A 70,917-nucleotide genomic window follows, 5' to 3' on the forward strand; every position below is an offset into this window, starting at 1 on the left:
CCTAGGTAGCCAGCAGACAGGGCCGTGTTGCCAAAGTGATCAACTGTGGTTGGTGCTGGATTACAAATCACTTCAGTATTGAATGTGGGGGTAATGAAATTGTGTTATCTTTCTTGTATGAGTAAAGGACAGCAGAGTAGCACTTAGCCTGTCCTGATTGAGGGGGTCACCCTCCCCTGAACTGAACTTGCTAAGCAGGGGGCTTCAATGCCAGACCCCAGTGAAGGTGAAGAGGGGGTGGGCACAGGTGTGCTTGCTGGGCAGTGTGGACTTTACCCAAGAGTCTTAGGGCTTGGCTACACTTGTACGTTATACCGCAATAAAGCCGCCCAGTGCGCTCTACCTCACTCCCCGTCCACACTGACAAGTCACGTCGAGTGCTCTGAGCCCTGGCTAGAGCGCTCCTGGTACTCCACCTTGGCAAGAGGGATAACGTCTGATGCGTCTTGGGTGAGAAGCTCCAGTGTCAGTTTGAACGAGGTGTTGCATTACTGCGCTCTGATTGACCTCCGGGAACGTCCCATAATCCCCTTAAGGCAAGTGGCCAATCTTGTCATTGTTGTGCAATCAGCTGTAGGAATGCGGATGTGCCCTTTCAAAGCTCCGTTTCTGTCAACCAGCTGCTTCTCTGCCCCGAGACAAAGCGAACATTTACTATTTGCTATGAGTGAGTGAGAGAGAGGCAGAGAGGGGAGGGGGGTCTGAACTGACCAGACAGCATGTTGACGCACTCTCAGCACCCCAAAACCCATTCTCTCTCCCCAACGTACACACAACACACTCCCTGTCACACGCCACCCCACCCCCGCATTTGAAAAGCACGTTGCAGCCACTTGAATGCTGGGAAAGCTGCCCATAATGCACCGCTCCCAATGCAGCTGCGAGTGCCGCAAATGCGGCCACGCCAGTGCGCTGTCAGCTGTCAGTGTGGACAGACTGCGGCGTGTTCCCTCGTGCACTCTCCGAAGGCTGGTTTAACCCAAAGTGCTCTTCATCTGCAAGTGTAGCCAAGCTCCTAGGCACGGTTTAACTTGCTCCTCTCCACTGTTCAAAGACAGAACTAACTAAGGCTCCAACTGGAGTCTTTTGTTTTGTTAAGTGATCAGTAGAGCTGAAATCACTTGTTGTGGGTCAGTGTTTCGGCCCAGCCTGCTTCAGCAAGGAAGTTCCCCCACTACGGGCTTGGCTACACTGGCAGATGTAGAGCGCTGGGAGTGAAACCAGCCTTCGGAGAGCGCAGCAGGGAAACGCTGCCGAGTGTTCACACTGTCGGCTGCAAGCGCACTGGCCTGGCCACATTAGCAGCTCGTGCAACACCACAGAGAGCAGTGCATTGTGGGAGCAATCGCAGTGTGCAAGTGGCTGCAGCCTGCTTTTCAAATGGGGAGGGGTGGAGTGTGACAGGGAGTGTGTTGTGTGTATGTGGGGGGAGAGACAGTGTGTTTTGGGGGGCTGAGAGCTTGTCAGCAGGCTGTCTTCTCAGTTCAGACAGCAGCAGACCCCCGCCCCCCGCCTCTCTCTCTCACACACTCATAGCAGCAGCATTCCACACTCATGGTTTGCTTTGCCCCAGAGCAGAGAGGCAGCCGGCTGTCAGAAACGGAGCTTTGAAAGGAGATATCCACTTGCCTGCAGCCGATTTCAAAACAGTGACAAGAGTGGCCATTTGATTTCAGGGGATTATGGGATATTTCCGGAGGCCAATCACAGCGCAGTAATGCAACACCTAGTTCACACTGACACCCGGGCGTTTCAGCCGGGGCGCAGCGAGCGTTATGCTTCTCGTGGAGGTGGATTACCAGGGGTGCTCCAGCTGCAGAATCCAGGTGCTTTACGTGCCTTGCCAGTGTGGACACCTCAGGAGTTAGGGCGCCCGGGGCTGCTTTAATGCTCTCTAACTTGCAAGTGTAGCCAAGCCCTAGGAGTTGAAAATCACTAAGAGCAGCGTAGAACCTCAGGAGACTGATCTGCACAGGTTATAGCAGAGAAGCAGGTGATGGCTGGCAGGGCGGCCGGTGGAGTGGGCCAGTGGGGTGTGCGGCAGGGTGGTGACACCAGAGCAAGTGCTTGGACAGCGGAGCAACCAAGGTGCCTTCTTCCTCCCCCTGCACCCCCCCAGGGTGGGAGCTGAGCTCACACAGATGCATCCCTGAACCCTGAGTCTTCACTGACCAAGGACAGCCACTGTGAGTGGGGTGGGGTGAGGGAGCAGAGAGGGGCACAGCAAAGGAACTTTTGGTTATTGAACTCCAGAACATGAGGCAGAAGACACTGACCAACGTACACTGGAGAGGGTGTTTTGCTCACGGTTTTATGTTTATGAATCCTGCGTGTGGCATTTTCCTTTGTCAATGCCGGTGACTTCCCTCCTCTCATTTAGAGTTTCTTTTCTACCATCGGCACCAACTCTGTGGGTGCTCCAGGGCTGGAGCAACCATGGAATAAAAATAGTGGGTGCTCAGGACCTACTGGCAGCCCCACCGATCAGCTCTGCCCCTGCCCCGCAATGCTTCCTGCCCGCTGGCGGCCCGGAGACCAGCTTCTGCCCCATCCTCCCAGCGCCTCCCACCTGCCACAGATCAGCTGTTCAGAAGCTGTTCCCAGAAGCTGGGAATGGGTGACAGGGGATGGATCTCTTGATGTTTACCTCCTCTGTTCATTCCCTCTGGGGCACCTGGCATTGGCCACTGTCGGAAGACAGGATACTGGGCTAGATGGACCTTTGCTCCCACAGGGGATGGCTGTTCTTACAGTCTTAAGGTCTTGCTGCCCACTCCACCTGGCAGACGGGTTGCAGGTGCACAAAGAGCCGTCAGCCATGTTCTCTCTATTACATGTTGGAACTTGCAGTTTTGGAGCAAAAAAAGTTCGGATCTTTTCCAATTATCCACAACCCACAGTGCTCATCCCCTCTGAAAACCAGGCCCTTTTCGTTTAGGTGCCTATCTTTAGGCAGCCAGGTGTGAATGTTTGTCCTTGTATTGATGGGGGATAAACCTGGTGTCCTTAAAGGGTTTAATTAAGCAAAGTCAACAGCATTTCTTACCTTGCATCCCTGGGCAGCCTCCTCAATGAGAACCACAGTGTGAGACTTGTGGTCCCGGGATTTCTCACGCACCCAGCAAATAGTTTCTCCATCATCCTCACAGAAGTGTTTGAGATGTTCCTCGTGTCTCTCACACAGATCCTCCTTTTGCTCTTTTCCTGGTTTTAACCCCAGTTGTTTGATCTTTTGTATGATGTTGTTCAACTGTGTGTTAATTTGCAACTCCCTTTTCTGGAACTGGGCTCTCGCACTGGGGACAGGTCAGGGGTGTCCCCGTTCCCTTCTCCTCACTATACTGGGTGAGGCAGGCTCGGCAGAAGTTGTGCCCACACGCGATAGTCACCGGCTCCGTCAGATATTCCAGGCAGATGGAGCAAATAGCTTCATCTTGTATTTCCCCTGCTGTAGCTGCAGCGGCCATGGCAGCTGGGTGAGCATCTGTTCTCTCTGCCCTTCGCTGTGCAGTGTGGGCTTGTGCTGACACTGGGAGGGGCTGCCTGCAAGTATCTGCTAGTCCCAGCCACAGAAGGAGAAGAAGAAAAAGGAGGAGCCAGGAGGGGGAGAAAACAGGAAAGTGAAACTGAAGGAGAGTAAAAGAGGGGGAAGGACAGGGAGAGGGCAGGAGAGAAGGAATGAATGGAGGTGGGGAGAAGGGATGGGAGAACAAGGGGCAATGGAGAGAGGGGGAAGAATATGAACCAATCTGATGTGTATTGCTGTAAGGGTAGAAGGGAGAGCATATCCCCTGCCCCACAGGCAGGAACTGTCTAACCCACCCCAACACTCCCTGGGGATTGAAGTGGGGACCTACAGCGCTTAGCACAAGTCTCTATAGCTGGAGCTAAAGAGTCAGTCTGTGAAGTTCAGAGCTGTAAAAACCCACAAAATAGGGTCTGGATGAAGCATGGTCTGAGGATGCTTCCCTCCCCTCCCCCCCCCTCCCCCAAGACCAGGGTGAAGCCCTAGCAGTCCGGTTTACTGGGCCCTGCCTCAGCTGGATGTGGTGATTTCTCCGGACCCTTCCAGCCCCACATTTCTATCCGTGAGCTTTGGCCTGTCTGAGACTCTCCGGGCCTTGGAGCCTGATCCGGTGCCCCTTGCAGTCAATGGTCAGATTCCCATTGGCCGTTGGATCTGGCCCTCGCGCACATCCCATCACCTGTGTATTGCACTCAGGACCAGCGCAAGGATATTTTGCACCCTAGGCGAAACTTCCACCTTGTGCCCCCCCTCCCCCTCCTTTTCCCTCCCCGCGTACTGCTTCACTATGGTACAAAGTGGCAAGGACAATATCAATATGACAAATTTCAACAACACACGCATATCGGCACGTAAACAGACACACTCAAATACTGAGCATACCCACACAATGGACACAACATATTCGCGAAGTGATGCAGCAGCACTTGCCAGAGTCTGAGATCTGAAACAACTCCACAGACATCGTGAGCCTCAGTCGACAACCTCCGAAAACGAGTCAACGTAGCACGATAACCAGCCTGTCAGAACGGGTGACGGCCGTGCGCAATGAGGAAAACGACGTCACACGCACACACACGAACACACATGAACACACACACACAGAGCGGGAGGTTTCCATGTTTGGTAACTATAATGCCTCATGGTGCCCGCTTGTCTCTGCATTGACCAGCTGTGGCTCCAGGTGAGCACTTCCCATAGAAATCCTGAGACGGGTAAACTGTCCCAAGAAATTTAAAAATGTCCTGGGCCAAATGTAGAATGAGGGGGGCAGGCAGGGGTCTCCGAGGCTGCTCACTATGGGGAGCTGGGGCACCAGCGGGAAGGCTGCGGGGGGCACACGGGGAGGCAGTGGCAGGTACCCAGGTACCCTCAGGCTTTGGGCCAGGAGTCCTGCTCCATCCTCCTAGCACCTGCCTTCAGCTCCCATCTGGTCTCACCACAGCCCTGCTCCATGAACAGTCCCACCATAGGGGGACGAGCCTGTCCCACCTCATGGGCCCGTGGGGGCTGTGCTCTGCCCCAGAGCAGACTGGGCCCCGTGCTCTCTGCCCCGGAGGGGGATGGCCTGGCTCCTCCCAGGGCCGAATTAACTTTTTGTGGGCCCGGTGCCAAACATATTTGTGGGCCCCCCTGGGGAATGAAGAGGCCAGGGGCAAGAGCACAGCGGGCAGGGTAGATTTGATTTAAATCATGACTTAAATCACTAGTTAGGAAGACTTGATTTAATCATGGGTTTCTACATAAAAGTGCATTCTTGTTGGTTGTTATAACCTTAATACATATTCTTCACAACTCAGAGACAGATGTAGGTTTCATTTCTAGAAGGCACTCACTATACATTTGTAAACCGTGATTTATTTTGAAAACTTTTCAGATGAGTTTTACGGCTGTATCAGAAAATGAATGATTGTTTGGTTATTTCATTTGTCAAAGATAATTGAAGCAGATATTTATGAAGTCATTGGAAGGTGAACTATCTCCAATTCAAGAGGTTAATCATGAATATTTGGAGGATTTTCTTGCCAGGCTGTATTAAGAGGAGAACACTACCAGACAGACATTTAAATTGTTTTATTTAACTAAAACAACAACGTTAAGTATTTTTTTCTTCAACAGCAAACATAATATTTTAATAAAAAAGCATATGTCCATCACTTCTCACATTTATCTCCAGACTTCTTCTCCTTTTCCAGATCTATTCTGCCCCCAACAATCTTCTGTTCATTGAACTTTTTGAAACTTTTCACTTTTAAAGAGAGGTAAGGGGTTGACCCTGTGTACACAAATTTGCAGAGGGACAATAGAGTTGAGGTCTGTTATTTCTCACCGCTATACAATATTTATTTATTTAAAAACATTTTTGCTGTTAACAGGCATGTTACCTCTGGAGACACAAATCCACAGTTTGAGAACTGCAAAACTAAGCATCTCTGATGGTATCTTCCAGACTGAGCACTGAGTCCCATTGGGTAGATAGAAAAATTAACTTCAATAATCTATACAGAAGCCCCTGGAACCCCATAAGATTGGGTCCCTAATCCATGAACTATTAGAACTTATTTACAAAACTTTTCTTAAAGATTACAATTATATATTGTCTCATACTATAGAATTAGAATTTATTATCCCTATTCCATGATATAATGTATCTTAATTAAAACTGTCTTTAGATCGTTTTTTCCCTCAAAAATCCAAGTTAAATTAAAATCTAATTTTTTTATTTTTTCTTAAAGTCATTGATTTTTATCCACCCTGACAGCTGGGCATGGTGGGGGGGAAGAATTGGTCCCCAGCTGGAGCGAGGCAGGGGCCAGGGGCAAGATGAGCACAGTGGGTCATGGTGGGAGAATTAGTCCCTGCTGACTGGAGCAAGGCAGGGGCCGGAGGCAAAAGCACAGCGGGGTGGGAGCTAGGGTTGGTCCTTGGAGCAAGGGAGGGGCTGGGAGTAAACTGCAAGTGCAGCAGGGCTGGGGGGGGGGGGTAAACAGGATCCCTCCCTCACCCCTGCCCACATAGAGCTGGAACCTACCTTCTCCCTGGTTCTAGCCCATTCTCTTCATCTCTCTCTGCACCGAGCTGACGGTGGGGGTGCAGGGTCTGGGAGGGAGTTAGGGTGCAGGAGCAGGCTGGGGGTTGGGGTTCAGGGTCTGGCCAGCAGCTAGAATGAGGGAGGGGGCTCAGGGCTGGGGCTGGAGGTTGGTGTGTGGAGTGCTTACCTGGGGCAGCTCCCGTTCGGTGCGAGGGGTGCAGGTGGGTATGTGGGGGGCCGGGTTCAGGAGCTCCCATTTGGTGCTCAGGGTGGTGGCGGGGATGTGCAGGAGTGAGGGCATGAGGTGGGGGGGCTGGGTACATGTGGGGGTGCAGGAGTCAGGACTGGGGGCTGTGTGTGTGTGAGGGGGGTTCAGGAGTCAGGGCATGGGGGGTGGGGGGTGCAGGAGTCAGGGCAGAGGGCTGGGGGTGTGTGAGGAGGTGCATGAGTCAGGGATGGGGTCATGGGGGTGTGTGGGGGGTGCAGGGGTTGGGGCTTGGAGGTGTGGAGGGTGCAGGGGTCAGGGATGGGAGGTGTGGGGGGTGCAGGAGTCAGGACAGAGGACTCGGGGGTAGAGGAGTCAGGGCAGAGGGCTGGGGGTGTGGGCTTGGGTCTTGGGGATGCTCCCAGCCCCCTGCCCTGAGAGGCTCATGGCAGGGGCCTGGAGGGGATATGTCCCAATTCCACCCCTTTCCCCAAGGCCCCGCTCCTGCCTCTTCTCCGCTTCCTCCCTCTCCCTCTCGCAGGCAACAGCTGATGGGTGGCAGGGAGGGAGAGGGAGTGAGGGGGGAGGCGGGAACCCAGCATGCTGGGGAAGAGGTGGGGGACGGGGGAGCTTGGTGGCCGGCACAGCCTGCCCTGTTGAAGTAGGACAGAGCCCCGGGAGCCGCAGCACCAAGCTTCTGCCCCAGCAGGGGAGAGCAGGGGACGGAGAAGAGCGGCCACCGGGGCTCCTTCAGAGTTTGGGCTTGGCGCATTAGCTGGCGCCATGGTAAATCTGCTACTGCCCGCGGTGCTGCCCCGCCCGCCGCAGTGAAAGCTGGACCCGCCCCGTCCCTCCCCGCCGGTCCATCCCCCGGCTCCGTGCGCTGCACAGCGGCCAGGCAGCACCCCTGCTCCTCGGAGAGAAGACAAGTTAAAATGTAAAAAAAAAATTGGGGGCCCCGCTTTTTGGCGCCCCCAAATCTTGGCGCCCTGGGCGATCGCCCAGTTCGCCTAAGGGTTGCACCGGCCCTGAGTGCACTGTGCGTTGTTAGGGGCCTAGCGACCCTCTGGGTTATTGTTACAGGGAGACACTGAGCTGAGCTCACAGAGTTCTGTCTTGGCTGTTAAATCTCCTCCGGGCTTCCGCCATCCTGCCCTGAAAATGAAAATGTCAGAAAGTAACAACAGCCCTGGGGCTGCTCCGAGTGACTCTGCAGAGGCCCTGCGAGTTCTCCTGCTCCCGAGGCTGAAGTGCAAACCCCAGCCCAAGCCAGGTGCCAGATAAGCCTCAGGCTGCAGCTTTCAGGTGAACATGGCACACCCCAGGTAACTGAAGAGGAAGGAGCAGAGGGAAACTAACAATGTGATTTTATCGGCTATTCTTTCATCTGGCCACATTATTCTTTTTCAAGAAAATAGGCTCAGTCCAGTGAGAACAAGGGAGAAAAATAGCATTTCAAAATTAAGGGGAAAAGTTATCAAGACACCCTAGTTAATGTCTAGCTCTACCCACCATTCCCAGAGTATTCTAACCACACACTAACCCACAGAAAGCTTCCTACCAACACTACGAAAAGAAGGATTCTGCGTGGACTCCTCCTGAAGGTCGAAACAGCAGACTGGACTTCTACATAGAGTGCTTCCACTGCCATGCATGGGCTGAAATTGTGGAAAAGCAGCATCACTTGGCCCATAACCTCAGCCGTGCAGAACACAACGCCATCAACAGTCTCAGGAACAACTCTGACATTATAATCAAAAAGGCTGACAAAGGAGGTGCTGTCGTCATCATGAATAGGTCAGCATATGAACAAGAGGCTGCTAGACAAATCTCTGACACCACATTCTACAGGCCATTACCCTCTGACCCCACTGAGGATTACCAAAAGAAACTACACCATCTGCTCAAAAAACTACCTAAAGAAGCACAGGAACAAATCTACACTGACACACCCCTAGAGCCCTGACCAGGGGTATTCTATCTGCTACCCAAAATCCATAATTCTGGAAATCCTGGATGTCCCATCATCTCAGGCATTGGTACCCTGACAGCAGGATTGTCTGGCTATGTAGTCTCTCTCCTCAGGCCCTACGCTACCAACACTCCCAGCTATCTTCCAGACACCACTGACTTCCTGAGGAAACTACAATCCTTTGGTGATCTTCCTGAAAACACCATCCTAGCCACGATGGATGTAGAAGCCCTCTACACCAACATTCCACACATAGATGGACTATAAGCTGTCAGGAATAGCATCCCCGATACTATCACAGCAAACCTGGTGGCTGAACTTTGTGACTTTGTCCTCACCCACAACTATTTCAGATTTGGGGACAATTTATACCTTCAAGTCAGCGGGATTGCTATGGGTACCTGCATGGCCCCACAGTATGCCCACATTTTTATGGCTGACTTAGAACAACGTTTCCTCAGCTTTCGTCCCCTAACTCCCCAACTCCACTTGTGCTACATTGATGACATCTTCATCATCTGGACCCATGGAAAGAGGCCCTTGAGGAATTCCACCAGGATTTCAACAATTTCCATCCCACCGTCAACCTCAGCCTGGACCAGTCCACACAAGAGGTCCACTTCCTAGACACTACAGTGCTAATAAGTGATGGTCACATAAACACCACCTTACTGACTGCTCGACTTACCTACATGCCTCCAGCTTTCATCCAGACCAATTCACACGATCCATATTTTACAGCCAAGTTCTAAGATACAACCGCATTTTCTACAATCCCTCAGACAGTGACAAACACTTACAGGATCTCTATCCAGCATTCTTAAATCTATAATACTCACCTATTGAAGCGAAGAAACAGATTGACAGAGCCAGAAGGGTACCCAGAAGTCACCGACTACAAGACAGGCCCAACAAAGAAAGGAACAGAACGCCACTAGCCATCACCTACAGCCCCCAACTAAAAGCTCTCCAGCACATCATCAACGATCTGCAACATATCCTGAAGGACGATCCCTCACTCTCACAGACTTTGGGAGACAGGCCAGTCCTCACTTACAAACAGCCCCCTCAGCCTAAAGCAAATACTCACCAGCAACTACACACCACACAACAAAAACACTAATCCAGGAACCAAACCCTGCAACGCACCCCGGTGCCAACTCTGTCCACATATCTATTCAAGGGACACCATTATAGGACCTAACCACAGCAGCCACACCATCAAGGGCTTGTTCACCTGCACATCTACCAATGTGATATATGCCATCATGTGTCAGCAATGCCCCTCAGCCATGGGCGGGAGGGATAGCTCAGTGGTTTGAGCATTGGCCTGCTAAACCTAGGCTTGTGAGTTCAATCCTTGAGGGGGCCATTTAGGGATCTGGGGCAAAATTTGGGGATTGGTCCTGCATTGAGCAGGGGGTTGGACTAGATGACCTCCTGAGGTCCCTTCCAACCCTGATATTCTATGATTCTATGTACATTGGCCAAACCGGACAGCCTCTATGCAAAAGAATAAATGGACACAAATCTGACATCAGGAATTATAACATTCAAAAACCAGTCAGAGAACACTTCAATCTCTCTGGTCACTCAATAACAGACCTAAAAGTGGCAATTTTTCAACAAAAAAACTTCCAAAACAGACTCCAACATGAAACTGTATAACTGGAATTAATTTGCAAACTGGGCACCATCACATTACCCCAGAATAAAGACTGAATTAGGGCTGGTTGGGTCCTTACAAAACCTAAACATAATTTTCCTCATACTAGTTTCCCCCTACTGTTACTCACACTTTCTTGTCAACTGTTTGAAATGGGCCACTCTCATTAACACAACAAAAGTGATGTTTCCTCCTTTTGTATCCTACTGTTAGTTGAATTGTCTCGTTAGACTGACCTCACACTGGGAAGGCAACTCCCAACTTTTCCTGTATTTATACCTGCTCCTCTATTTTCCACATCATTGAACTATTATCTGACAGACGGGCCCTGAGCCAGGGCACCAGCGACGTGGAGCCTGTGTGCTCCAAAACACACTGACAGGGAACAGTCATTAAACACCCCGCTGCCTGTGCTGACCGAGCTCAGGGGATCTGAGACGCTTCAGATGCGGCTCTGAAGGGAGTTCCAGGATAAGGTGCATAATTCCCTGCTCCGCTACAGACTCCCTGTGTGGCCTTAGGCAAGTCACTTAGGCCCAGAGTTTCCAAGGTGTTTTAGTGTCTCAAGATGCAGATAGGCGCCTAGTGGAATTTTCAAAGATGCCTGGGCACTTAGCTTCCAATGGGAGTTAGGCACCTAGGTGCTTTTGAAAATCCCACTAGATGCCAACTACATCTTTAGGTGACTACAGACATTCCAAACTTTGCCCCTTAGTCTCTGTGCCAGATTTGCAAAGCTATTTAGGCTCCTAAAGATGCAGACTGTAGCCTAGTGGGACTTTCAAAAGTGCCTGCATGAGTTAGGTGCCTGACTCCCCATGAATTCCCTTTAGCTCCTGCCCCTTCTGCATTCATCGCATGCATATTCCATCGACGGCGCTTGCTGGCAGGAATGTCCATGCAAACAAAGGATTTCTACTAAATGTTATAAAATATTCCTGGGAAGCAATGTCTGAACATTTAGGCCCTGACGCAACAAGGTCCTTAAGTATGTGTATAACTTTCAGCAGGCAAGGAACCCCACCAAAGCATGAATCCCAAATATTTGCACCAAAACCTTGTTTCTAAGAGTTATATTCAGCCAATCAAGAAACAGAAACAATCCCATGTGACCTGTGTGTCCAATCATAACTGACTCCACAGAAATCAATGTATTTGACAAATGTATTTGAACAAATAAATGTGAGAAAATTGTGATCAGTTTGTGGGCAGCTGACAAAGGGGAACAGAAGCTGAGCTCACTGGACACGTCACATTCTGCACATGATTTCCCCAGCTCTGCTTTCAGCCTTTCTGTCCTCCCCTGGCCGCTGCCTCACCCGGTCTTGGTCTCTTGCCTTTTATTTATGCCTTTGCTCTGCGTGAAGAATTACTGGTGTTACTATTATTCTGTATTATTTCTGTAGCCCCCTCAGTGCCCTGGGCATGTTGTATGGTCCCTGCCCTGGGTGCTTCCAAGCAGGGCTGGGCTCAGGGGCTCACTAATGGGTGTATGGAAGGAGAAGTCTGCAGGCCCAGGGCAATAGGTCAGGGTGGGCGTCCAGGCATGGAGGCAGGTGCAAAGTTAAAAGCATATAGGGTGGGGTATAGGCTAGGTGAGAGGCTGAGGTGGGGAGAGGGTTGAAGAGCTTCCTGGGCTCCCAGGTCCCATTTGCCCATCCTGGGCCCCTCGCTCACACAACCCTGGGGCTGGGCTCTCCCTCCCATTCCCCTGGCCCAGCTACCGACTTCCCTTCCCCAGCTCTCCCTACTCCCCGTTCCCACCCCTCCCTCCATCGCGCTGGGACCAGTTTCTCTGACACAGCTAAGTTGGCAGCACAAAGCAGCCCGTACAGCAGGGCCTGGCGCTCTCACTCTTGGCCCCTGTGGCTGTTTCACTCCTCGCCATGGGCAATGAGTCCCTCGGGCAGTAAATGCCGGGACATTCCCTGTTGCTCACTGGCCCCATCGCACTCACTGGGATCCTGGGCTCGGCTTGTCTTTGGGAGTCAGACCATGCAGTTATCGGTCCTGAGGGGACCTGGGAATCCCCCCAAGCCAGGCCTGGAGCCGACCCCACTGGGCTTCTCTGAGAGGCTGTGGGGGAGGCTTTAAAATGAGGGGACTTAGGTCTCCTCCCCTAGAACATTCTGCAATTTTCTGAATTTGACACAATAATAAAAAAAAGTTGAGGCCAAAAATTGTAAGTGCCCAGGTGGGACCCTGTGTGGGGGAAGCAGCCTGTGGTGAGCTGGCCGAGTGATTCTGGGGGAAATTTCAAAGGTGCCTGGGCACCTCGCTTCCAATGGGAATTAGGAACCTAAGTGCTTTTGAAAATCCCACTAGATGCCAAGCTACATCTTTAGGTGTCTACAGACCTTCTAAAATCTGCTCCTTAGTCTCTGTGCCACATTTGCAAAGTTATTTAGGCTCCTAAAGATGCAGAGTGGAGCCGATGGGACGTTCACACCTGCCTTGTAAGCTGATATATATTTTTTTAAAATAATGTAAAAGTGAACTGGAAACAGGAAGCCTTTAACAGTTTCCCTCTATTCCACAATATCACTGTCATAAGAAATATGTATTTAACTAAGAATATCAACTTTATTCATACTCTTTTGAATAGAGAAACAACCCAGCACTCTTGGATCAATAGCTCTCAAAAGCAAAGACTTTCTAAAATTAAAACAAAACGTCGCCCCTTCTTCTGTGACGTTCTTCAGGAAGCAGCAAACACTTTTCGTTGTTGTCCAGTGGGGGATGGGGCTGCCCCTTGCCCAGCCTGGGGCAGGAGTGGTAACTGCGGAGGGGGGAGGGGGAGGCCAGGGTGTGACGACACTCACCCAAGCCCCAGGTGCTCAGGTCCAGGAACCCCCTCGCCTCCCTTGTGGTGGGTGACAGAAGGCGGGGGGGAGGGGGGGGGCTGTGGTCACGTGTGCATCTCCTCCCCTGCTGCTGCCCCTCACCGTAGCATCACTGGGGGTGGGGGATGGGGCATCTCCTTGCCAAGCATGGGGCAGGAGAGGTGACTGCGGGCGGGGGCACGAGTCCAACACAGACCCATGCCCAAGCTGCTCAGGTCCAGACTCCAGGAAGCCTCCTCGGAGTTGGAGTCGTCTCCCAGTAGGTGCTGGGTGGGGGGGGGGACTGCCATCACATGTGCACCTCCTCCTCTCCCCCCTCCGCAGCCGCAGCGGCCACCTCAGCCTGCCGCCCGCGCCAGTCCCTGTGTTGTAGCCAGCAGCGGCCGGTGAGGGAGCACTGCGCGGAGCAGCTGGCGGGGCCGGGGGCGCTCCAGGGGAGGCCCATGGGGGCAGCAGGTGGGGCTGGGGCAGAGACCTGGCCCCAAATATTGGTGGACCCAGGCTCCCAGGCCCTGAATATTGCTGGAGCACGAGCACCACGGGCCCATATAACTCGCCGACCCTCCAAGGTGTATTTATGCACGTTCTCAGTTGCAGAAATTTGTCCTGTATTTATTTACTTCTGAAAAACACCAAAAGTTAGATTCTCACTGTGTGGAGACATCAACTGTTATAGAAACCACATTATAATGTTTACTTTGCTTACTATAGATGGGATTATAATAAAAATGTCATAGGAAAGATCCAAATGAGAACTCTAGCCTGTGTTCTTGCACATAGGTTGTTAAAATTGCTGAGAGCAGATTTAATCGGGCGATATCTAGTACCCCAGAAGCGATACCAGTATGTACTGAGAGCTACAGATGATTTTTCAAAATGGGTAGAAGAATTTCCACTTAGAACTATGAAAGCACATGAGGTGGAGAAGAAGACATGTGAAATGATATATTAACATGGCTGTCCAGAGCAGATACTGGCAGATCTAGGTTCGGAATTGAATAACGAGATAACAGTTTACATTTGGTGTTATTTTCACTAGATGGTCAAATACAGAATCATGGCCGGGTGACACAGAGCTTCAGCAGACCATGCCATCAAGACAGCAGCAGACTGAATAAAGCCACAAATGAATCCATCACAAGATAATGTTAGGGTATTTATTTTCAAATAATCAACGTACATTTAGGGCACTCTGCCATGGATGGCATACTGTGAATAAATCTTCAAAACTGAATTATTACATTGAAAATGTTCATAACACATCACGTTTAAAACAAAAAGTGGTCCTAGTAATGCCATGTGATGTGCCTCCCCTCACACTCTGCTCAGCCAGCTCTTCCAGAAATTAGGTTCAATCGCTAACATCAAGGAATTGGACCAATCGGTCACTATTTTTACAGAGCATTCCAGAAGGTGGTGGACAGAACCCAGAAGAATTGTGATGAATTTCCTGGAGCAACTTTCTTTTCTTTGTACTCTAAACCTCACATGACAACAAAAATAGCACCCTTTCGACTGATTTATGGCCGAGAAGAAAGGTCTTCCAATAAAACGTCACCAAATTTCATGTTATGTGTCATTAAGTGCCAGCATCTTTACTACAATTAAGTTAATTTGTGATGATTGAGTAAAGGAATACAACCCCTTCTCTATTTCTTTATCAAACTGTATTTGTTGTGTCCTTAGACCCAAGAACATGGAAAGCCTGGCAGTACTCTGAAATCAACAGTGGACACTGACAGGACATTCCCTGCAAATAATATTTCTAAAGAAAAATAAACCACAAAGATGAGATTATAGAAGACGTTTTTGTATTTCACAGGGGTAGGCAACCTATGGCACGTGTGCCAAAAGCGGCATGCAAGCTGATTTTCAGTGGTACTCACACTGCCCGGGTCCTGGCCAAGGGCCGGGGGGGGCTCTGTATTTTAATTTAATTGTAAATGAAGCTTCTTAAACATTTTAAAAACCTTATTTACTTTACATACAACAATAGTTTAGTTATATATTATTGACTTATAGAAAGAGACCTCCTAAAAACGTTAAAATGTATGACTGGCACACAAAACCTTACATTAGAGTGACTAAATGAAGACTCGGCACACCACTTCTGAACGGTTGCCGACCCCTGGTATCTAAGAATACAGCACTTGAGGTTGGGGACCATGTTTTGTGAGGAAAAGCAAGGAAGGGTCAAATCTTGATTACCGATTATATGCAGCTAGAAAGTGAATTAATGCTGACAGAACTTCAAAGAATATTATATAATCTTGTATGAGTGAATTTAAATATATTGCTTCATTAATTCTATCATTTTTAAGCTATTAATTTTCAAAGGTGCAGTGCAGGAGGTGGGTGTATGTGCCCTGCCTCCCAGAGAGAACCAGTCAAGACAATAAAGGGGGGGTTGGAGGGAGAGAGAGCGAGAGGAGGAGAGGGAGAGAGCAGCTGCACATGTGTGTAGTTGTGATGTTTATGACACACGTACATTGTAACGGAACAACCCCATCTGACAATTTAATATTTTATTTTGTGACTGTCAGGGACCGAGATTCCCCTCGACCGGGCAGAGGATCAGGGGAGCCGCGTTTTCACCCTCAGCATGGAGACCAGGATGGAAGTAAGGGCGGAGCATCCCGAAGAAGGTGCCAGTGAACGTGAAGAGATGGGACCCGTCAGTCACATTGTAAAACGAGACCTTGCCCGCCCCATAGTCCAGGAAAATCCCCACCCGGCCGGGCCGGACGTTCACGGGGAGGGGGGTCGAGGGGGAGGTGAAGGCCTCGTATTTCCCGTCCTCCAGCCGCACGACCCAGTATCCATCCTCAGGTGTGAGTGTGACCTCCCCCTTCCTGCGCACAGATTCCATGCAAACCCCCAGGTCCCACTCAGTCTTGTCTCCCACCCCCACCTCCCAGTAACACCTCCCGCCCGCGAACCACTCAGCGCCCAGGACACAGGCACAAGGATCAAATCTCTCAGGGTTGTCGGGCAGATCCTGGCGTCTGTCTCCATCGCTCACACATTTCCGATCCTCAGACAGGACGAGGTGGGGATTTGCCGTGTCTGGATCCAGAGTCATGTCCACTGGGGAGAGAATCACAGAGTCAGGGCTGGGGGCAGGGGCTGGTCACTGGGATCGAAGCGAAATTAACCTGCAACCCTGTTAATCATTGGGTGTGGGGGGGTGTTGCTTAAGGGGAGTCAGGGTCCCTTTGTCTGTGAGGAGACAATGGGGGGAAGGGGCAGGAGGAGCGGGGGAGGGGTGCGAAGGTGTCAGTGGGGAGGAGAGAGGCTGATGCTGGGAGAGGAAAGGGGAGGGGCAGGTGACAGGAGCAGAGGGGGGAGGGGGAGGGGGGAGGGGCAGGTGACAGGAGCAGAGGGGGGAGGGGTAGAGGGGAGGGGCAGGTTACAGGAGTAGGGGGGAGGGGTAGAGGGGGGAGGGGTAGAGGGGAGGGGCAGGTGACAGGAGCAGAGGGGGGAGGGGTAGAGGGGAGGGGCAGGGAGAAGGGCAATGTGGGGACAAGGGAAGGGGCAGGCACCATAAGAACAGAGGGGGGGCGAAGGGCAGGATCCTGGGGGCTGCAGGGGATGGGGGGAGGCGTGGGCTCCATGGGAGAAGAAGGGGACGGACCCCAGGGGGCTGCAGGGGGCAAGGGAAGGGGCAGGCACCAGGGGGCAGAGGGGTGTGAGGGAATGGGGGAGCTCCAATGGGGCAGGGGAAATCAAGGGGAGGGTGAGCTGCCGGGGGGTGAGATGATGAGGAGTGGGGAGGTGGAACCATGGGGGGAGCGAATGGGCAGGCACTGGTGCCGGGGGGCAGAATGGGGGGTGAGGGAGCAGGTGAGCAGAAGGGGGGCAGAGAGAGGGGTGTGGAGAAGGGCAGGATCTAGGGGGGCAGAGGAGTGTGAGGGGAGATGTGGGCACCAGGGGGGCAGAGGGAGGATGAAGGGAGGGGTGGGACCCAGAGATTAGGAGAGGGGGAGGGGCGGGGCAGTGCTGAGGTGAGGGGAAGGGCAGAGACCAGGGGTCCAAAGGGGGGCGAGGGGAGGGACTTGCACCAGGCGGGCAGAGGGGGCAAAGGAAATGGCAGGCACCAGGCGGGCAGAGGGGGCAAGGGTAGAGCTGGGACTTGGGGCAGAGGAGGAGCTGGCATCAGGGGACTAGAGGGGTAGTGAGGGGTGCAGGTGTCATGGAGCCAGAGGGCGAGGGGAGGGGCAGAGTGAGAAACAAAGAGAAGGTGGCATGGATGATGGTGGCAGAGGGGCGAGAGGAGAGTGGGGTCAGTGGGGCAGAGGGAGGTAAGGGGGTAGGCACCAGGGAGGAAGGGGACAAGGGGAGGGTCAGGTTTTTGGGGGGGCAGGGGGAAGGAGGGAAGGGTGCAGGGGGTAAGGGAAAGGGTAGGTACCAGGGGGATTGAGGGGGTTGAGCAGAAGGGCAGACACAGGGAGGGCAGAGGAGGGGAGGGACAAGCACCAGGGGGCAGAGAGAGGCAAGGAGAGAGGCAGGGGCAGGTGGGTAGAGGGAGGTGTTAGGAGACGGCATTGGGGAGAGGCAGGTGCCGGGGGGTCAGAGTGGGGCTAGAGGAGGGGTGGGCACAGGGGGGTGAGGGAAGGGGTGCGTGCCAGGGGTCAGAGAGGGTGGGGAGAGAGGCAGGTGCCAGGAAGGCTGAGGGGAGTTAGAAGGGCAGAAGCCAGGACAGCAGAAGAGGGTGAGGGGTGGGACGACCATCAGGGGGCAGAGGGGGTGAGGGAAGTGGCAGGCACCAGGGAAGCAGATGGGAGTGAGGGAAGGGGTGGGAGACATGGCAGCAGAGGAGGGAAAAGGGAGAGGTGGATGCCAGGACATAGCGGGGATGTGAGGTGATGGGTGGGCTCCAGGGTGCAGAGGATGTTTGGGGGAGAGGGGAAGGTGCCAGGAGGGAGGGGGGGAAGGAGGGGGTTTTCCGGTGGGGCAGAGGTGGGTGGAAGGCAGGGGCACATGCCAGGGAGGCAAAGTGGGGGACAGAGCGGCCTGGGGAAGCGGAAAGTGGGTGGGAAGAAGGGGAGGGGGGAGAAGGAGGGGTCAGAATAGACGCAGGGTCCAGGTGGGCACAGGGGTGAGAAAAGGGTAAGGGAGGGGCAGGAGGCAGAGGGCTGAGGGAGAGGGAGGCCCCAGGGAATCTCTCTTGCTTTGGGGTCATGTGTGGTTGGTTTCTCGCTAAGAGCAGGTTGGTGCTGGCCCCACACACACTGGGGGTGCAGCCCTGCACCAAGGGGCACAGCTGGGACTCTCCATGCCGGCGGGCGCCAAGGGCACCACCTTCCACCCAGGCAAACCCCACAGCCAGCCCCTCCCCTCTCCTGGCCCAGTCCGTCCGCCATGGGGCAGTGCTCTGGGTTGGGCTCACTGGGGCGGCCATGCAGTGGAGGATTCTGGGGCGGGGGGTAAATACATACTAATAGGCTGTTGCTAATGAGGCCAGGGCAGTGGGGGGGACGGGGGCATTTCCCCACTTACTGCCCCCTCCCTCTGGGGGAAGCTGCACCAGGCGTCAGTCCCAGTTCACATCCGCACAGCAAGTCTGCCCTGGGGGTTTGCACCGGTGCAAGGAAACCCCGGCAGACATGGCCTGAGACACTGGTGTGCCAGGGGCCGTAACCCTTCCCGTCACTGGGGTTATGGATCAATAATTACAGGGGGACTGGAGCAGGGGAGCTGGACTCTGGGTCTCCCAGGTCAGGGCCCGACACCCTGGGCTGCAGAGTCAGTCTCACTCCCACGCTCTGGCCAGTTCCCAGAGCAGTGTTTAGACACAGGGGGACGTCATCAGACCCCCAGAGCCAGCAGCTCAAGCCCTCATGGCGTCCCACGGGGGGATTGAACCGGGGGCTCCCCGCTGAGGGCCCAGCCACGGGGCTAAAGGCTGGAAGGGAAGCGGCGGCACCTTTCTGTTAATCGTCAGCAAAGTCGACATGGATTCGCGAATAGTTTCTGTCAACCCGAAATATAATTTTGCAGCAAATAAACTATTTGCTCCCAAAATTACACCCAGCTCCATTTCAAACGTGTCCCAGCAACTGAGGAGCCCAAATCCCAGTGACTTGCAGTGAGTGACTGTCAACATCCCCAGACACGCAAAGTTACAGGCAGGTCAGACTCAGGACATCAGCTGTGAAACACTCCAGAGCTGCTATTTAATTTGACCTGGGTAAAAAAATTCCCCGAGCCCCTGATCTCGCCCCCAAAATCAGGCTGAAAATGGAGACCCCCACAAATCAGCCTGAACTCTGCCCAGAGCGATTGTCCCATGGATGATGCTGGCGGCACAGACCCTCTGCAGCTGCACCTGGGCGTCTCCCAGAGCAGACAATGGTCACAGAGACCGTCCCAGAGCCCCAGGGGCCCCGGTGTCTCCATCTAACGACTGCGCCAGCCACCCGCCTTCCTCTCATTAACCAGCCCTGGATCAGACGCGCTGGGAACTTTCAGACCCAGACTCTGGACACACTCTGGGTTCATGTACACAGCCCGCGGCAGCGAGTCTCCGAACGGGGTGGACAGATTCAGGCTTGTGGGGCTCCCTCTTTGGCACTAAAAATAGCCTCATAGACGTTCACGCTCAGGCTGGAGCTCAGGCTCTGAAGCCCAGCGTGGAGCCAGGTCTGCCCCTCACAGCGCAAGGGGGCAGATTGTCTGTGTCCATGTCCCCTTCACCCCATTCCTGGGACAGGGAACAGCAGCCCCAGGGCCCCTCCCTTCATCCCCAGGGCAGGGGAACGAGAGCCCTTGGCCTCCTGGGCAGTGGGGCCTCCCAGCACCGATTCCTGGGTCAGTGAGAAAGTGTCTCCACCTGGAGAGCTCTGTGCACCCGGCAAATACACAGATGTGCCCGTGGATCAGGATCCGGGATGGTCCTCTCCCCAGGAGTGATGGAAACTCCCTAAAAGTAGAGGGGCCACCGGTGCCTGTACCATGGCCCCGCCCTCCCATGTGGGTCCTTCTCCGGGAGCTCCTTCTTAAGACCCCGCCCCCGCACCGCCCATTCTCCCCAAGACTCCACCCCCCGCACCGCCTCTTCCCCCCAACACTCTGCCCCCAAGGTCGCTCCTCTCTGCCCCCTCCCGCCCCCCATCGCTAGCCCTTACAGCCGGTAAAAAGTGGGAGACCTAGCCCTCCTATCAGTAAAAGTGATGGGGCCATGGTCTCCTGGCCCCTCTCTTCCAGTGCCATTTATTCACCCCCCCAACCCCGGGAGGAGAGGGGGCCTTGGGGCAGTGTCAGTGAGTTCAGTGCTGGGGGTACAAGTGGGGTTTACACCCCTCTTGCTGGAGCTCTGGGTATCGAGGGTACGAGGGTGTCACAGCAGCCATGTGAGCCCCGCACTCTCCTGCCAACGTGGCTCAGCCCTGACACCTGCTGGAGCCTCTCCCTGGGGTGGAACCGTCCCTGTGGCCCCTTCAGGCCTTGGCCTCCCTGCGGAGGTGGCCGGTCAGGCTGCCGTTGACAAGAATTATGACGTGAGCTCCTGTTCACTGGGAGCCGGACTCTGAGCCTGGGCTGAGATCGGTGACTGGGGAGTGAAAGGCCCCAGCTCCCTCACTGCCCCCCTGAGCCAGCCCAGCGCCCCCAGCCATTTAGTGCGATAACAGCGATGCTCACACCTGGTGACACCCCCAGTGCCCGCAGTGGGCAGGGCGAGGGCCTGTCCAAGGAACAATGGGTGCAAGCTGCAGCAAGGGAGACTGAGGCTGGAGATGAGGAAACACTTTCTAAGTCTCAGGGCAATGAAGCTCTGGACCTGGTCCAAGGGAGGCTGCGGGATCCCCGTCACTGGAGGTTTGTAAGAACAGATTGGACAAACCCCTGCCAGAGATGGTCTAGGCCCTGCCCCAGCACCGGGGGCTGGGCTAGGTGACCTCTCCAGGTCCCTTCCAGCCCTGCATTGCCACGAGTCTAGGTTACAGCTGTTCCTGGGGTGTGGTGTGGGGCACGTGGCAGAGTTAACACTGTTAGTGACCATAGCAGCTCAGCGTCCCTGCCAGGGGCCTGGGCTGGCATGTGGCTGCCTGTACCCAGCTCAGCAGGGTGTTACTGGGGCGTGTGGACAGGACCTAGGGTTGATACCTGTCCACAAGGTTGCCAGGCGTCTGTCTTCACCACAAACCCCTCATCCCCTGCCCCACCCCAGAGCCCGCACCCCTCCCTCACTCTGAAGCCCTTGGCCCCAGCCCGGAGCCCCTTTCTGCAACCCAAACCCCTCATCCCCAGCCGCACCCCAGAGTCCGCACCCCCAGCTGGAGTCCTCACCACCCCTGCACCCAACCCCCTGCCCCAGCCCGGAGCCCTCTCCCACACCCTGAACCCCTCATTTCTGGCCCTACCTGGAGCCCACACCCCCAGCCCAGAGCCCATCCCCCCTGCACCCCAATTCCCTGCCCCATCCTGGAGCCCTCTCCTGTACCCCAAACCCCTCATCCCTGGCTCCACCCCAGAGTCCGCACCACCAGCCAGAGCCCTCATCCCCCTCCCACACCCCAAACCCTTGCCCCAGCTCAGTGAATGTGAGTGAGGGTGGGGGAGAGTGAGCGAGGGAGGGAGGGGGGAAGGAGTGAGCGAGGGTGGGGCCCCGGAGAGGGGGAAGGGCAGAGCCTCAGGGCAGGGGCGGGACAGGGGTGTTCGGTTTTGTGAGATTAGAAAGTTGGCACCCGACCTGTCCAGGTTTTCCCAGGATTGTCCCTTTGTCCACGTCACTCTCCTGGGAAATCTGTGAGTCTGCCCAGGACGTGACAAGTCCCAGGTGTGTCAATGGCTGTAATGGGGGAGCTGCGGGGTGACCGTGCCTACGCAAAGGGAGCTCTGGGTCCAGAGTGCCTGGGAGCTGCAGAGACGGGGCAGCTCGGAGCAGTGAGTGAGATCGGGAGCTCAGGGCCAGCAGGGCCCAGTCACCCCTGTGCAGGTACCAGCTGCGGGGGTCACTGCCGGGGGCAGCGGGGTAGATCTGGAGCCATGTCCTGCTCGGTGAGGTTGGTACTTGGGGCAGTCCAGGAGCTGGAGCCTGTGGTGGCTGGTGCCCTCTCCCGGGATTCGGATGGGGAGACGGTGCCCGGGTGAGGGGACAGGTGATGTCCATGAAGCAGGCAGATTTCCTGTTTTGTTGGACCTCAGAGGTGGCAACCCGAACAGGACCCCCAGCGGTGTTTGTGTAACTGCCCTGGATGCCCCCCTCCCTCCCAGCTCTGTGTGGTAGGATACCCCGGAGTGCATGGACCCTGGGCCAGTGGCTCTGCAATGTGTGTGCATGGCCCCTGGGCTCTCTGATCCCTGCTGGAGCGGCCCCGACTCCCCCATCAGGCTCCAGGGCACACACAGGGTCAGGCAGGAGGCTGGGAGCAAACACACACACAGCTCAGCCCCGGCTGTGAGGCAGAAAAGCTGCCACGGGGGCACAATTGGTTGTAACTGGGTCAGGGGAGTGTCACGGGCTGGTTTTAAAACCTGTCTGCCCTGGCAGTGGGGACAGGGCCTTCCTCCCCCCAGATCCAGGGGGCCACTGAACAGCTCCTGTCTGGGCATGTTCGGGGAGAAGGAAATTGTGGGGGAAAGGGCAGGAGGAGCGGGGGAGGGGTGGGAAGGTGTCAGTGGGGGAGGGGACAGGCTGATGCTGGGAGAGGACAGGGGAGGGGCAGATGACAAGAGTAGAGGTTGGAGGGGCAGAGGGGAGGGACAGGCACAAGGGCACTGGGGGGTAAGAGGAGCGGGCACCAGGAGGACAGAGCGGGGTGAAGGGAGGGGCAGGTTCCCAGGGGCTGCAGGGGGTGAGGGGACAGGTGGGCACCAGGGCAGAAGAAGGGGATGGACCCCAGGGGTCACAGGCAAGCAAGGGAAGGGGCAGGCACCAGGGGGAGAGGGATGTGAGGGAATGGGAGGGCTCCATTGCGGCAGGGGGAATCAAGGGGAGGGACTGATGCCAGGGGGTGGGGGGGATGAGGAGTGGGGCAGGTTCCAGGACCATGGTGGGGAGGGAATGGGCAGGCACCAGGGGGACAGAGTGATGCAGGAGCCTGGGGGCAGAGGGTCTGGCTAGGGCAAGGACAGTCAGCAGTGGGTGGAGGAGGGCAAGAGGAGGGGCAGGTGCCAGGGGGCTTCAGGGGGAGGGTGAGCAGAGGAGCATGTGCCAGGGGGCAGAATGGGATGATGGAAGGCACAGGCACTGGCAGGGGCTAAGGGAGAAGGGGAGGGACATGCATCAGGGCGTAGAGAGGCAGGACTGGTGCCAAGGGAAAGAGAAAGATGAGGGGAGGGCTGAGCACCAGGGGTCCAAAAGGTGGGATAGAGAAGGGGTGGGCGGCACTGGGGGATGGGGGGGGAAGGGAAGGGGCTTGCACCAGGGGACACAAGGGGTGAACAGAGGGTCAGGCGCTAGGGAGGCAGAGGGGGAGTAGAAGGAGGGGCTGGCACCAGGGGAAGAGGAGGGGGTGGAAGAAGGCGCAGGTGAAAAGGGGACAAAGAGGGGTGGGGGTAAGACAGGTTTCAGAGGGACATGCCGGGGCAAGCGGTGGGGCAGACCCCAGGGGGCAGCAGTGGAGCGAGGGAAAGGGCAGTCATAAAGGGGGAGAGGGGCCTGAGGGGTGGGTGACAGGAAGACAGAGGTGGGAGGAGGTAAGGGGTAGTCACCAGGAGGGATGGGGGGGATGAGCAGAGGGGTAGATACAAGGAATGGAGAGAGGAGAGGGGCGGGCACTGGGGGGCAGAAAGTGGGGTGTGGAAAAGGGCGTGCCCTATGGGCAGAGGGGTGTGGAGATGTGGGCATGAGGGGGGAAGAGAGATGGGGAGGGGAGGGGCAGACACCAGAGGGCCCAAAGGTGGGCAGGGGAAGGGGTTTGCACCAGGCAGGCAGAGGGGGCAAAGGAAGGGGCAGGCACCCTGGAGGCAGATGGTAGTGTAAGCAGGGTCAGGATGGGCTCTACCCTGACACCTGGTGGTGAGGTGTGGCAAGTTGTGGAAAAGAACTTCAAGGGCTGATCTCATTTGCATAGGCACACCCACCCGGCCTAGAATGAGGCCATAGCTGCCCAAGTGGTCACTTTGGATGCTGTGGGATCCCCAGTGTCTCTGTTATTGGGGCAGGAAGAATAAATTATTATTACTCTGATTATGGGAATCAAGGACAGTGGAACTGTACTTGGCCTTTTGTTATGATGGAGGGACTCGCCATCAACTAAGTAGTACTCACTAGGCAAGGGACATGGGTTCCAAAACTCTGTGAATTGAGAGGGGTTGGGAACAGGTATTAATACTTGGTGTTTTGGGTTTCCCTGGTGAGGGCTATACATGCTAATTGCACTTCTTTCTCTTTCCACTGTGGAATATCAGAGCTACTTTTGATTTTATTGGGAGTCTAGTTACAGGCTGCTGAGCTGAATTCACTTTGGGCTAACGGTGCACTAACACTGAGGCCCCCTACTACAAGCTGAAATCACAAAAGAGCTAAACTTACTAAGAGCTGACATCACTGAGTGTTGTGTTAAGTAGTGGGGGAGCCTGAAAATATATGGTGGGACAGCGAGCAGAGCGGCTGGTCGAGCAGAGCAATTTGCAGGATGGCCAGCGGACTGTGGGGTAGTCAGCTTCAGGTCATGTAAGGTGCCCCTTACCTCTTCTCTCTCCCCCCCCCGCCCCCACAGGCACATTTTTACCCAGACTGGGGAGTAAAACTCTGCAGATAAACTTTTGGACTCTGGGGCTGCCCTGACCAGGGACAGAGACTTTTGGGTCATTGGACTTTTGGGACTTTTGGTGACTTTGGGTTGCTGGACTCAAGAACCAAAGGGAAAGGGGCATGCCCCAATTTGGGATGGGTTTTTTGCTCGTGGGTTGTGTTATGAATCCTGTTGGTGGTGTTTCCCCAACATAATGCCACATTGTTTCTCTCTGTTATTAAAAGGCTTTTTGTTACACTCAGACTCTGTGCTTACGAGAGGGGAAGTATTGCCTCTTGGAGGCGCCCAGCGGGGGTAGTATGTATTTGTCCCAGGTCACGGGGTGGGGGCTCGAGCCGGTTTTGCATTGTGTTATTGGAGTGGAACCCCTAGATACTGAACCCGGCCCTTGTTGCTGCCAACTCTGACAGGCAGAAGGGTTACATTTTCAATGGTAGATATGGGCCTCAGGGGGGCAGAGGAGGAGTGAACAGAGGGGCTGACACCAGGGGACTAGAGGGAGGTGAGGGGTGCCAGTTTTAGGGAGGCAGAGAGTGAGGGAAAGGAAGGGGGAAGAACTAAGGGGAAGGTGGCAGGGGAGGGGGTGCAAGGGAAGGGGCAGGCAACAGGGGGTGGGGGCGAGGGAAGTGGCTTGTACTGAGGGGAGAAGTGGGGGCCAGGGAGGGAGAAGGAAGGGGCAGGAACCAGGGGCAGAGACAAATGCTGGGGGGTTGGGGGACAGTGGTGGGACATGGGATGGGGAAGGCACCAGGGGCTAATGGGCAGGGCGGTGAGGGAAGGTGTGGTCATCCGTGGGTAGGAGGGCAAGGGAAGGGGTGGGTGCAGGGAGACTAGAGGGGTACAAGGGGAGGGGTGAAAGCCAGGGGGCACAGGAGGGAGAGCAGATGGGCAGGCAGCAATGGGACAGTGGGAGGGGAAGGTGCCAGGGGGACAGTGGTGAGGCATGGAATGGGGCAGGCACCAGGGACAACAAGGGGCAAGAGGCAGTATTGGGGGCAGAGGGGGGCAAGGGAAGAGGTGGGTGCCAGAGGGGAAGGGGCAGGTGCCAGGGGACAGAAGTGGGTAAAGGAAGGGGGCAGACAAAAAGGAGGGAAGGGGGTGGGGAGGAGTGGGTGCCAGGAGATGGGGAGTGAAAGGAGGGGTGGTCACGAGAAAGGCAGAGGGTGGGGCAAGTCATGGGTCATGGGGGAAGAGGGGCATGAGGAGAGTGGAGTCAGGGGGCAGAGGGAGTGAGGGGGGTGGTCATCAGGGAGGAAGGGGGCAAGAGGAGGGGCAGGTACCGGGGGGCAGGGTGAGTGAGGGAAGGGGTCGGCACCAGGAGAGTGCGGGGGGGGGCAGGGAAAGGACAGGTGCCAGGGGGTTGAGCAGAAGGGCAGACACAGGGAGGGCAGAGGAGGGAGGGATAGGCACCAGGAGGTAGAGAGGGGGACGATTGGAGGGGTGTGCACGAGGGGCCAGAGAGGGGCGAGGAGAGAGGCAGGGCAGGTGGGTAGAGGGAGGTGTTAGGAGAGGGGAATGGGGAGGGGCAGGATCCGGAAAGTCAGAGTGGGGCTAGAGGAGGGGTGGGCACAGGGGGACGAAGGAAGGGAAGGGTGCCGGGGGTCAGAGAGGGTGGGGAGAGGGACGGGTAACAGGCGGGGCTGAGGGGGGTGAGAAGGGCAGGAGCCAAGACAGCAGAGAAGGGTGATGGGTGGGGGGCATGAAAGGGCAGAGGGGGTGAGGGCAGGGACAGGCACCAGGGGTGTGGGGGGGGCGAGAGGATGGGGGGAGAAATAGCTGCAGAGGGGGAAAGGGGAGAGGTTCATTCCAGAAGGTAGTAGGGGGTGAAGTGGGTGGGCTCCAGGGTGCAAAGGATGTTTCGGGGAGAGGGGCAGGTGACAGGACGGCAGGGGGAGAAGGGAGGGGTGAGTTCCAGGGGGGCAGAGGTGGAGGGCAGGGGCACATGCCAGGGAGGCAAAGTGCGGGCAGAGGGGCAGGGGCCCAGGGGAGAAGAAAGGGGGTGAGAAGAAGGGGAGGGGTGAGGATAGAGGCAGGGGCCAGGTGGGCACAGGGGCATGAGGAGATTGGCAGGTGCCAAGGGACAGAGGTGGGTGGAGGGCAGGGGCACATGCCAGGGAGACAAAGGTGGGGAGAGGGGCAGGGTCCCAGGGGCGAAGCAGGAGTTTGGGGTGAGGGTGAGGGGACAGGATAGAGGCAGGGGTCAGGTGGCCACAGGAATTGAGGGAAGAGTAAGGGAGGGGCAGGTGCCAGGGGGATAGAGGGAGGTGAAGGGGGCAGGCCCCAGGGAATCTCTATTGCTTTGGGGCCGTGTGTGGCTGGTTTGTTGCTAAGAGCAGGTTGGTGCCATCCCTACACACACTGGGGGTGCAGCCCTGACCCACGGGGCGTAGCTGGGACTCTCCATGCTAGGGCACGGGCAGGGTGTCTGGGCTTGCCGGAAGGGGTCAGGGTAGAGGGAGATAGGAGTTGAGGGGGTGCTGGGGGGATTAGGGGCCATTGCTAATGAGGCTGGGGCAGTGGGTGGGGGAGGGGGCATTTCCCCACTTGCTGCCCACTCCATCTGGGAGAAGCTGCACCAGGGGCTAGGCCCAGTTCACACCCGTGCAGTGCATCTGCACTCGGGGTTTGCAGTGGGGCACCGACATGGCTGAGACACTGCTGTGCCAGGGGCCAGAACCCCTCCCCTCACTGGGGTTATGGATCAGTATTTACAGGGTCACTAGACCAGGGGAGCTGGAGTCTGGGCTGCCAGGTGTAGCCCGACCCACTGGGCTGCAGAGTCAGTCTCACTCCCACGCTTTGGCCCATGCCCATGGCAGTGTTTAGACACAGGGGGGCGTCTTCAGCAGGAGAGATTGTGGGAGCCCCACATCAGACACCCAGAGCCCAGCAGTTCCAGCCCTAACCTGGATTCCCACATTCCAATTCCTGCCCCACATCCTATGGTCGGATGGAACCGGGGGCTCCCCGCTGAGGGCCCAGCCACAGGGCTAAAGGCTGGAAGGGAAGCGTTGGCACCTTTCTCTGTTCATTGAAACTATTCAGCAAACTCGACATGGATTCAGGAATAGTTTGTCAACCCAAAATATAATTTTTCAGCAAATAAACTATTTGCCCCCCAAATTACACCCAGCTCTATTTCAAACGTGTCCCAGCAACTTAGGAGCCCAAATCCCAGTGACTTGCAGTGAGTGACTGTCAACATCGCCAGAAATGCACAGTTACGGGCAGGGCAGGCTCAGGACATCAGCTATGAAACACTCCAGAGCTCCTGTTAAATTTGCCCTGGGTAGAAATATTTCCCCATGGGCTCCCATAGCTCTTTACTGAAGGCTGCGGGGAAAAAGATATGGCCAGTAGTAATTAGTGACACTAACAAGGAGCTAGTCTGAATGAAAGAGGCCTTGGAAGAGACTAGCTGCAGAGTTATGTGAATTCAGGGGACATCTTTACCTGGTAGTCGTGGACTATTTTTCCAGGTACATAGAAAGAGTGTACTTGAAAGACATAACATACCAGAGTGTTATAGAGCAAGTGAAGTGCACTTTTGGGCATTTCAGGGTTCCAGAAGAACTTGTGACAGAGCATGGACCATAATTCACTGACGTAGAATTTAATTTATCCAAACAAAATATGATCTTCCTCATATTACGAGAAGCCCATATTATTGACAAGCGAATGGAGAGGCTGCGAGAGCTGCACAGACAGTGAAGAATATCCTTCAGCAGGAAGATCCATTCTTTGCTCTACTGAGTTATAGATCACCCCAATAGCAGCTACTGGATATAGTGCAGCACAACTCCTGATGGGAAGACGACTCAGAACTACCCTCCCAACTTTGGAAAAGAATCTACCTCCAAAGTTGTCAGACATGGAAAAAGTAGTCAAATTGAATAAAAAGGCAAAAAGAGCTTGCAAACACTTTTACAACAGACATCACTCAGAAAACTACCAGGCCTAGAACCATGACCATGTTTGTGTCAAACTGGATGTAGAAAAAGAATGGAACATTCCAGGTGTTGTAAAGAAAAAGAATTCAACACCCAGGCTGTATGTGATCAAGACCGAGAGAGGAGAGTTCAACAGAAACTGTCAACATCTACAATTTGTTCCTCAGAAAGAACAATCAACTGAGCAAACTCTGCAGATGATGGATGCAGAAAAAGAAGATGACTCAAGGATTTCAGACTGACCACAGTCAGTCATTGGAACTAATAAACAGCCAGATGACAAAGCTGTTACCTGTTCGGGTTGTGTAATTAAAAGACCAGCACCTTCCAGAGACACCTAACAGACTGATCTGCACTGAAGTTCACAGACAGTGAGATAATGTAAATATTATAAATGGTAGAAATGTAGAACTTAAAGGGGGAGATGTAATGGAACGCTAAACTGTATTCTGCTGTTCAACCACTAGATAGCGCTGGGTGTAAAATACCATATTTAAGCTGACCTCAGTCATACTTGGCGGAAAATTCAAGGATTTTGTGATGAACACATCTGGTGTGTATCTGGCTGAGAGGGAAGCTCCGTAGCCAGCCCATATCTGCGACAGGACCATCACACCAATGACGAAAGCCCAGTGTTATTGACTATCTCTGCTATGGCCAAAGAGTTGTTCTGAACTATGACATGCTGAAGACTATGGGGGATTTTACCCATGACATGAGCTACACAGAAAGTTGGGGAATCAAACTTCACGCTTCGGTGACGAGAATAAAATTATTGCCAAGGGCCTTGCAGATTTCCTTGTGGCAGCAGGGCAGGAAGTACCTCCCACCCCACCCCAGCTGCAGAACATAACCAAGTATCAGCCATGGTCAAGCCTACCTTGGAATATAGGTTGGCTCTGGGGGTGGGGGGAAATGTATGAAGAGGGCTGGCCCTTTTATGGGAGTTAGGGACCAGACTACCTGTGACAGGCTCCTGTAAGGGAGAATGGGACAACCCAGACCGACCTGGAAGTAATTAAATCCCTATGTGACTAGTTGGCAGCTAAATAATTAATGAGCCTGAAAAAGGGTTACCGGGGCTCAGCCGAAGGAATCCTAGGGACAGGAAGCTGCCGAGAAGAGGAGCTCCCAGGAGAGCTCTCCAGAGCAAGGAGCCTGGAAGGGGTGCTTCCAGAGCAGTGGTCCCCAAACTGTGGGTTGTGCCCCCCTAGAGGGTGTGGAGGAACATTTGGGGGCATGGCAGGGCATGGACCAGCCCCTATGGGTGGCGGGAAGGGAACGCCGACCAGCCTTACTCTGCCGCCACCTCCACTCTGGCCCCACCCTAAGCCCCAGCTGCAGCCCCAGCCTCAGCCACCGACTCCTGGCCCTGCTCCAGGCTGTGACCCCAGCTGCAGCTCCAGCCCCAACCGTGGGTCCACTCCGGGCCAAAGCCCCCAGCTCCTGGCCCCAACTGCAGCCCCAGTTTCAGCTCAGGCTGCACCAGCGGCTTCGCTCCTAGCTGAAGCCTGCGGCTCCCGGCCCTAACAGTGGGTCCACTTCCAGACACGGCCCCCAGCTCCTAGCCCCAGTTGCAGCCCTGTTCCTGGCCCAGCTCCCGACCGCAGCTCCTGGGGTTGGGGCACAAACCAGGTAAGGGAGGGTGTCATAAATATAAAGGGAAGGGTAAACCCCTTTAAAATCCCTCCTGGCCAGAAAAAAAAAATCCTTTCACCAGTAAAGGGTTAAGAAGCTAAAGGTAACCTCACTGGCACCTGACCAAAATGACCAATGAGGAGACAAGATACTTTCAAAAGCTGGGAGGAGGGAGAGAAACAAAGGGTCTGTGTGTCTGTCTGTATGCTGTTTCTGCTGGGGATAGACCAGGAATGGAGTCTTAGAACTTTTAGTAAGTAATCTAGCTAGGTATGTGTTAGATTATGATTTCTTTAAATGGCTGAGAAAAGAAGTGTGCTGAATAGAATATCTATTTCTGTCTGTGTATCTTTTTTGTAACTTAAGGTTTTGCCTAGAGGGGTTCTCTATGTTTTGAATCTAATTACCCTGTAAGATATCTACCATCCTGATTTTACAGAGGTGATTTCTATTTACTTCTATTTCTATTAAAAGTCTTCTTGTACGAAAACTGAATGCTTTTTCATTGTTCTCAGATCCAAGGGTTTGGGTCTGTAGTCACCTAGGCAAATTGGTGAGGCTTTTTACCAAACCTTGTCCAGAAAGTGGGGTGCAAGGTTTTGGGAAGTATTTTGGGGGGAAAGACGTGTCCAAACAGCTCTTCCCCAGTAACCAGTATTTGTTTGGTGGTGGTAGCGGCCAATCCAAGGACAAAGGGTGGAATATTTTGTACCTTGGGGAAGTTTTGACCTAAGCTGGTAAAGAGACGCTTAGGAGGTTTTTCATGCAGGTCCCCACATCTGTACCCTAGCGTTCAGAGTGGGGAAGGAACCTTGACAGAGGGCATAACCAAAAACGTTTGGGAACCACTGTCCTAGACAGAGGAGCTCCCCTAACGGGGAGGCGCTGCCAAAGATGACAGCAGGAGCTGTAGAAGGACAGAGCCCTGGAGAGCTGCCCCCGGCTGGAGAAAGTGGATGCAGAGAATAAAGGCACAGTCTGAAATGACCCCAGCTCTGGGAAGGAGGACTGAGGACTCCTGACTTGAAAACAGTGAGGGGCTGGAGCAGAGTGAAGGAAAAGATTTTATTTTGGGGTTTACTTGGACTCAGAGCGGACCCCAGGAGGGGACATTTCTCTCAGGTCTTTTGGACTGTGAGGAGTAATTTAAGAAGTGCTGAAGAGGGTAAACTGAGGCAAGATGCTTGCCAAGACACCCTGAAATGACTGAGGGTGGTACGTGAGGGCGCCACCGCACGATGAGTCTACAAAACTAGAACCAATTTAACAGAACTGCTGCCCCTTCCCCATGCAGACAGAGCCTTGCTCTCTTCAGTCTGTCTGGGCGGGCCCCTCACCACAGCATCTGACCCCAACAGAGCCTGCAGCACAGAGTGGAAATTTGGAGCGAACACAGCACAGGGTTTTGGGCCACCCACCTGGCATCCAGTGTCCCTGTCCCAGCTCCCAGGATGCTCCCACTCCCCCACAGCCTCCAGCTCCCCCCGACCTCAGGCTGCCTCTGCCATGTCCTGTTCCCTGGGCGGTGACCCAGGGTCCAGCATGGAGCCATCAGGGTCCTAGAATACTGTCTACCACACCCAGAAGACAGGCACAGGGTGGGCTCAGGGAGTGGCTGGCCTCACAATGGGACGCCCGTGTCCCCACCTCCAATGTTTGCTGCTGCCCTTGCTGGGCCTCGTCTGCACTCAGACCAGGAGCCCTGTGGGGCTGGCAGCCCCGTGTTCTGTCTCCAGTGCCTGGCTCACTCGTGGGCACTATACCAATAACAACACTCACTGCCCAGCCCCTAAGGGCTGCATGACAGCGCGGGGCCTTCCCCATTGCACACGGGGACCCTGGGGTGCAGGGATCCCTGGTTACTCTGCCCCACACATTCACCCAGCGACTCCCTCGGCTGCCGGACCCGGGTCCCTGGGGTCAGAGCGCGGGCAGTCGAGTGGCACTGACCGGCTGGGGCTGCTGGGGGGGGTGGCAGGAAAGGGTTAATCCCAGCGCGGTGGCGCTTTGCTGCCTGGCCCTGGCTGGTCTCTGCCCTCCGGGGGCAGCACAGGGCGCGTGTCTCTGAGCAGGTCCCTGCCCACTCGCCCGGCCACTCGCCCAGACCCAGAGAACCCAGGGGCCGGGGGAGGAGCAGCCCCAGCAGCGCCGCATTGGCCCTGGCACGGGCTGAGCCTGCGAGCGCAGCACCAGAGGCCGCGGGGGGGGGGGGAGGGGGGGGCTCAGCCATTGAGAGCAGCAGGGTCCCCCCCACCCGCAGGGGAGGGGTCGGCGCTGGGACAACAGGCCGGGCTGGGCCAGGGGCTGGGAGCTCTGGCAGCCAGCACGGGGCCGGCACCAAGGGCCCTGCTGGAGACCCTGGGCCTGGCCAGCCGGGAGCAGCCAGCGAGTGACTCAGGGCCTGGGGCCCTGCCCAGGACGGGGTTTCCGGGGGGTGACAGGAGGCTCCCCAGCGGCTGCTGATCCCCTAGAAGGAGGCACGGAGGTGACTGGCTCAGGATCCCGACAGGCTCAGGGGCCAGGGCTGTGGAATGGCCCAGAGCCCAGCCGTGTTCAGGGTCCGGTGGGCCCAGACTGGGCTGGGCTGGGGGCAGCGATGGGGGAGGGGAGCAGGGATGTGCTGGCTCCAGCCAGCCACAGAGAGGAAGCTGCTTCCCCCACAGCCTGGGGTTCCTGCTCCCCGGAGCCCTGAGATCCTGGCCCTGCAGCCGGCACCCACTGCGCAGCCTCCATCGGCCGGGACAGACGCACCCAGCTTGGCCCCTTCGACTGCCCCCTGCTGGGGGTGGGGGGTGGGAAGAGAGGAGGGCGGGGGTAGGATGAAAGGGCCAGTTCAACTTTCAGAGACCGAGCTCACTGAACCTTCCCACTCCCCCTCTCCTCGGCCTTAGTTTCTTCTCTGTCCCTCCTCGCCGTCAGGTTTGTGCCTTTCTACCCGGTCTCCGCGCTGGAGTTGTGGGGTGGGGTTTGGATGGGGGCAGCCCACGCTCAGACACTGTGACAGGGTCACACTCTTGTGAGTGAGTCTCACCTCACTGAGCAGCAAACCACTGACCCAGCTTCACACTGGGCTGTGCTCAGAACAGACGAGGGGCCCGTAGGGTTCAGCTTGTTACCCAGTAACACACGGCCCAGGTCAGACCGCAGCAGCCAGAGCGGCCTCTCCTCCAGCTCAGAAAGCTCGGCCAGCCTTGGCTAAAGGGGGCTGGGGCAGTGCTGAGCGGTGGCCACACAACGCAGCCCTCACGTATCCCAGGAGAGAGGCACAGACACATCATCCGTTACCAGTCTGTGCAGCTCCCAGCACAGTGGGCCCAGTCCAGGCCTCACAGCACCTAGCTCAGGGACACCCATTAACTCAGCCACGGAGGGGTCAGGATGTCACAGTGATGAGGCCTGGTTAGACACCTGGGCAAGTACCAGCAGGTGGCTGTAAGTAGCGGGCAAACTGCCCAGCACTCAGCGCATCAGCCTCCAGCTCTCACATAGCTCCAAGCCTGTCAGCTGGGTGCAAGCGTGTCCTGGGGTCCCAGGCTCTGTCCAGATCCCCAGGCACAATACAGCTGAATGTCCCAGTAGATGCCACTCACCTCCAAATCTCTTCAGCGCTTCCCTCATGTCAAGGGAAATTTTATATACGTTCTTCAGGTCAGTAGAAATAGCTTCTGGTTTCTGGAGTTTCACATTCTCGCTCCTATGAAGATAACGTCCCATCATCACTCAGCTGCTCTGTACACACAACATTCCAGAACCACCACCAAGAATATAAGAGCAATGAACATAGGAAACACACCTGCTCAATGTGCTTGTCACATCCTGAAAGGAAAAAGAGAATCAATGTCCTGTATTAACACAATGTGCATAGAACTGAGTGAGTTTCACTCTGGGCATCAAACTTTCTTGTAGAAAATAGATCAACCCTCCCAGGCTTCACTGTTTTGAACACTTGTTTCATACATATAGGGGAGACAGGAATTTAGCTCAAGGGTTCTCCCTTCTAGGGACACAACACACCAGTATCTGTGTTTATTGACTGTTGGGTCCAGTGTTCTGGGGTCAGAGCAGGGATGGGTTTAGCTCAGTATCATTTTTGTATTATCCATTTAATCTCCCATGGCCTCACTGGGTCTCCATGAGGAGAATTCCCCTGTATCATGAACTGCGATATTTGGGAACTGATGGAGCCCTTAGCCTCATGTTCTGTTTGTCAGTAAACCACAGAACACATTGACTCTAATTGTTGGAATCCAGACCCATGGAGCTGAGTTATAATTCTGGATGGGTGGAGAATTTTGATGCCGTCTCACCTTCAGCAGCTCCGCAACCGGTTGTTGACATTTCTCCTCTATCTCTGTGATCAGCTGCTGCAGAGAGGAGCTTTGCCGGGAGAGTTTGGTGACATTTTCCTGCAGTCTCTGCAGAGTCTCCCTCTCCTCCTCCTTCAGGCTCCGCAGAAGCATCTGCTCCTCCTCTCTCAGCAGTGTGTGCAGTTTGTTAAATTCACCTGCAATCATCTCTCTCTTATTCTTCACTTTCCCCTTGAGATAGAAAAATAGGAAAGGCAGAGAGAAAACGTGAGCCAGACGTTGTATTACATGGACTGGGCCTCTGTCCATGAAACAGGGGATATTAGATCAGTATCAGTTTTTAAGGGTATTGACTTAATATGACCAGTTCCATAGCGGGGTTGTCTACGGTGCTTTGTAAAGACGCAGTACGTTATTGCAGGTGGCACGGGATGGACACAGTGGAGTGGGGAGAAATCGAGGGGACAGTAAAGATTTACAGGGGGCTGCACAGGGCGTCTGTGGAGGGATTTGGGTGCCAAGTGCTGGGCACTCAGACACCCGGGGGACCCGTCACAGCAGGATGTGGGTGATGCTCCTTCTTTGACAATCAGCTCCCAGGGCTGCAACATTCAGGACTTAGGGCTGGTGCTAATAGTTCTTTGGGTGCCATCCTGGGGCTCACATGGCTGTTGGGCGCCCAGGATATTGTCAGGGCTGGCTTTGGCCTCACCCAGCCTGGCCGAGTGCCCCATACACATGGGCCCAGTGCCCCTGGGATCGCAGCCTTTAGGAAGCCCTCCAGGATCACAGAGCAGCGGGTTGCTGATGCCAGCTGTGTCCCCACCTGCTCTCTGAAAGGAGCCGTGGGAACGATGCTGAGCCGGTGCTGATCCTGGTAGGGGGACGGGCTGGCTGCTCTGCACTGGCCTCTCTAGCTCCCCTGCAACTCAGCCCAGAGCTGCTGGGTGACCCTGGGGTGAGCCTGCCCTCCAGTGTGACTCGGGCCACAGTGATGTTGGGAAAAGTCCCTCTTACTCTCCCTGAGATGCCAAAAGGGCCAGGGGCTTCAGCAGCTTCCCCAGCCCCTGTCCCCAGAGCCCTCCTCCCTGAAACCCCAGTGTGTGAGCCCCCAGCCCTTCCCCCCACCAGCCTGTGCCCTGTGCTGACCCCCCTCCCCTTCCCTGTGCAGGGCTCTAACCCGTCTGTCTGTCCGGCTCACCTGTGTGGTGGGGGCGGGCCGTGCTCAGTGTCTGAAGAGGCAGCTGCTTGAGCGCTGTAACGTCCACCTCGTATCTCTGCCCCGGCTAACCCGAGCCCCCAGCGCAGCCCTCCAGCACCCCTGGGCCCATCTGCCAATGGGCTTTGGACACCGACCAATCCCCCAGACTAACCCCCACCCCGCCCTTGGGAGCGCGGCAGCCACAGGGCACTCAGACAACTCGGGTACAGCCCTGACAAGCCCCAGCCCCCTCAGGAGACCCTGTGGGCACCTGCCCGAGGCTTTGTGCATGTGGCCTGGACCCTGCAAAGGGCCGTGGGCCTGCAGCCTCCTTCCCCTCCTGCCCCCTGGGAGCTGTTGAGTTACAGCTAATTCGAGTGGTGCAGCGTTACCATATCCCCTAACATCTCCCCCCATCAGACACGGACAGTGCATCCTTCATGGGGGCCTGTCACCTCCCGGGCCCTGCTCCCGCCCATGGGAATACTCCCCACCTGGCTCAGGCCCATGACGGCCCCTCTCAGTGCAGGACTGGACGCCCCTGCTGGGCCTCATCTCACAGTCGCTGGGGCTGCAGTTACTCTGCACCGAGTGACACTGATCATTGGGCTGTGACCTCTGGTGCTGTGGGACGTAACTCGCTCTCTCTGGGCGATAATCAAGGGTTTCAGAACCACCCCAGTGACTGTCCCAAGGTGCAGCCGCCTCCATGGCGCCAGCTGGGAACTTTGCCGGACACATTCAAGACGGCTGTTAATTGTTATGCACCTAAATCCCTATTGTCTGAGGAACTGAGCACCAACTGCTTCCGGTGCGGGCAATGGGAGCTGCTGTGGTTCTGTCCTCTGGAAACCAGCCCACTTCCGCCGGGCTCTAAACACGGCTTCAGATGCAGAACCAGGGGCACCCAGCTCTGAGCATTTCAGCTCTTGTAAATAGCCATTTTCATCTGAATAGTGGAACACCGGCTTCTCCTCTCCTCCCTGCTGCTGGCGTCTTCCTCACGCCCCCCACGCACTCTGCAGGGATTTCACTGGAAAAGGCAGGCGAACCAGAACAGACATTTTGTCCCATGGGTTCATCACCTGCTACAGACAAGCACAGGTAAAGTCACAGTAACAGTAGCAGGTGCCTGGGATGAAGTGGCCACGTGATGGCAAGACAGGCTGTGAGGTGGCCGAGCGCTGCCTGGCTTTACACTGACCTGCCCCTGGCTCTGCTCACTCAGGGGGTGTCCACACTGCAGTGAAGGTCTGACAGCACCGTATGTAGACACACCCCAGTTAGCTTTGATCTAGCGAGCTCGGGTACTGGTAGCTATGAAGCCGCAGCAGCACGGGCTGTTCACACCCAACCAGACCCCTGGGTGTCACTCAGGGACTAGCCTGCAGCTAGCTGCTGGGGCCATGTAGACGCCCCTGGGGGCAGATTTTCCACAGAGCTCCACACCCGCCACTGCGTTTGATGTTCAGAAGAGCTCAGCTCCCAGCATGCCCCCAGCCCAGCCAGCTGAGCGAATCTGAACCTCACCCATGGGGGCAAATCCTCCTCCCAGCTCCCAGCTCCAGTGTCTGGCCCAGGCACTGGGCAAATTCATTGCAGGGACTGTGGGTGCAGGGAGAGAAGGAACAATCTGTTTCCTCCAGGCTGCAGAGAAGCTGCAGAGCTTTGTCATGGAGGCCACTGAAAACTGATGGCTGGAGCAGCCGACACACCCTCCCCATCTGCAGGAGGGAAACAGGATCCATGGAATAGTGAAAACACTGCACCCAGTATGGAGAATTTGCCCCATCAGAGATCTCAGGGGTGGGTCTGCACCACTGTACAAGGGCCAGGAACTGCCCCTCCTCCTCCTCCTACAGGAGCTGCTGCGCTGAGATCCCCACCAGAGACACAGCCTGATGCTGCCAGCACCCTGGATGGCAGGTACCACAGGCCAGGGGAGGCTGAGCCTCCCCAAACAGGATGCAGCGCCCCTCCCTTTGGAGGCAGGCTGCAGACCTGCCGCCTGTGGAATCCTGCCTGCGCTCCGCCCTGTGCCCTTGCTCCCGCTCTTCCCCCGAACCCCGCAGCACCCGCCGCTTGCCGCCCATCAGCTGTGTGGGGGACCCCGCCACTTGCTCCTCTCCGCCCCTCCCCTGTCACTCACCCTTAAGGCAGGAGGGGGCAGAAAGGAGCAAGTAGCAGGTGAGGGGGCCTTGCAGGAGGGGGTGGGGGAGAGGAGCAAGCTGCAACAGTGAATCATGAGCTGGGAGCCTCTGGGAAGGGGGCTGAGCGGGAGCAGGGCATGGGGCAGAGCAGGAGTGGAACCTGGGTGGGGCCATGGGGAAAGGAGGCCAAATGGGTCTGGAGCAGTGGGCAGGGTGATGATCCAGGCACTGGGGAATTTCCAGCACTCATGCCAGGGCTCCCCAGACGCTGGAGGCATGCACCCCCCATGGCTGGCACCAAGCCTGTGCCACGGAGCAAACAACCAGAGCAGGTTCATAACCTCATCCTGGAGCTTTAGGGCCCCGGCATTCCTGGGAACGCTGCAGGCAGAAGGGCTCAGGGTGGAATAAACCTGGACACCCACCTGCCACTCTGTGGTTTTCTCCTCCTCTTCAGAGGTCAGAGCCAGAGCCTCTTCCAGCTTCTTCCTCAGAGGGCCCAGGGCTCCCTGGAGTTTCACCTGCAGGGGCATCGTGTGCAATGAACAGCCATTAGTCTGCCTGTCCGATGGGTGGACAGTCCTATCCATATTGGCATTTCATACAGGAGCAGTAAAATACCCTGGAAGCGAGCAGCTGACTTGGCTCTGCTGGCCCCAAAGGCCTCATGGGAGCCAAGACGCCAGTCTCAGAGCGGGGGATCTGCTTCGTGCAGACACTCAGGACTTCTCAAGTCCTGTGTTTTAGCTGAAGTTTTCCATCCCTGAGCACAGGCCAGAGGGGAAATAGCTGGGAAAGTTCTGAACGATCCCTCCTGCCAGTGAGAGTGAAGAGGTTGGGACAGCACCTCGCTCCACTGTACCCCAGACCCAGGCCAGGAACAAGACCCCACTGTGCTCTTGTCTGTCCAGGCGCCCATGTGGCCTCCCTCAGGCAGCAGCTGAGCACCTGAACCAGTGCAGTCCCGTTAACTGTGCAGAGTGAAGCTGTGATGTGGCTGGAGGTCAGTGAGGAACAGGGAACACACTCGGTCTGGGGGAATGGGCCACCCATAATTATAACGGCTCCAGAGCTGTAATAACCCAGCGCTCTCTTCCCCTTTGACAGGGTGTGATTCATTCACACAGCACAGCAACGTGCTCCTGCCACGTCAGCCCCGCTCTGTGCAACACCCATGGCAGCTCCCCAGAGTTCCCTCCTGAGCCCCCGCCAGAGATCTCCCCATTTCACTCTCTCTCTTTTCTCTGAGTCCTCGAGTTCTCTCCTCCTCCCTGACAAGGGCCCAGGCTGCAGCTGCTGCTGAGAGCTCCTGGGGTGCTGTTCAGCTGACACCCCTGGGGTGCTGCTGCAGGGAAGCAGCGAGGGAGGGAGCCAACAGGGGCTAGTGAGAGACAGGAGGCAGAAAAGCAGCCTTTGCATCCAGCAAAACAGCTTCATAAATGAGCAGGGATCAGAACTGGGGCTGGGGGCGGGGGGGTGATCAGTTCTCCAGTCTGAAGGTAACACACTCACATAGACTGGCCTGCAGCTCTTGTGATTTAAATCTCACTGATTGTTAACACTGTCCGTTGTGTAAAAAGTCCCCTTCTTTCAGCAGTGGAAGCTGGGTTTGAAAAGCATTCAGAATCTCAGAGAAAAGTTTCCCACAGCAGATATCTTTTAAGACTTGATATTCTGATTCTGCTGCCACACTGCCAGATCATTCATTTTGTTTCAGCATCTCCCATACAATGAAGGCTTTACAGAGCTGAGTGATGCGTCACACCTGTGACAGGCAACGTCCAGTGAAATCAGCCTGTAATGAAAATCCAAAGTTATTACCCATCAAACTTGACAGCAATTCCCTACCTTGTACTCCTGGGCAGCCTCCTCTATGGGAACCACCGTGTGAGCTCTGTGAGCCCGGGAAAGATGGCAAACCACACAGATGGGGGTTTGATCCTCTTCACAGAACAGTTTCAGAGTCTCCTGGTGTTCCCCACACACCCCGCCCGCTCCTGCTCCCTTCGCTGCCTGGAAACTCAGCCGCTTGGCGATTTCTACCATGTTTCCCAGCTGCCGGTTGGGCCTGAGGTTTCTCTGTTGCGCAGTTTCTCTGCACTGAGGGCAGGAGGTGTCTGTACTGGATCCCTCCCAGTACTGGCTGACGCAGACGTGGCAGAAATTGTGCCCACACTCCAGAGTGACAGGTTCTGTGAAATACTCCAGACAGATGGGACATGTCGCTTCCTCCTGGAGACTTTCTGCGGGGTTGTCTGCAGCCATGGCTCCCTCCAGGCAGTGGAACAGGGGTAGTTTCACTTTCCTGAGCTCAGAAATATGCCCCGCCTCCAGCAGCAGCAGCTGGGTGTTTTCCTTCCTGGAACTGACTCAGGCTGTTTGCTGAGCTGGAGCCAGATCACTGGGAACATTCCAGCCTTGGAAGCTTTGGTGAGAAATGTCCCCAAAAAGCTCCGATCCTGCAACAAGCCCCCTCTGCTGGTGTGTGTGTGTGGGGGGGTGGTCACTGGGGCTTCACATGGACATCAGCATCCCCCTGTCCTGATGAGCTCACAGAACTGCGTGTCTAAGGAGTGATATTTAGGCTTGGCAGAATTCATTTGGTTTAATATGTTTCAGAGTAACAGCCGTGTTAGTCTGTATTCGCAAAAAGAAAAGGAGTACTTGTCGAAAGCTTATGCTCAAATAAATTGGTTAGTCTCTAAGGTGCCACAAGTACTCCTTTTCTTTTTGGTTTTATATGTAATTTTGACAGATAAGATTAATATTTATTTGTAAGAATTTGTATTTATCTAATTAAACTTTTAGTTTAATTTTTTTATCAATATTATTGTTCACAGTTGTGGGGAATGGGGGGGGGGGTCAGACAATATTTTAGTCAGACAATAATTATTTTATGACAGTGGACACGGAGATTCAAAAAGTTAAAAAGTGTAAGTTCTCAAGCAGCATTTTCTTTACTGTGCCTATTTGTAAATTTCAGTTATCATCAATGGAAATTTTTCTCCATGGTTTGTGTGTACAGTGAAATCAACATTTACTGACATCTACCGATAAAATCTAATCCTTCCAAGTCGAGGGATATTCAATTCGCAAGCCAAAAACTTGGTTAAGCTGGAATCAATGTTTCAAAGGCCTGATTCTGACATACGCTAAGGCAGCTTGGCATCAGTGTAAAGGAGACACAGTGTCAAAAGTGTTGCCAACATTCATGATTTTATAATGAGTCTCGTGAACATAAGAACGGCCAGACTGGGTCAGACCGGTAGTCCATCTAGCCCAGTATCCTGTCTTCTGACAGTGGCCAATGCCAGCTGCTTCAGAGGGAATGAACAGAACTGGTAATCATCCAGTGATCCAGCCCCTGTCACCCATTCCCAGCTTCTAGCAAACAGAGGCTATGGACACTTCAGAGAATGGTTTTGCCTGTTATTTGGTGGGTTTGTTAAAGCCCCAGCTCCTGGAAGCATGTGATGAGGTGAGACTCTTGGCTTTTGTTTCCTAAACAAAGGAAGGTTTTGCTTCGTTGATAGCAGAGAAAAATGTAACAATGTGATCCAAGTGCAGCCTAAAGGTCTGAGAAGCCAGATGGCAAATAGAAAGAACCCAACATTTATTATTAACTATTATTTTTAAGTCTCATGGTTTTTAAGGTGATCTCATCATTTCAGAGGTTCTGACTAATGAGTTTTAAAAGTTTGGAGTTGGCAATACTGTGAGAATTCAGGCCTTAACTCTGTATTCACTACCCATGGAAAGCCCCCTAATTTAATGTGATCATTTATGTAAAACAGCACAGTCAACAGAAAGGGAAACGGAGAGGGCAAGGTGTGGGAATGCGCATGGAGCCGGGCTGTAGGCCCAAGCAGCAAATGAGCCTAGGCCCTCTGGAGTAAGGGTGAAGTAAAGAGATAAATTACAATGTTCATTTTTATGTTTAGGTCCTTAGAACCTTTGCTGGAGAACATGAACTAATCACTGCCTGGCCTGAAACGCCAGGCCTGAAAACACAAACTGATCACTGCCAATGCAGTACAGCCAGCACCACGTCATCAAAAATCTTGAGATTGGCTGAAGGAAACTGGAAGGTTTTTCTTCTAAAAAATTACATTCTGGCGTTTTCGTTTGTTTCTGAGCGTTCATGATTCACTCTGGTCACGTTCTCAACCTTTTCTGCTCCGCCCTGAGAGCAAGAAACTGATCTTTGTTAAAGTGAGAGCTGAGATTGTCACATAACCACAGGATTCCAGGAGCTGGGGTGTTATGAGAAACACCAGCTAGTGAAAGAGTTAATGTGAAATGAGGAAAGTTTCTGACAACCCCAGTGTGATGTTTTTGTGATTTGATGTGGACAGAAAACAGCTGCACCTCTAGCGATTGCAGGTCCTTACCTGGCCCCCATCACTGCACTGTCTGAGCACCTCACAAACGCCAGTGAACTTAGCCTCACCATACTGCTGTGCACAGATGACCCATACCTGTTGACGGCAGGGTGGGGAGGGTGCGCAGAGTGAGGGCAGCACCTTCAGCTGATGTTACTGAGCATGTTCGGTCTGTGAGAGCATGGTCACTGCAAGCCAAGCAGCAAATCTGGGGGACACCCATGTGCCCCCCTGCCCCCCCCCAACACAGTGCCCTGCGGCTGTGAGATGGGGAGGGGCTGTTTCCCGCATTTTAGAAGAGGGGAAATTCAGGCCCAGACACAATAAGTGACTTCCCTGACTTCACACAGATCAGGGAAACGAACCTGGGTCTGCTCAGGGTAACTTAGCACCTTCGCTACTGGGCAAACTTTTTCCTCTGCAGCCGGAACCTGGGAGAAGAGGATAAGGAGACGGATGGACACGCACAGACACAGGGTTTGTCTGATAATCATCTCACTGACCCTCCCCACAGGAACTAGGCCAGCCTGTGCAGAGTCAGGTGATAATGGTGATGTCACCAGTCCTTGATGTGGCCTTTCTCCTTGGCCCAATTCTGACCCGATAATCACTATGTGGACTGCTTCTGCAGGGGGAAAATACGAGCCACAGATCCTAGTCTGGGTTTTGTCTGACTCTGGGCAGAGGAGTGTCAGGCCGGAGAGATGGGACAATGGGGCCTGTTCAGCACACAGAGCTGGACATGCTCAAGCCCACAATGAGCAGCAATCTGCCCCGCTGCACAGGCTCTTTGCTGCTGGAGCTCCCTGCAAATGTTTCCAACCAACGCATTTGCTGCCATAGATCTAGATTCTGACTCGGGTTGTACCATTGCTCCTTTGACATGAGCAGTCAGCCAGTGTTTGGGGCCTTGCTAGGTTCTTCCATTGGCAGGAGAAATTGATTATAGGAGTCAGGTATTTCTTTAATGCAATCTTTATTATTTACAAAGAATTTCCACACATTCGTGTGCCCTGAACACAGTACAAACAAACAGCAGCCGGCAGTTTCCTTACTCAGAAATGCACATCTGCCTTTCCAGGGAACCGTATGCCTGAAGCAAGCTCTGTCTCTCCATGTCCTGCAGGGATCAAACTCACGACTGCTTCTCTTGGCTTTCTGCCTCATGCACACCAAGCTCTGTAGCTCTGCTGCCATGGTGACTGTCGTGTAGACGTACCCTTATTCTTCCTGAGGCCTGGTCTACACCTACAACTTAGGTTGGCCAAGCTACATTGCTCAGAGCTGTGAAAACTTTCACACCCTCTGTGACGTAGTTAGGTCGATCTAACCCCTGATGTAGATGCAGATAGGTCAAGGGAAGAATTCTTTGTCACCCTAACTACTGTCTTGCCCAGAGATGGATTAACTGCACTGATAGAAAAAACCCTTCTATAGATGTAGGAAGAGTCTACCCTAGCCACTCATTTCTACTGGATATTGGGATGAATGCGTACTCCCCAGTCCCTGGCTCTCCCTCTCCCAGGCTCCCTGCTGGCGTGGAGCCTCTAGCTTCTCCCCAAACCCCCAAATCCCAGTTGATTAATTCTGTTTCCCTGCTACCCCTACATTTGCCTGTCCCCAGCCCAGCTGTTAATTCTGCCCCAGCAGCCCTTACATCCCCGTGCTGCAGGGAGGTAGTGGGGAGGAGCTTCCAGGGGTCTAAGAGGCCAGAGGGTTGGGTAGACAGGAGTCCTCCAGGTCATAGGTGCTAGGATGACTGTGGCTAGAGAAGAAGCAACCTCCAGGGACATACAGACGGCTTGTGAGGCTAGAGAGGCTGATCTCAGGGTCCCCAGTGGGCTATTTCCCCCCACTCCCCGGGTCTCAGGGACACAGGCGGAGCCAGGGGCGGATTCTCTCCCCAGGGATGGGGCCCGGCGGGAAAGTGAAGATCGGGGCCTCGTCACCAGCCTCGATAAACGTCACCTGCCCCCGGCCACAGTCCAGACAAACCCGGATCCTGCTGGAGGCCCGGCTCTGGGGCAGGGGGAGTCCCAGGGGAAGTGAGAGCCTCGTACTGACCCTCCACCACCCAACAGAATCCCAGTCTCATTATATTTGGTGTGTTTGTTAAAGCCCCAGTTCCTGGAAGCATGTGATGAGGTGAGACTTTCGGCTTTCATTTTCTAAGCAATGGCAGTTTCTAGCCCTCTCGGTTGCAGAGAAAATCTGGAAAAAGTCACTGAAATGCCGCCTAAGGGTCTGAGCAACCAAAAGGTAAATAGAAACGATCAAACATTTATTATTATTACATTTCATGATTTTGAGGAGCCTGACTTGTGCTTTGTAAATGCCTGGGGTTGGCAATACTGTGCCACACAGGTGCTGACTTCTAGTTTTCCCTGGAGGTGCTCCACCCCCGCGCCACCCCAAGTCCCCGCCCCCCACTCTGCCCCTTTCCCCAAGGCCCTGCCCTCACTCCCCCACATCTGGCACACCCCTTGCTCTACCCCTTCCTGCCCCCACTCCACCCCCTCCCTGACGCCTCCACCCGCCCATAGAATCATAGAATCTCAGGGTTGGAAGGGACCTCAGGAGGTCATCTAGTCCCACCCCCTGCTCAAAGCAGGACCAATCCCACCACTCGCTGCTCTCCGCCCTCCCACAACCCCTCACCGACCCCAAGCCACCAAATAGCTGTTTGGTGGTGGCGCCGAACAGTGGTGGCTGGTGGGTGCTGAGCACCCACTATTTTCTTTCCGTGAGGCTCCAGCCCCGGAGCACCCAGGGAGTCAGTGCCTATGCTGTGCCAGCGAGAATTCAGGAATTAAATCTCAATCCGTTACCCAGGGAAAGCTCCCTAAAGCAGCGTCATCATTTATCTAAAACAGCACAATCAACAGAAAGGGAAACAGACAGAGCGGGCAAGCTATGGGGCTGTGCACAGAGCCGGGCTGTGGGCACCATCCCCCTGAACTAGGGGTGAAATGAAAAGATAAAGGCGAATGTTCATTTTAATATTTAGGTCCTTAGGCCCAGATCCTCCAAGGTGCATAGGCTCCTAACTCCCACTGGCAGCAGCAGGCATTAGATTCCTAAATACTTTTGAAAACCTGAGGCTTAGCGTCTCACCTAGAGAAAACAGGCCTGGAAACATAAACTGATCAATGGCCTTGCAGTACTGACAGCACACAAATGTTCAAAATTCATGAGATTGGCTGGAGGAATCATGAGATCTTTTCTAAAACCAATCACATTTTTGTTTCTGAGCGATGAGGTTTCACTCTGGTCACATTCTCAAGTTTTTCTACTCAACCACAAGAGAAAGTAACTCTTCAGACTTTCAAGCTTTTCTAGCAAGAAACTTTATATGAATTAAAAAAAGAGATTCTCCTATATTCACTGGATTCCTGGAGCTGGGGCTTTAAGAAAAGCAACAGACATTGAAAGAATCCAGATGAAATTAGGAGAGTTTGTAATAACACCCTTGTGATTTGTGTGTGATTTGATGTGGAAGCCATCCTCCTAGTGTCCTGGGCATCCTGCCCCAAGTGACTAGTGAGGAGACATTCCTGTACTCCCGCTATTGCTTTCCCAGTTTATTCCTCTGGGCATCCTTCTAAGACACATTTCTCTGTGCTCCCAAGGAAGGGTTCTGTCTCTTGTTCATCTGCAAAGCTCCGCCAGCTAACAACTGGGACAGTTTCCTTAATCACTGACAACACCTCTCCTGCCCCTGCGCCTAAGGGCATGATGCCTTCTGCTGGAAAGGAGCTAGTCTAAGCCCCTCCCATACTTGGAAGCACCCGGCTTCCCTGTGTTACAGAGTCACAGGAATCCTCACCCACTTCAACGGTTTCTGAGATTCCCTGCCCCTTCTCTGGGCTCTCCTCTGGGACACATTTCTCTATACTCCCTAAAGCCGGGTTTGTTTCTGGAGTTACCAGATTTGCCTGTTACTCTGGGATACGCTCATTTCTTAGGGTTTCAGCGTAGCAGCCGTGTTAGTCTGTATTCGCAAAAAGAAAAGGAGGACTGGTGGCACCTTAGAGACGAACCAATTTATTTGAGCATAGGCTCTCTTTGATCAGAGCCTTTCTCAGTCAAGGCAACAGGACAAGCGCATTGCCTCCTGCTGAGCTGATGTACTGCAATGGTGAGAGATTGTACCAGCCTGCAAGTATACTGAAGGAAATGAAGAGTTTAAATTATCCTCCACATGTCCCACTACAATGAATCCAACCCACAGGTCCCTTGGGCAGAAGTCTCAAGGTCAGGCTGCTACATAGTTTGCACAGTAAGTGGCGCTGCGAAATAACTGATCTTTAAATGCCCTCACGCTCCGAAGAGGTGATGGACACAGACCGTACCCCAGGCAGGCTCGTTTGGAAGCCGACGACTTTATGCGGCCACCCCACGGCCACGTTTTGGCCCAACAGGAGAAGGCAGCAAAGGAGCTCGCTGCAGCGGGGGCAGCGCCCTGCGCCCCGGCAGACCAGAGACTGCAACCGGCGGCGCGCGCCCGCACCGAGCAGCTGCCTGCACCGCCCCGGCCGGGCTGCCCAGCGGCGCCGGGGCCCTTCAGCTGCCGGGACCGCAGCGCCTCCCCCGGCCCAGACTCCCCGCCACGGCGCCGCGCGCAGGGAGCTGCCCAGCCCGGGCTCGCCGCAGCCAGGCTGGGCTTCCTCGCGCCTGCCGGAGAGACCCGCGCGCCCCTTCGACTCTCCCCCCGCCCCGCCCTGCCATTGGCTGCTCCGCCAGGCCGACCCCGCCTCCCGACCGCTCTGTCAGTCACGGGCGGATGCCCCCCCCGTGCCCGGCGTAGGGGATTTTGGGTGATGTAGTTTTTGTGCGGCGGAAGTGACGCCGGCCCCTCGGCGGTCAGGCGGAGCGTCAGCGAGCGCCTGTCGCGGGGGCGGGGCTCGGGGCGTTGTCGGTCGCCCAGGGAACAGCCGGGCCCCGGCGCCCGGTGAGGGCGAGGGCCACGTCCCGGCGTTGCCTGGCCCCGGGGAGTCTGGCCCCGTGTTTGCCCCACCGTGGCCACAAGCCCCCTCCCCCCCCCCGGCCCCATGCGGCGTGTCCCAGCCTGGCCCCTGGCCCCGGCGCGAGGGAGGGGTGGGGCGAGCTGGGGCGGGGGCTGGGGGCAGGGGAGAGGGCGGAGAGCCCAGCCCCAGGGCTGTGTGAGGACGGGCCCAGGCTGGGTGGATGGGGCCTGCTCGGGGGAAGGAGCCGGGGCAGCTTTTCTCCCCCTCCCCCTCCTCCCCCTCCTCCTCTCCCCAGGCGCTCATAAGAGCGGCCAGACTGGGTCCGACCAAAGGTCCGTCCAGCCCAGCGTCCTGCCGTCTGCCGGTGGCCGGCGCCAGGAGCCCCAGAGGGAAGGAACAGAGCAGACGGTCGTCCAGTGACCCATCCCCGGTCGCCCATTGCCAGTGTAACCCTTCTGCCAGGCCAAGTTGATAGCAGCAAGGGCCGGGTTCAGTACACAGGGGTTCCCTCTCATTAAAGCAAATGCAAAACTGGCTCGAGCCCCCACCCAGTGACCTGGGAAAATCTTACACACCCCCTGGGCGCCTCAAGGAGGCAATACTTCCCCTCTCCCAAGCACAGAGTCTTGGTGTAGTAGAGAATCTTTAATAACATGAGGCAAACAACATCAGCATTAAATTGGGGAAACACCACAACTAGTGTTCATTAACCAAACCATGAACACTGACCCACCCCAGAAAATTTGGGCCACATCCTTTCCCTCAGGCTCTTGAGTCCCAGAACCCAAACGTCTCTTGAGTCCAGCAATCCACAAATCGCCCAAAGTCCAAAAAAAGTCCAGCCCCGGAGTTCAAAAGTTCACCTGCAGAGTGTTACTCCCCAATCTGGCTAAAATGTGCCTGGGTGTGGGGGAAAGAGGTAAGGGGCACCTTACGTGTCCTGAAGCTGACTGCCCCACAGGGCTCTGCTCCGCTCCACCACGACCGGCTCCGCTCTGCACAGCTCACCGTCTCACGACCGGCTCCGCTCAGCTCGCCGTCTCACAAACACACCGCTGTCTCACGACCGGCTCCGGACAGCTCGCCGTCTCACGAACACACCGCTGTCTCACGACCGGCTCCGGACAGCTCGCCGTCTCACGAACACACCGCTGTCTCACGACCGGCTCCACTCAGCTCGCCGTCTCACGAACACACCGCTGTCTCACGACCGGCTCCGGACAGCTCGCCGTCTCACGACCGGCTCCGGACAGCTCGCCGTCTCACGAACACACCGCTGTCTCACGACCGGCTCCACTCAGCTCGCCGTCTCACGAACACACCGCTGTCTCACGACCGGCTCCACTCAGCTCGCCGTCTCACGAACACACCGCTGTCTCACGACCGGCTCCGCTCAGCTCGCCGTCTCACGAACACACCGCTGTCTCACGACCGGCTCCGCTCAGCTCAGCTCGCCGTCTCACAAACACACCGCTGTCTCACGACCGGCTCCACTGCACACTAGAACTTCCGGCTCCCCACTACTTGACACAGTGCTCAGTGATTTCAGCTCTCACTGATTTCAGCTCATAGTAGTGGGAGCCTTAGTGCTGGTGCACTATAAGGCTGAAGTGAATTCAGCACAATACCTGTAACAAAACTCTTAATAGACCCAAAATTAGCTCTGACATTCCACAGTGGAGAGAGACAGAGGTGCAATTGGTGCTTCAGGCCCTCACAAAGGGGCCTACACCACCAGGCACTAATACCTGTCTCAAGTCTCTCTCAATTCACAGAAAGAAAAGGAGGACTTGTGGCACCTTAGAGACTAACCAATTTATTAGAGCATAAGCTTTCGTGAGCTACAGCTCACTTCCTCAGATGCATATCGTGGAAACTGCAGCAGGCTTTATATATACACAGAGAATATGAAACAATACCTATTCCCACCCCACTGTCCTGCTGGTAATAGCTTATCTAAAGTGATTTCCAGCACAAATCCAGGTTTTCTCACCCTCCACCCCCCCACACAAATTCACTCTCCTGCTGGTGATAGCCCATCCAAAGTGACAACTCTTTACACAATGTGCATGACAATCAAGCTGGGCTATTTCCTGCATAAATCCAGGTTCTCACATCCCCCCCACCCCCATACACACACAAACTCACTCTCCTGCTGGTAATAGCTCATCCAAACTGACCACTCTTCAAGTTAAAATCCAAGTTAAACCAGAACATCTGGGGGGGGGGGGTTAAGAAAAAACAAGAGGAAACAGGCTACCTTGCATAATGACTTAGCCACTCCAAGTCTCTATTTAAGCCTAAATTAATAGTATCCAATTTGCAAATGAATTCCAATTCAGCAGTTTCTCGCTGGAGTCTGGATTTGTAGTTTTTTTGTTTTAAGATAGCGACCTTCATGTCTGTGATTGCGTGACCAGAGAGATTGAAGTGTTCTCCGACTGGTTTATGAATGTTATAATTCTTGACATCTGATTTGTGTCCATTTATTCTTTTACGTAGAGACTGTCCAGTTTGACCAATGTACATGGCAGAGGGGCATTGCTGGCACATGATGGCATATATCACATTGGTGGATGTGCAGGTGAACGAGCCTCTGATAGTGTGGCTGATGTTATTAGGCCCTGTGATGGTGTCCCCTGAATAGATATGTGGGCACAGTTGGCAACGGGCTTTGTTGCAAGGATAAGTTCCTGGGTTAGTGGTTCTGTTGTGTGGTATGTGGTTGTTGGTGAGTATTTGCTTCAGGTTGCGGGGCTGTCTGTAGGCAAGGACTGGCCTGTCTCCCAAGATTTGTGAGAGTGTTGGGTCATCCTTTAGGATAGGTTGTAGATCCTTAATAATGCGTTGGAGGGGTTTTAGTTGGGGGCTGAAGGTGACGGCTAGTGGCGTTCTGTTATTTTCTTTGTTAGGCCTGTCCTGTAGTAGGTAACTTCTGGGAACTCTTCTGGCTCTATCAATCTGTTTCTTTACTTCTGCAGGTGGGTATTGTAGTTGTAAGAAAGCTTGACAGAGATCTTGTAGGTGTTTGTCTCTGTCTGAGGGGTTGGAGCAAATGCGGTTGTATCGCAGAGCTTGGCTGTAGACGATGGATCGTGTGGTGTGGTCAGGGTGAAAGCTGGAGGCATGCAGGTAGGAATAGCGGTCAGTAGGTTTCCGGTATAGGGTGGTGTTTATGTGACCATTGTTTATTAGCACTGTAGTGTCCAGGAAGTGGATCTCTTGTGTGGACTGGACCAGGCTGAGGTTGGTGGTGGGATGGAAATTGTTGAAATCATGGTGGAATTCCTCAAGGGCTTCTTTTCCATGGGTCCAGATGATGAAGATGTCATCAATATAGCGCAAGTAGAGTAGGGGCTTTAGGGGACGAGAGCTGAGGAAGCGTTGTTCTAAATCAGCCATAAAAATGTTGGCATACTGTGGGGCCATGCGGGTACCCATAGCAGTGCCGCTGATCTGAAGGTATACATTGTCCCCAAATGTGAAGTAGTTATGGGTAAGGACAAAGTCACAAAGTTCAGCCACCAGGTTAGCCGTGACATTATCGGGGATAGTGTTCTTGACGGCTTGTAGTCCATCTTTGTGTGGAATGTTGGTGTAGAGGGCTTCTACATCCATAGTGGCCAGGATGGTGTTATCAGGAAGATCACCGATGGATTGTAGTTTCCTCAGGAAGTCAGTGGTGTCTCGAAGGTAGCTGGGAGTGCTGGTAGCGTAGGGCCTGAGGAGGGAGTCTACATAGCCAGACAATCCTGCTGTCAGGGTGCCAATGCCTGAGATGATGGGGCGCCCAGGATTTCCAGGTTTATGGATCTTGGGTAGTAGATAGAATATCCCAGGTCGGGGTTCCAGGGGTGTGTCTGTGCGGATTTGATCTTGTGCTTTTTCAGGAAGTTTCTTGAGCAAATGCTGTAGTTGCTTTTGGTAACTCTCAGTGGGATCAGAGGGTAATGGCTTGTAGAAACTCGTGTTGGAGAGCTGCCGAGCAGCCTCTTCTTCTATGTAGAAGTCCACAGCAGACTGGACTTCTACATAGAGTGCTTCCGCCGACGTGCACGGGCTGAAATTGTGGAAAAGCAGCATCACTTGCCCCATAACCTCAGCCATGCGGAACGCAATGCCATCCACAGCCTCAGAAACAACTCTGACATCATAATCAAAAAGGCTGACAAAGGAGGTGCTGTTGTCGTCATGAATAGGTCGGAATATGAACAAGAGGCTGCTCGGCAGCTCTCCAACACGAGTTTCTACAAGCCATTACCCTCTGATCCCACTGAGAGTTACCAAAAGCAACTACAGCATTTGCTCAAGAAACTTCCTGAAAAAGCACAAGATCAAATCCGCACAGACACACCCCTGGAACCCCGACCTGGGATATTCTATCTACTACCCAAGATCCATAAACCTGGAAATCCTGGGCGCCCCATCATCTCAGGCATTGGCACCCTGACAGCAGGATTGTCTGGCTATGTAGACTCCCTCCTCAGGCCCTACGCTACCAGCACTCCCAGCTACCTTCGAGACACCACTGACTTCCTGAGGAAACTACAATCCATCGGTGATCTTCCTGATAACACCATCCTGGCCACTATGGATGTAGAAGCCCTCTACACCAACATTCCACACAAAGATGGACTACAAGCCGTCAAGAACACTATCCCCGATAATGTCACGGCTAACCTGGTGGCTGAACTTTGTGACTTTGTCCTTACCCATAACTACTTCACATTTGGGGACAATGTATACCTTCAGATCAGCGGCACTGCTATGGGTACCCGCATGGCCCCACAGTATGCCAACATTTTTATGGCTGATTTAGAACAACGCTTCCTCAGCTCTCGTCCCCTAAAGCCCCTACTCTACTTGCGCTATATTGATGACATCTTCATCATCTGGACCCATGGAAAAGAAGCCCTTGAGGAATTCCACCATGATTTCAACAATTTCCATCCCACCACCAACCTCAGCCTGGTCCAGTCCACACAAGAGATCCACTTCCTGGACACTACAGTGCTAATAAACAATGGTCACATAAACACCACCCTATACCGGAAACCTACTGACCGCTATTCCTACCTGCATGCCTCCAGCTTTCACCCTGACCACACCACACGATCCATCGTCTACAGCCAAGCTCTGCGATACAACCGCATTTGCTCCAACCCCTCAGACAGAGACAAACACCTACAAGATCTCTGTCAAGCTTTCTTACAACTACAATACCCACCTGCAGAAGTAAAGAAACAGATTGATAGAGCCAGAAGAGTTCCCAGAAGTTACCTACTACAGGACAGGCCTAACAAAGAAAATAACAGAACGCCACTAGCCGTCACCTTCAGCCCCCAACTAAAACCCCTCCAACGCATTATTAAGGATCTACAACCTATCCTAAAGGATGACCCAACACTCTCACAAATCTTGGGAGACAGGCCAGTCCTTGCCTACAGACAGCCCCGCAACCTGAAGCAAATACTCACCAACAACCACATACCACACAACAGAACCACTAACCCAGGAACTTATCCTTGCAACAAAGCCCGTTGCCAACTGTGCCCACATATCTATTCAGGGGACACCATCACAGGGCCTAATAACATCAGCCACACTATCAGAGGCTCGTTCACCTGCACATCCACCAATGTGATATATGCCATCATGTGCCAGCAATGCCCCTCTGCCATGTACATTGGTCAAACTGGACAGTCTCTACGTAAAAGAATAAATGGACACAAATCAGATGTCAAGAATTATAACATTCATAAACCAGTCGGAGAACACTTCAATCTCTCTGGTCACGCAATCACAGACATGAAGGTCGCTATCTTAAAACAAAAAAACTACAAATCCAGACTCCAGCGAGAAACTGCTGAATTGGAATTCATTTGCAAATTGGATACTATTAATTTAGGCTTAAATAGAGACTTGGAGTGGCTAAGTCATTATGCAAGGTAGCCTGTTTCCTCTTGTTTTTTCCTACCCCCCCCCCAGATGTTCTGGTTTAACTTGGATTTTAACTTGAAGAGTGGTCAGTTTGGATGAGCTATTACCAGCAGGAGAGTGAGTTTGTGTGTGTATGGGGGTGGGGGGGATGTGAGAACCTGGATTTATGCAGGAAATAGCCCAGCTTGATTGTCATGCACATTGTGTAAAGAGTTGTCACTTTGGATGGGCTATCACCAGCAGGAGAGTGAATTTGTGTGGGGGGGTGGAGGGTGAGAAAACCTGGATTTGTGCTGGAAATCACTTTAGATAAGCTATTACCAGCAGGACAGTGGGGTGGGAATAGGTATTGTTTCATATTCTCTGTGTATATATAAAGCCTGCTGCAGTTTCCACGATATGCATCTGAGGAAGTGAGCTGTAGCTCACGAAAGCTTATGCTCTAATAAATTGGTTAGTCTCTAAGGTGCCACAAGTCCTCCTTTTCTTTTTGCGAATACAGACTAACAGGGCTGTTACTCTGAAATCAATTCACAGAGTTTTGGAACCCATGTCCCTTGCCTAGTGAGTGCTACTCAGTTGATGGTGAGTCCTCCATCATAACAAAAAGGCCAAGTACAGTTCCAAGCACAGTTCCCATAATCAGGGTACTAACAATTTATTCTTCCCGCCCCAATAACAGAGACACTGGGGATCCCACAGCAGCCAAAGTGACGATTTGGGCAGTTATGGCCTCATTCTAGGCGGGGTGGGTGTGCCTATGCAAATGAGATCAGCCCCTGAAGTTCTTTTCCACAACTTGCCACACCTCACCACCAGATGTCAGGGTGGAGCCCACCCTGTCTCTGCTTACACCAGCTTCTGGCAAACAGGCTAGGGACACTTCAGAGCATGGTTCCCCTGCCACACCCTGCTTGTCTGCCTGGGACCTGCTCCCAAGGCCTTTTCAAAGCCCCTCTGTGCCAGGGAATATTTAAACATGGGTCACTCTCCCTGGTCTGTGCAGAGTGGGAGCCCCCCAGGGCAGGAGCCATGTCTGTGGGGTCTTTCCTAGACGTGCCCGGTGCTGAGGGGCTAGAGGGATATTATTGAGTCATCACAATAACTCCACAGGTGTGCAAAGGGTCTGTTTAGCCAGGGCCGTCCTGAGGATTTATGGTACCCTAGGCGGGATTATTAAACTGGTGCCCCTATGCCTGACTTGCTCGTAGCAACACAAACATAAGCTTACAGAATTGGAAAACTTGCCACATGCACTTTATTAAAAACAGTTTAACTTATTTAAGCACACTGTAATGCTGGTGGACTAGCACTAAAGAATTAGCGCAATAGAAAAAAATCTGATGTATTGACAGAATGATGCAAATAATATATTTTTTTAAATGCAATGTGTCAACATTTTATTGGAAGATTATATGAAGAGGTATTGAAATGCTATTGTAGTGATAATCAAGATGGCCCATTTAGACAGTTGACAAGAAGGTGTGAGGATACTTAACATGGGGAAATAGTATCCTCACACCTTCTTGTCAACTGTCTAAATGGGCCATCTTGATTATCACTAAGAAGTTTTTTTCTCCTGCTGATAATAGCTCATCTTAATTAATTAGCCTCTTACTCCACCTTTTCATGTTCTCTGTATGTGTGTATATATATAATCTTGTTACTATATGTTCCATTCTATGCATCCGATGAAGTGGGCTGTAGCCCATGAAAGCTTATGCTCAAATAAATTTGTTAGTCTCTAAGGTGCCACAAGTCCTCCTGTTCTTTTTATAAAATCACGGCTGATAAAGTCTGTGGCTAACACAGCTGGGAGGAGTGGTAAATAATGCTAATGATGGGGCAGTCATACAGAGCAGCCTGGATCATTTGGTATACTGGGATTAGTAAAACAAATGCATTAGTACTATCAAAAGCAAGGCCCTATATCTAGGAACAAAGACTGGTGTCCATAGCTAGAGCATAGGGAACTGTATCCTGGAAAGCAGTGACTGTGAAAAAGGATTTGTGCATCACAGAGGACAAACAACTGAACGTGAACTCCCATTCCTAATGTGATCCTTGGATGTATAAACGGGAGCAGCGAGTAGGAGCAGGGAGGTGATTTTACTTCTGTATATGGGCTTGGTGGAACTGATATTAGATACAGTTCTGGTGCCAACAGTCTAAAAAGGATGTTGATCATTGGAGAGGCTGCAGAAAAGATCCCCACAAATGATCTGAGGTTCTGAAGAAAATGCCTTACAGCAAAAGACATAGGGGTAGGGTGATACTGTAAGGAAGCAGAGGCAGAGGGAGCTGCTTTTTGGGCACAGGACTGGAGTGTGGAGCTTGGGATTTCTGCAGAAGCCAGTGTACTGCAAATCCCCATGGCTGTTCAAGGAAACAGGACTTTGTGTGTATTTCTGTAAATCAATGGGTGACACCGGGAATAATCCTGACTCCATGTCCACCATTTCTTATCTGAACGGAGCCCCCTGACCAGCCCCCAGCTTCCAGATACCACTCAGACAAAGGGGCATCAAGGACTGTAACAAACAATGTTAATCATACGGTTAGAAAGAACTGCAAAAGTCTCTAACCCCCAAGTGACAGGCATGGAGCAAATGGCTTTGAATAGTCATTATTCACATTGTGTAATGTGATTGGTCATCTAAGTCACCTGGGGTGGATTTAGTCATCCAGTCAGAGAACAGAAAGGTTATAAACAATGGAGGAACAATTGATAAGTACCATAATTGTAGGAGGCTCTACCTCCACCATGTCTAATAATGCCAATCCTTGTATGGGGCCGTGGAGTACCTAGGGCAGGAACTCTTGTATAGTTAGGTGGATGGGCAGGACCCAGCGCAGTGGCGCTCAGAGTCAGAAGTGGGGCCTTTAGATCAGTAGTTCTCAACCAGGGCTACGTGTACCCCTGGGGGTAAGCAGAGGTCTTCCAGGGGATACATCAACTCACCTAGATAGTTACCTAGTTTTACAGCAGGCTACATGAGAAGCACTAGCGAAGTCAGTACAAACTAAAATTTCATACAATGACTTGTTTATACTGCTCTATATACTATACACTGAAATATAAGTACAATATTTATATTACAATCTATTTATTTCCCAATTGTATGGTAACAATGAGAAAGTCAGCACTTTTTCAGTAATAGTGGCTGAGACACTTGTATTTTCATGTCTGATTGTGGAAGCAAGTCGTTCTTCAGTGAGGTATAACTTAAGGGTACAGCAGACAAATCAGACTCCTGAAGGGGGCACAGTAGACTGGAAAGGTTGAGAGCCATGGCTCTAGATGGTACATAACACAAGTGTTATTCGGGGGTCCTGAGTTTGTGGTGACAGTGGGGAGGGGTACGCGAGGGGATGGGACAGGAGTCTGTGGCCACTAAGGGTCCTGCCCAGGGAAACAGGGGTAGTGAAGCAGAGAGCAGCTTTGTGGTGGGGGTGACCCCCTAACAACCCCTTCTCGGCCCAATCTGGGGCAGTAAAACAGTCTGTCAGGGTCTGGCCAGCTCTGCTATTAGGAGCTGGGCGACGCTGTTCCCTAAACGGGCTCCTGGCTCTGATGTTCATTAACCACGGGGCGAGTCACCTTCTTCAGCAACATGTCAATTTTAACAGGTCTAAAGGGGAACAGAATTTGATTGTGAGACGTGAGGGGGAAAGTTGGTCACTGGGGGGTTTAACCCCCTCCCCCTGCAAGCCCCTAACATGAAGAATGACTCAGGGCAACAGTTTCCCTCCAAAAAAGGAGAAGTTGCTGCAAATAAAGTATGTGAGGGGGAAAAAATCCAAATCTGAGCGGATTTTCCACCAGTAACTGATAATTACATGGGAAAGAGCAAAACCGGAGGAGATTTAACATCAATGTTCAATTATTAATGAGATGTAAAGGAGGTCCCGTATTCCTGTTCCTGTTGCCACCCCTTATCAGGGTTCTCAGCACTCTTCATCCATGGGTGGTAGGGGGACCCAGGCCCACCCTCTCCTCTGGGTCCCAGCCCAGGGAGCCTGAGTGACGCAATCCGGGACCGTTTATTTAAATCCCCTCCTGCTTCCTGCCTCAGGGCCTTGCCAGGTATTTCCTGCCTGCTACCTTCTCCGATCCCTTCTGACAGAGAACTGCTTTCCCTGGGCAGCTTCCTCCAGTCTTCCCCTTCCCTGGGTCTCCCTGTAGCTCCCCCAGGGCAGATCCTGACCAGAGCTGAGAGCTGGGTGAGGGCAGCAGCTTCACTGATGTTCAGGCAGCTCAGAGCCTTTCCTCAGGCGCATTAACAAATAACAGAGAGGAGGAGAGGAGCCCAGTGAGTGCGAGGGGGCCAGTAAGTGAGTGGGGCATTTCCTGCCTTGCGGGAGTCTCTGCCCAGGGAGGGGACTAAAATGGCCACAAGGGTGCACCACGGGGGCAGGAGTGAGAGCACCAGGGTCCTGCTGTACGGCTTGCTCTATGCCGCAGACTCAGCCATGTGGGGAAGCTGGTCCCAGCGATGGAGGGAGGGGTGAGCTGGGGAAGGGGATTCAGTAGCTGGGCCAGGGGAAGGGGAGTGAGAGCCCAGCCCCCAGGGCTGTGTGAGTGATGGGCCCAGGCTGGGTTAATGGGACCCGCTCCCAGGCAGCGCTCCTCTCCCCACATATGTTTTACCCAGCCCAGTCCACTGTGACAGATAGCTCTCAGCACAGGGCAATCCTGACACAGCTAGTGTCTTCTCTGACCCATCACAATTTGCTGCCCCTCCCCTTTCCCTGTCTCCTTGTGTAGGCATATTCTTAATATTTGTGATTCTGTTCATAATAAATTGTAAACCTGCAATATTGATTTATAATATTTGTAAATCTGCATTTATAACATTTATAATTCTTCCATTTGACATAATTGTAAATCTGCAATATTGATTTACAATTCTGTATTAAAGCTTGCAAACCGTACCTTGCAACCCGCTCAGTTGGCTCTGCTTTCTCTGAAGTGATACTTTCTCTCACTTGTTATTAAGATTGACGCTTGTAAAACTAAACCGCTCAGTTGATTCTGCTTTCTCTGTATTGACGCTTTCCCTTGATTGTAATTGAGATTGATGCTTATAAATGTGAACCAATCAATTAACGTGACTTTCTCAAATGGTTATGTTCAATTGGCTCTACTTTGCAAACGGATACTTTGTGATGGAGATTGACATGCTTTTTTGTAACGACCACAAAGAGCGGCAAATTGGAGCGGTGCTCATAGAAATGTCACATAGAGACTCCTACCCTCTATAGTTTGGATCAGGAATGTTAAAAAACGGGGAGTCTCAAATAAATAACACCTTTGTATGATAAAAGAAAGTCAGTACTGAAGGACTGTTAAGAGACAGGGAGTCTCAAATAAAATAACAATACTCGGTGAAATGAGAAATGTGTTTTTATTAAAGTAAGGAATGTATGTGAATGAATGGTGGGTTTTGAATAATCAGGGAAGTGCCAGCCTAGGAATTTAACATCAATTGGCCGAAGAAGACGCCAGGTGGAGACAACCAGAGAACCCCACCGGAGGGCAAACTGGGATCCACCCGACCAATTCAAAGGATGAAGAAAGCTGATGAGCACCTGACAGCCGTCCTGGAGCCGTCATGACTAACAATATGACAAAGCAAATTCCACGGACTGGCACAGGAAGAAATTCCTATAAAAATGGACACTAAGGACTGAGAACTTTGAGTCTCCAGTTCTGCCACTACCCTTCAGGAGCATCGGATGCGCCTCTGACACAGACTCGGCTCCACTCTCGTGTACAGGTCACCTGGCCAGTGCTCTGTCACCAGCAACTTCTAGGCTGGTAACTAGAACCCCTATGCAGAACTGGTATGAATGAATGAATATATATATATATATAGTTAAGTAAGGAATAAGTAACAATGCGACAGTGTGAGTTTTATATTTCTTTTTATTATATTTACAATAAATGTGGCATTTTGCCTTGTCCCTTTTAATAAGATCCTGCTGGTTTTTATTTTATTGGTATAACACCTGGGGGGGTCAGGGACCACAGGTAGAGCGAGCATCTTGCAGGGTTTCCTATTTCACACCAATCTCTGCACCATCGCTGCACTCAGGGCCCACTGCGCTGGGAGAACCATTGAGGGCCTGTCTCTGGGGGGTGGCTTTGCCAGGAGCTGCGTCCTCCAAGAATTGGCCCAGAGATGTCTGGAAACTAGGCCATGGTCTGAGATTGACTTGCTTATTCAGATACCTCTTGATCCCAGGCTTCCCCCAGCTGCTCCCAGGCTTCCCCCAGCTGCTCTTGGCCAGCGGATGCAGCTCTTTGTCCCCATCTAGTGGCCACATCACACTTTTTCGCTCCCTCTTGCTTTTCTGTAAGTGACCTCAGGAGTAGGCAAGGCGCTGTAGAACACTGTGAGGGGAGGAGAATTAAATTCATGGAGGTAAATGGAAAAGGGGATGTAACCAAAGGTAGATGGGGCCAGACTAACCTGAGCTCTTTCTTTGAGCTGAGAACTGGTTGTTTAGATAAGGGAAATGCAGCAGATCTAATATACTTGGACTTCAGTAATGCATTTGATACGGTATCACGTGGGAAATTCTTAGTTAAATTAGAGAAGATGGGGATCAGTACAAGAATTGTAAGGTGGGTGAGGAACCAACTAAAGGGGAGAAGGCTGGAAGCTGAACTATGGGATCGGAGGGAGGTTCCTAATGGAGTTCCTCAAGGATCTGTCTTGGGACCCATCTTCATTAATCTCTTTATTAATGGTGTTAACCCAAAAAGTAGGAGAGGGATAACAAAACTTACTGATGATTAAAAAGCTGGGAAACATGGTCTGTACAGAGGGGGTAGAATATTATACGGGAAGATCTGGATGACCTTGAAGACTGGAGTACCAGTAGAAGGATGACATTTAATGGTACCAGGTGCAAGATCCTGCACTTAGGGTCTAATAAGAAGAATTTCTTCTTGATGCTGGGGGCTCATCAGTTGGAGGCGACAGAGGAGGGGCGAGACCTTGATGTGTTGGTCGATTATAGGGTGACTGAGCCACCCATGTGATGTGGCCATGAAAAAGGCAAATGTGGTGCTAGGATGCATCAGCTGAGGCACTTCCAGTCGAGACAGAGAAGTACAAAAGTACATGACACTGGAGAGCCCTCCTCTAGAATCCTGTGTACGATTCTGGTCATTCAAGAAAGATGAATTCAGAGTGAAACAGGTGCAGAGAAGAGTTCTCAGGATGATCAGGGAATGGAGGGCCTGTCTTATGAGAGAAGGCTGGGAGAGCTGGGCTGGTTCAGTCTAGCAAAACAAAGGCTGAGAGGGGATCTGATGGCTCTCCATAAATACATCGGGGTAAACACCAGGGAGGGTGGAGAGCTGTTCTAGCTAAAGGACAATGTAGGCCCAAGAACAAAGGAGGATCAAGTGGCCAAGAACAAGTTCAGGCTGGAGAGTAGAAAGTTTCTAACCATCTGAGGAGGGAGGTTCTGGAACAGCCTCCCGATAGGGGCAAACTTTATTAGTTTTAAGAGAGCATTTGAGTGTGACTAAGAGACACATTTGAGTGTGACTGTATGAGAGGGTTGCTTGTGGGATGGGGGTGGACTGAGCAACCTTGAGGGTCTTGTCTGGTATATGTCTTATGGTCCCAAGTCTCTTGCTTCAGCTGGTCACCTGCAGGGGTCAGTAATATATTTTATTATTCCTTTCTTCTTTGCACTTACAAACTTTGAGCAGATTTAGGGATGAATGAATGTTCCGTTTCCAGTGGTGTCATCATGCCAACAGCTCTGGGATTCGGACATGATACGGTACAGTAGGGTAACGTGCATCAAATCTCTTCAATCCAGACAGCGTGATCAGCATGGGCAGCAGGTATCATGGGGCTGTGGGCACTGAGGTTGCAGTGCCCCGGGGCTAGGGTCTCGCCCCCCGACCTCTGCCGTCCAGTGCTGGGGCTGTGGGCTGTGGTGAGGGTGCTTTGGGCTCCTGCCAGGGAGAGGCAGGTAGAAGGGGAGGGAGGGGGACAGAAGGGGAGTGGCGGGACCTCAGGCACAAGGGGAAGTGCCAGGGGCTAGGCTTCCTGGGTGGCCAACTCACTGGCAGCCCGTGCTGATCAGAGAGTAGACAAATGATCGTCAGGCTTTGTGCTGACCAGGTCTAAGTCAGAGCAGCCTTGGGGCTGCTCTAATATACATTCCGCTCCACATAGGCCCGGGTAAGCTGAGAATAGCTGTACTACAATGCATTCTGGCCATGGGAAGCAGGGCAGTTGAGGCCTTTCCACCAGCCAGGGAAGCCTCTATCTGCAGGCATCCTCTGAGGGTATTGACCTTGTGACATTGCACTTCATAAGCCTTATAAAAATGTTTAAGTGTGAATATGATGTAACTGGAATATGCTTTATGCAAAAGGTCTCTATAAGCTTTGTAATGAGACCTTACAAATCTACTGAGTGTGTTCATCCTATTTGTATGAATGTGTCATTCTTGTATCTGAGATTAGGAATATGAGATATCACTCTGAGGTCCTACTGTAGTTATGCAAAGTGTGGGCCATTAATGGTGGTTTAGAATCTTGATGGCTCCCATTAGCTAGGACAACTGACTGTAGGTGGCTCCGTTCACCTGCAAGCCTTCACTGCATATGTGCGGGCCAGTCCTGAAAGAATGGAGGGGGGCTCACAGGACATGTGAACATGTCACATGATACTTGAATCCATCTTTAACCTGGTGCTTTTCCATTTAGAAGGAGGGGTGGGAACCCAGAGAGAGAGCGAGAGGATTCCCGCCTTGTGCCAAAGATATAAAAGGGGGTGGAACAGAACAAAGGGGGCTGCCAGTCATGAGAAATCCGCGAGTTACCACCTGAGCTGGAACAAGGCTGTACCAGGGGAAAGGATTGGGCCCAGCCTGGAGGGAGTCCAGTCTGGGAAAGAAGCTTATTGGAACATCTCTCCGGGTGAGATTTACCTGTATTCCCTTTCTTAATGTATTAGGCTTAGACTTGTGTGTTTTGTTTTATTTTGCTTGGTAACTTATTTGTTCTGTCTGTTATTACTTGAAACCATTTAAATCCTACTTTTTATATTTAATGAAATCACTTTTGTTTATTAATTAACCCAGAGTAAGTGATTAATACCTGGGGGAGCAAACAGCTGGACATCTCTCCCTATCAGTGTTATAGAGGGTGGACAATTTGAGTTTACCCTATATAAACTTTATACAGAGTAAAACGGATTTATTTGGGGTTTGGATCCCATTGGGAGCTGGGTGCTGGAGACAGGTGACCTGCTGAGCAGTTTTGGGTTAAAGTCTGCAGCGTTGGGGGTGTGACCCAGACCTGGGTCTGTGTTTGCAGTTGGCAAGCATGTCTGGCTCAACAAGGCAGGGTTCTGGAGTCCCAAGCTGGCAGGGAAAATGGGCTCAGAGGCAAATTCAGGACGTCAGGTGACAGGGCATTGCAGGTGTTCTCCTCACCCTGGTCGAATGCCTTGGGCGGGTTGTACCTGGGGGGTGCAGGGGTGGAATGAGCCGGGGACGTGTGCCTGTTTGAATGATTCATAGCAGGCATACGAGGCACCTTTGGGGAGCCTTGTCCAGGCCTGCCATGGGTCAGCTCTCTCAAACCACCACCCCTGGCAGCGGAAGCCCGATCTTCCAGCCCCCTGCAGGCCTCGCTCTCTGTGTACAGCTTAGCGATAGACACTCCCAAAGCCTCTGAGCGTCCCTCGGGAGTGCTCAGCCCGTTCCACTGAGCACATGCAGAACGGTGACTCTAATCCCACCGGCGCGGTCCACAGCAGCTTGTAAGATTCAGTTCAGGCCAACTACTCTATTGAGAACACAGCACTTAGATATACAGAAAACAAGAATGAGTTTATTATCAAAGAACAGAGATGCAAGCAAAAGTGAATAAATACTGGTAACACCCATTGTTTCACGTTCTCTATGTATATAAATCTCCCCACTGTATTTTCCACTGAATGCATCCGATGAAGTGAGCTGTAGCTCACGAAAGCTTATGCTCAAATAAATTGGTTAGTCTCTAAGGAGCCAGAAGTCCTCCTTTTCTTTTTGCAAACACTGGAAAGTAATGGTTACATAGAAAACAAAATCCTAACACTTTCTAGAGCCGGGGTTCTCACAAATATTTGGCAGCCTCAGAATGCGGCTCTGACAATACTTAACTAACTGTAGGAAAAACAAATAAATAAATTACATGTGCATATTTACATAGGGATTTTTTGCAGACTCACTAACAAATATAAGGTACAGTTGTGTCTTATCTTTACTGGACCTAAACACAGAACAAACCAGTGCTTTGCACAGTCTTGTCTTTTTTGTTGTCCTTTTGCTTTTTTGGTCAAAGGTGGATGGTTGTACAACAATTCTGAACTAAATTTAAAAATGCTTTACATAATAGAAAGAATAATGACTAATAATGAAAGAATGTATCTGCCAATATGTCCAATATTTCTTTCACAGACAAAAAAAACCAATCAACCTCGCCCAGTAATAATAATGATAATAGTAACAACAAAATCTGAGCCGTTGCTGTTGTCTTTTCAGCTTGGTTTTTGCATCATTTAACAGCTTGCTCCTCTGAAGCTCACCGTGGTAATTTTGTTCAACTTCCCTTGCACGAGTGCTGTAGGGATGTTGCATGACATAAATTTCAATTTGATGAATTTCTCTCTCACACTGCAACTTGCTCAGAAACGGAAGCGGATGGCTTCCGAAACACAGAAAACTGCCTTTCCCCTTGGTGCTGAAGTGTTCATTTTTCTCTGTTTTGCTTTTCTTAGCAGAAGGTCCCAGAGGAGCCACCTGCTGTCACATTCAAGGTCATTTTCTGGCACTAGATTATCTGAAATACTTTCTGATACCCAGTCACATTTTTAACTCTTTCACCTCCCCCCTCCCCACCCCCCCACCCCCGCATGAACAATCGCAACCTACCCAAACACCACACAGTGAGATGGCCCATAGCCACTTATAGAGCCACGGTAACTTGAGATGTAAACACAGTGGTTAGAGGTCTATAAAATCATGAGTAGTGTGGAGAAAGTGACTAAGGAAAAGCTATTTACTTGTTCCCATAACACAAGAACTAGGGGCCACCAAAGGAAATTAATGGGCACCAGGTTTAAAACAAATAAAAGGAAGTTCTTCACACAGCGCACAGTCAACCTCTGGAACCCCTTCCCTGAGGAGGTTGTGAAGGCTAGGACTATAACAGGGTTTAAAAGAGAACTGGATAAATTCATGGAAGTTAAGTCCATTAATGCCTGTTAGCCAGGATGGGTAAGGAATGGTGTCCCTAGCCTCTGTTTGTCAGATGGTGGAGATGGATGGCGGGAGAGAGATCGCTTGATAATTGCCTGTTAGGTTCACTCCCTCTGGGGCACCTGGTGTTGGCCGTTGTCGGCAGACAGGATACTGGGCTGGATGGACCTTTGCTCTGACCCAGTCTGGCCGTTCTTATGTTCTTAGCCAAAGAATACACTTTGTGACTTGAAAGAAAACCACACCTATGTAGCTCAGCTCTGCCGGCATGGTACTATTTAAAAGGGAGTGCGCATTAGGATTTATGGCATTTAGAAGGCACCTTTAATACTTAACACCTCAGCGATTGTTGGGGCACTTTGGAGGCCCTTGTGGCTGCAAAACAATCAGCTGGTGGCTGCATTTGAGATACGCTGTTCTGGAGCCTAAACGAACAAGGCTTTCCCTTACCTCATTTCCCCAGTGTGTGGCTGAGACTCCTTCTCATGAGATCACTCCCTCTCAGCTGCAGAGAAAAGCTTGACAATGTGACCCTGAGTTTAAAGGTTCAAAAGCAGAAGGCACATACGAAGAATCCACAGTTTAAATGAGACACACTTATTGCTTGAGGGCCCCGCTGCCTGATTTTGAGATCCTGGCCAGGCTGACGAACGGGGACTTGGCTCGTTCAAGTAGGTGTGAGTTGGATCAGTGTCACGTCTAGGAGTCCCATTTCGAGCCCCCTTCCAATGCAGTCTCTTTTCCCATCATATACACCTCAGGTTTGCTACAGATCCACCGTCTTCCCATGTAGCACCGTGAGCTGCTGACCCCTTTCTCGTCGTTCAGATACGCGCAGTCACCTCCTCCTCTTATCTGAAACCTGCAACACAGAAGCCAGGGAGCTGCAGTCAGGCAGAGGCCGGGCATTTCACACCAGTCCCAGCCAGGGGAGCCGTTCTCCACAGCGCATGCCTGAGTGCGGAGCAGCTACTCTCCCAGCCCCTCAGGAGCAGAGCTCAGGACATGGAGTCTGTACCCCAGGAGAGGGCCACAGAGGCCCAAACTTGGGACAGTGTCTGGTGGCTATTCAGACCCAGTGAGGCTGGAAGCAGGTGGGATCCAAAGGTTGGGTCCAATACAGCAGAATGGGGACTGTCCATTGGGGAGCCCTGACCCAGCGCCATAAGAGCCTGACTTTTCAAAGTACTGAAGTAACCCAGACCAGGGAAGTGGGGGGTCTCCATCCCCCTCTAATGGCTGGCCTGCATAAGAGCTTTATCAATCGGGGGGGAAGGGGGTTCAGTTAAAGAAGTGGATTCTTTCACTACTATGGCAGAGGCTCATGCTTCTAGTGCTGAATTCCGGGGTTCAAACCCTGCTCCGGGCTCAAGCAGCGCTGGTTTTGTGATCACGCTTGGAGCCCACTGAAACCCATTGCGGGGTGTTGGCTGGGCAGCCATCACTACTGTACCCCGTTCCCGTGGGAGCCCCAGGCGTCCAGCTCCTGTGAACTGCAGGCTCCTTTAACGTCGGTGCCTTGCTGCGGATTCAGAGGCCTCACCAGCCAAGTCACTCAAACCTGCCGGCTGCAATCCCCAGCGGGACCTGCACCTGCCATGCAGCGCTCGGCATGCTGCCCTCTCTAGCGGCCACTGTTAACCTGAGCTCCCTGCTGCCTCCTTTCCCCGGGGGGGTCAGACACCCCAGGGACCTTGCTGAAGAGGGCTGGGGGAGAACAGCGAGTGTCCCAGCTGAAATCCCAGCGCGCTGCGAGGGCACCTCTGGCTACGGCGGGCTCTGTCTCCGGCCCAGCACCGTGCTGCGGGGAGGAGCCGAGAGTTCAGGGACACGCCGGCTCCCATCGGTCTCCGATACACGCAGGACGCGAACGGACCAGGGCCGTGTCTGGTGGCTTCACTAGCACTGAATGGTGGATCGACCTGAGCTCAAACCGCTCAGACACCAGAACCCCCAAGCCCAGGGAATTAGTCCAGAGGGTCGAGAGAGACTCACCGGTCCTTGAATTTGGTGCCGTTGGCCCATGTCCAGGGCTGACCCTGCTCCCTCCGGAGGCCGATCCAATGGTCATAGACACCCTTATGGCGCAGCAGGAACGCCTTAAAGAAAGCCGAGGGACAGCAGGTATCAGCCCCAGCTCCCATGCTCCCCCCACCGCCCCTCCAGGGCTCTGTGCTGCAGAGAATCCCAGTCACATATTGAAGGGCGCTCAGTTTATTTTCGGGGGGGGGGGGATTTTCCCCACCCTCTTGCAAAGCACAAGATCACCCGGGCAGTCTTAATGCTCCCACCGCACACAGCAGCCCGGCCCCGGTGCTCCCAGTCACCCGCACCCCAAGTCCCCCTGGGCTGGGGGCAGCTGCTGGGTCTGAGCTCTCTGCAGAGACATCTCTTCTCACAGAGCAGCCCCCGCTCACCCCAGCACGGCAGGAGGAGGGAGCAAGGCAAGCTGAAGTGGGAGCGGTCAATGTGAGAGGATCCCCTCCTCCCCCGCCTCCTCAGCTGGCTGCTCCTTTCCCATCCCCACAACAGGAGCACTGGCTGGGTTCTCAGTCCCACTCCAGCAGCCAGCAGGCCAGGAGATGCCTGAGCCAGCCCTGCCCTAGACAGAAGCTGTCTCCCTATTTGGGGAGGGGGGCAGCGGAGAATGGGCAATCCCTGTGATCACACACAGACAGTAGGGCCCTGGGCCCAGCCAGGGCTGGCGTTCAGCAGCTGGAAGTTCATTCACTCCGGCCTGCCAGCACGGGAGGGGGCAGAGCTGCTCCTCACCCCATGGGGCAGAGCCCAGGTCCTGCTGCAGCAGCCACCCCTGTGCCAAGATCAGTGTCTGGCAACTCGGGAGTCTCTCACCATTTCCTGCTCACTGTTGATCCCAGCCAGGGAGGCACCCGGGGCAGAGCAGCGGCTCCGGCTGTCGGTCCAGCTCCCTTCCCTCTCTGAGAAATAGTAGCATTTCCCTCGGTATCCCATCCAGCCGTCCGGGCACGAGGGGCTAGCAGGGGGGCACAGATCAGCTGATGAAAGCTGAGGGGTCAGCACTGAGAATGAGACAGTCACATGGAGGGTAAGAGTTGCATCGAGAATTGGGCATTTGACTGGTACAAAAATTGGTCAACTGACCAGTCAAATCTGTCAAAGAGTGGTCAGATATTTTAAAATACCAATTTATCAGAATTGGTTACATCCCGCCAGGAAGAAAAAAGAGCAAGACGTCATTGTCTCCAGTAGGTTTAGCTTTCAATAAATACGGATCTACCTAATTTTTTAAAAAATGTACTTCACTGAGTTATTTTAGCTCAGAAAAAAAAGGCAAAACAATGAAACCAAGTTCTGGAAAACACCAGTGAGGCTCCAAGACGCAATCTGAAAGGCAGGCTGCCTCCTACCCCCAGGGCTCTCGCTGGAGCATTTGACTGCGGCCAAACAGGCAGTCAATTGACCGGCTTGCCAAGCCTATTGGGACCCCCAGCTGGGGCTGGTCCATGGCAATCAGACGCAGGGGGACGGAGACTTTAGTCACAGTAAATTTGCCTGGCAAGGATTCCAGGGGCACTCCCAGCCTGGGAGGGACTGACACAGCTCAGAGCATTTCACCCCAGGCACAAGATCAACAGCTGGACGTTCAACCTAGCAACAAACAGCAGGTGAACAACTGAGAAGAACTTGGGAACTTTCACTCAGGGACATGAAAGCCACAAGGGGGCGCCAGAAACCACAGCCACGGGAAGTGACCTGTTGCACTGTGGGCCAGGAATGATGGAACTTAATTCACCTCCTACCTGCAGACTTTTCTCTCCCCAAACACAACAGCAAGAAAGGCACTTTCTGGAAGCCCTCACGGCAGTGTAACCCTTTCAGAGCCACGAAAGAGCAGCAGTGGGGTCACCCATAAGTGACACCAAAGAGGATTTGAAAGGCCTGTCTAGTTGAGAGGAGTCGGACTCAAACCCCTCCAGACATTTTTGAGCACATCACTTTTGTTTGCACCACAGTAACTCGGTAGCTGGTTTTTAAGCCTTCCCATGTGGCTGGTGCTCAGCGAGGAACAGACACTCTAAGTCGGGAAGAGTTAGGAAACGTGGCAGCGGTGATCAGAAAACGAGCATGTGTTCACTCACGCACAAGGCATGTCTGACCCTGTAGATTTCACTGTGCAGTGCACGGTAGCCCACACCCCTCCCCTACTGAACTGAGCGGAGAAGTCAGTGACTAACAGTTGATGGCGCAGGCTGTCTCCACCATCCATCTCCAGGTCAGATGCCACATGTTCTGCAGAGCTCCCTGCACCTGCAGGTGTGTAACCAACCCTAAGCTCACAGATTCCCACCTTCCACAGCGAGAGCCAATGCTGCCCATTGCAACAGCCTGCCATTACAGCAGGGAGCTGGGATTCAGGGCCCATCTGTATCAGAGCAATCTGCGCCAGTATAATCACAGTGACATCCGGGCAAACACCTCCTGGAGATGCGCTGGAGCAGTGCGGCTCGCTCTGGTAACTTCCTGCAGCGAACTGCACCAAGGCAAGCTCCTTTGTGCACCAGTGCGGTGCGTCTCCTTTAGCGGTTTGCACCAATTCAACTGCACGGATGTCATGACATCGGCACAGAGGATTCCTAATGCAGACGGAGCTGGATTCAATCCCCTCTGCCAGCTGCTAAACCCTCCTGGGGCCCAGTAATCGGATCCAGGGCAATAGAGAAATCCCACCCCCGACAGTCCCCAGCACGCCCTGCCCCAGACGACGGGGGGATACAGCAGGGTTCATGTTCACCGCAAACAGACACCCTCTGCACGAGCACACGCTGTCTGTGCAGCCCGGGGGAGTGAATGGTGCTAAGGGACCCTTCCTGGCCAAGCTCAGTGATTGGCGGGTTTCCACACTGCGCTGGTATAGGGGTCTAGACTGAGTTCTACAGCTCATTTCAGTAACACGGCAGCACCTGCCGCCCAGCCACAGGCGTGACCTGAAGCTCCAGGAAGGCCAGGCTGGTAACCTCAGAGCAACACAGGGAAGGCAAAGGGCTCAGGGATGCTCTGCACCCTGTCCCACTGGACACCCTGGTCAGGGACTGCTTCACGGCGCGTGGCAAAGGTGACTTGGGTCCAAAGTGCTCAGAGATGGGCTGTGGGGGCTAATGTCAGTCAGATCGTCCCGACACAGAGAGTGCCCAGGTGCAGGGGTCTGGGAGGGAGCAGGAGGAGGGTCATGGAGGAAGATCTCCCAGGAATCCTCTGTCCCAGGGGCAGAAGCCGGACAGGCCGGGAGGAGAGAGTGAGTGTGGTAGGTCACGGGGGAATGGGATGCGCGGAGATCGTAGCTGGAGGGGAAGGGAGCCGGGCGGAAGCTGGGAACTCACCTGCCAGAGCAATGATGGCAGCGATCAACGCAGACGATACAACTATCACTGCAACCACAACTCCACAGGTTGGACTTTTCTTGCAGTTCCAAGGAGGGTCTGAAACAGAAAGACCCGTCAGGCAGGGCTGCGAGGACACGTCTCACTGACAGCACCGGGGCTGGAGCTCCCCTGGAACATGCACCGTTCTTGTCTAGTTTTTGTAAAGCTCTCCAACACCACTTTCTACAAACCATTACACTCTGATCCCACTGAGGGTTTCCAAAAGTTAGTGCCTGTCTCACCCCCTGCAACCTGCAAGGTCTCGTGCCAGCAAAGGGAAGCTGCATTCAGATCTGGAGCTGCATTCGCATGTCCTGAGGGCTGTCCTGCACCATGGTCACCACGGGCAGGTAGGTCATCAACCTCCATCTCTGTCCCAGCTGCAGGATGGCCTGTGGTGCCTGCTCCCTCAGGCACCTGGAGATGCTGAAATAGGGGTGGGGTTGGCAGAGCAGGAGAACACCCCATGAGGTTAAGAAATGGCAGTGAGAGCCTTTTCCCTCCCTGGGAGATTATGGTGTCCCTCTATGGGGACTCCCTTCCTGGCAGATGCTAGTGAGCTATTGAAAAAGCTCAGCCTGTTTAGATTATAAAAAAGATCGGGAGGTGACATCATTGAAGTGTTGAAGTGACTTCACGGAGAGAAAACATTGGGTATTAAAGGGCTCATTAATCTATCAGAGAAAAGCATAACAAGACCCAGTGGCTGGAAACTCAAAAGAGACCAATTCGTATTCGAAAGAGGGCACACA

At 53.2% G+C, this 70,917-nt stretch overlaps 1 protein-coding gene across 1 annotated transcript; it reads right to left on the reverse strand.

The window, feature by feature from the left end:
• Positions 1–14,386: 14,386 nt before the first annotated feature.
• Positions 14,387–40,507, reverse strand: LOC140898337 (E3 ubiquitin-protein ligase TRIM39). The gene is made up of 6 exons (XM_073312028.2): positions 40,040–40,507; positions 38,617–38,712; positions 34,841–35,071; positions 34,327–34,349; positions 34,124–34,227; positions 14,387–16,330 (listed from the first exon to the last, which is right to left on the reverse strand). The coding sequence occupies exons 1-6, from the start codon at positions 40,454–40,456 to the stop codon at positions 15,783–15,785; spliced, it is 1,419 nt and encodes a 472-aa protein (XP_073168129.1). The 5' UTR covers positions 40,457–40,507; the 3' UTR covers positions 14,387–15,782.
• Positions 40,508–70,917: the final 30,410 nt, after the last annotated feature.

Source organism: Lepidochelys kempii, chromosome 14 (assembly GCF_965140285.1).
Source record: "Lepidochelys kempii isolate rLepKem1 chromosome 14, rLepKem1.hap1, whole genome shotgun sequence".
NCBI lineage: Eukaryota > Metazoa > Chordata > Testudines > Cheloniidae > Lepidochelys > Lepidochelys kempii.

Bases quoted from the DNA above. Each gene is read 5' to 3' on its own strand.
- LOC140898337 (XM_073312028.2), bottom strand. From the start codon at position 40,456: ATGGCTGCAGACAACCCCGCAGAAAGTCTCCAGGAGGAAGCGACATGT. The intron at 35,072-38,616 runs GTGGGTGTCCAG...TTCTATCTCAAG, and splicing joins AGAAAACCACAGAGTGGCAG to GGGAAAGTGAAGAATAAGAG. The intron at 34,228-34,326 runs GTGTGTTTCCTA...TTATCTTCATAG, and splicing joins GTGACAAGCACATTGAGCAG to GAGCGAGAATGTGAAACTCC.